The sequence below is a fragment of the Triturus cristatus genome, chromosome 7 (assembly GCF_964204655.1).
Source record: "Triturus cristatus chromosome 7, aTriCri1.1, whole genome shotgun sequence".
Taxonomy (NCBI): domain Eukaryota; kingdom Metazoa; phylum Chordata; class Amphibia; order Caudata; family Salamandridae; genus Triturus; species Triturus cristatus.
Genome location: NC_140590.1, coordinates 613,252,296 through 613,315,347, shown reverse-complemented (window position 1 = coordinate 613,315,347; position 63,052 = coordinate 613,252,296). Strand labels below are relative to the sequence as shown.

Here is a 63,052-nt window from a genome sequence, read left to right as displayed (position 1 = left end):
AGCACTTTATTTGGATTTCGTTCTTGGCAGTGAGTAAACAGCATGTGGTGAACAGTCCTTTGCCTAATTTGCATGGTGGGCATTGCATCAAGCTCCACAAGAAGCGTGTGCTGATTCAACATTTTGCCCCAAGGCAGGTGGGGTGCTCCCTGTTATTGCCTACTGGAATTGCCTAAACAGGCACCACAGCGCAGACAAGTGCCTTTTCTTTCTTAAAGTCCAGGAGATGTGCTGGCTCCGCACAGGCAGTGCAGGCACGAGCCTACGAGCCGGTACCGTTCCCATGTCACCCAGACGAGGGCTTACTCGTGTCACTGCCAGTAACAACCGCTCAAGGAACGGGCCAGCTCCACAGGAGAAGTTGCAGCCTCTAGTTTCCTGGTGTGGAACTAGACTACCGTGTGTCCCGCTCAGCGAGAGGGCCCCCACTGCAACAAAAAGTGTTGGGTGCACATCAACGCTCCACGGCTGTCGCTCCCGTGACACCGTCAGGAAGTCTCCTGTGCCAGGGGGAGTCAAGAATTCATCCCGCATCCCTCCGTTTGTTGGCAGGAGGGGTACCCTGACCAGTGCACCACTAGGGGAATTATTCTAGCCCCAAAGCCGCCGCCATCCCTGTAAGCTCAGCAGCTGCGCTGTGCGTTCGCAGGCAGCTGCCTTGTTTACGCCCTCCTCCCCGTGTGTGCACATACCTGGGGACATTTGTTCCGTGTGGGGACATTGCAGGGTGGAGCCTCGGCAGAGACCCCCACTTCGAGACTTGCCACATATTAGGAAACCGGACTTGGAAATTACTGTATCCCTACAGGAAGGCACGCAGAGGCTTCTGAAGCCTACGTGGTATTCGTACACCCAGGCTCTCTCTGGGTACTGTATTACATATAAGAGGAGTGCAGGGGTTTCTGCTGCTTGTTGCTGATGGGCTTATGGTGGATGATGGGTTTCTAGTGACATGTGATAGGGATATGGTTATGCTGTGGGTAATTCTGCTGTTTTGTGCATTACCTGCTTCATACTTATGTCCTGATGCTGTGAGGTATGTTGTTTTTCCTCACATTTCCAGGACGTGCATATTATGCCTAGCAGCCATGATTTGTATATGACCTAACCTGCATTACAGACCTTGATCTGTTCCAATGTATGTTGTTTTTGCCTTACTTGGTCAGGGTAATGAGCATTATTTCAGGAACCGCCTGGTGTTTGAAGGGATGGTGTTTTTATGATGTGTGCAACATATAAGTATTTACTTTATTGCACTACCTGTGATGTTATGACACCTGCATTACAACTCCTCTAAAAATCATTGTGGAGCTCTGACCAAACACCCAGATGGTGTCCTCTGAAGCTGTGAAAGGAGAAGAGAAGTTTCCATGACTGGCACTGGTGATGTGTGTACAGATGCAGTCAGGGGGGGGTCATCTCTGCCATCAGGAAGTGGTGAGACAGATTGCTGAAGTGTAAAGAATCTTGGGTAAGGACTTTCTATCTATAATTTGTCCGTTTTGTTTTTGTCGCTCTTAGTGGGAAGGGTATGGAAAGACGTTGGTCCTATGCTGACTGTGCCACTGTATTCAAGCTAGCCTGTCTGATGAGGAAAAATGTCCTGAAACTGGTCTAGGGATGCTTGTTTCCAGTCCAGGGAGGACCTAGCTTGGCAATTTGGGCTGGACTGTTCCCCTGGGGAGCTTTGTCATGACTGATTTGCATATGGCTGGGTCCAAACTGGGGTAGCGTAGTGAGCAAGATAAACAATGGATTAAATTCAGATCTGTGACTGGGGGTGAATGTATGATTTGTTCAGCATTCCATCCGTCATTTGTTCTTTTTGTTTTTGTCATCCTAAGTGGGAAGGGTATGCCCAGACGTGGGTCCCATGCTCACCATGCCACTGAAGTCAAGCTAGCTGGGATGATACTCCAAAACCGGTCATAGGATGCTTGTTTCCAGTCTAGGGAGGACCTGGCCTGGCAGTTTGAGCTGGACTGTTCCTATAGGGAGCAAGGTCAAGACTGATTTGCATATGGCTGGGTTCAAACTAGGGTGGCGTGGTGAGTAAAAAAGGGTCAAACCCAGATCTGTGACTGCTTGGAGCAGGCATAAGGAGTGACGCAGTGTATTAAGTATAGGCCTTCCCCAAGCATTACTGGAGTTGCGTCGTGCTTGCGACACGACTCCAGCAATAGGTGGCTTTTGGGCAGACAGATGCATCAGAATTTCTGACGCATCTGTCAATCCTTGCGCCATGGTGCGCCGTATTGTAAATACGGCGCATCCATGGTGCTGCAAGGGTCTCGCAAGGAGATGCAGGGAAACTGACGCATCTTTACAGATGCGTCAGTTTCTTGTAAATCTGCCCCTTAGAGTTTCTCTCCAGGAATAATAGGTAAATACAGAGAGCACAGTGGGCAAATGTGCCATAGTTGCAGTTATATCCTTGCTAGTTACTGTTGTATCAAGATACTAAATTGTTATAGGGACTCAATAAGTCTTTAACTTGAAGGGCTGATGCTGCACTTACCACAGGAAGGCGATGAAATTGCAAAACAACACTTTTATTTCATATAATCACTGACATACAGTACTTTCTTTTCGTAAGTGCAATAATCCTGTGTATGTTTAAAACAATATTCAAGTGATTCATAGGTAATCCATAGGTCTTTCGGGTTCATATGCTGTAAAGATAAATACAATCGGACTTGTAATGCAGCACTGGTAAACTGTTCCTGTATCTAATATGAAAACACAACAAATGCAAAAATATGTATATACATGTGTATTCCAAACTATACAAACGAAGTAAAAATACAGCAAGTCCGCGGTTTTATTTTACAAAATGTGCAAATTAATAACTTTGAATTTCATGCAGTAATCGGCAGCTCAATTAATTTTCCCTTTCTTGAACTCACACTGGCAGCTTCTTAGGTCTGAAGATAACATAGAAAGCCTCGCCTCACCTCAGAAGGTGCGGCACCTGTACTGGTGCTATAAATACTGCCTTAATTCGAGTGTGAGTGTCAAACAGGAGATACGCCGTCGACCACACCAAAATAGACTCCGCTATCATGGTGCTCACTACTCAGACAGAAAACATTGTCATCGTGAGTTATCTGTAGAATACATTTAGTAATGCCATTCTTCATAATAACCAGAATTAAATATACGCAGTGTCTCTGCGTGCATCAGTGCCTGCAGAGGGAGCGCGCGTGCGTGTGTACGTGCGTGCGTACGTTGGTTTAGGAAGGGCTGGGCTGGTAGATGCAGCTTAGCTGTACACAGCAGACTGTGTGCACTCCCATGCCTGACTCTGAGGAGACCCTCATCCCACCCGTGCCACACTTGCACAGAAGATGCGGCTCTGCACACCATTTGGCAATGTCTGTGTCCAATGGGGCCTAGCTGTTATTTTTAGTCGGATGAGAACAAATGACTGTGTCGTTGTGTGGGCTGAGAATGCAGCATTGGGGTGGGGAGTAACAGACTCAGTACTTATTTATATCCACTGCACCCTTCCCCTCCCTAATCACTGGGAATGAGAAGCCGAGTAAAGGCATGAAAACTAGCCATGAATAAGAGCACCGTAAACCTGTCTGAAAAATGTGCTCTGTCCATGAAGTCCTAAACTATACATTGTTTACAAAAAATATCTACATAAAGCACAAAAAGACGCATCATGCAAATACAAAGAACATTTGCCGCAGTAAACAAAAAAAAAATCACAGTGCAATATTTACTTAACTATTTCTAGTCTAAACTCAGCTCCCAAAAATCAATTGTTGCTTTAAATGACAACACCCCCTCCAGAGTCCCTGCTTTATAAACTTCAGAGACCACCCTTCAGGGTATGCCCAAACCATTTCTGAGGTAGTGTACGTTTGGCATCTTGCCCTGTGACCTAAATATCTATTTATCTGCAACACCAACACCTCTGGTTTGACCTCGGCTGTCCATAGATGGAACGTACAGTCAAAGTTCCTTGGGATTTACTCTGACGCACATGTAACCGGCCTTAATCCCAGCAGAGCTGAGCCTGGTATTCTTGTCTGGCGGCCAACATTAAAAATACAGTTTGTACTTGTAAACAGAAGCGTAGCTGTAGACTCAAGAGGAGATCAACCCGGGTCCAAGAAGGCCTGATTTTTAAGTGAGTAACAGTAATATTTCTAGGATGACAATGGACGCGTCCATGGCTGTAGTTCTGATAGATGCAAACCAACACATAACAATTCTGAGTGCACCCCTCACCTCCCTCCAGACGTGTCTCGTATGTACTGTGAGGACGAGATTACCATTAGGGAGTGACAAATCAAGAACTCGTTTTTGTTTACAGAGGAGGTTGTTGCCTGACACTTTTGAGATTCAGGTTTATAGTGTATAAAATCCTGCAGCTTACAGGATGACTCAGTGGGCAATGGAGAAAATAGATTAACATCATGTTTTTCACATAATAGGAGTTAGTTACAGCACCTTTGACACAATGCGCTGACTAGGAAAGAAATTGACACTGATGAAAAATCAATGTCCCCCAATGTCGGCCTGGTTAAAATATCAATAAACCACGAGGATATTTAAACACTGGCGTAGACCCACGTCAATAGCGGAGACAAGTAAACGCTACTTATTGCTGCACCAACTCCCCTTTCTCAATTCAGTCCAAAATAATATTACTCATTTTTTCCACCCAGTACCGCCAGATGTGAAGGCTTTGACGCACACCTTATCAATTGTTTAACATGTATTTCTTGCGTTGAACCAGAGAAAATATATTTTTCAGATTTCCTATTAAAATTGTCCTTAATAGCCTCAGTGTCTGAATTGTAAGTTTTGGAACAGTTTGTGAAATTAAAATCCACCTTAAAACGGTAGGTCAGAGAATTTACACGGGAATTAGAAATATATTCCTATGCCGAGCCTCAATGGTATGTGGAGAGGCGTCTTGTCAGTTGAATTGAAACTCGCAAGGGTTGGTTCTCTGCTCTCTGGCTGCAAGGTAGATAGTCTGGAAGTCTTTAAAGCGGGGTGCACAGCCAAGCCAGGCATCCCCGAAGTGCTCATTACCCGTAAACAGGAAAGCGCCTTCGCCCTTCTTCACGCCACACTGTAGGAGCGTTTTGATGGACCTGGTCCATTCCCCGGTGAATTCGTCCTGCTGGAAGATTCCGTTCTTCTGTCGGTACACCTTCTGCACGCTGACTTCCACTTCGGACATTTGATGCTCCCGATCATGGCTGACATTTCTGATGGAGCCTCTCACCACTGGGAACAAAAGACATGCTCTGTTAATGGTTCCCAATTTGTCTCACGCTACGTGCAAACAGCCTTTCTTCCAACTGCCAATACATCACTTCCTCTCAAAACGGAAGGCCGTAAAGAAGGCCGTTCCTCTAAGTTCTTAGATAAATAGCTGCTAAGAAACATTTTCCATAAAGCATTAGGCAAGCCAGCTACATGGTTGATATTTGCAATGCATATTCATTCCCCTTGAAAACAAGAACATGAGCTAATCGAAATAATATTCTCCAAGTAAAAGCTTATTCCCCATTTAACAATGACAGAAGTATCACATGAACTGATAAGGTTTTTTTAAACATAGTTACCCGTGGCAGGGATTGTCTCGTGCATTAAACCCAAGCTCATAATCGGTACCTAAAGGAGAACTGTGTATTATTGTTTTATTAAAGCCTATATGGTTTCTAGGTGTATTACAGTAAGCCCCTAGGATGAGAGTAGAGTTGTTAGTAAATGCAACCAGAAGGCATGAGACTTTAATTCACAGATTACTCAATTTATTTATTACTTTATTCTATATGCAAAAAAAAGTGTTTTAGGTTTCCATTAAAATTGGTAATTTGTCAGAATTAATCCAATCTGTGATAGTTGTGAAATACCAGCAGTCAAACATACAATATACATAATCGTAGGCAAGCTGGACTTTTGGACTAAAAATGGATGACAAAACATATACGGGGTGCTGATCCTAACTGGCTTTGTGGTGAATAATATTAAGAAAAATAATATGTATATACACACACATACACAACTATGAACATATACATTAAAAATATTTTTAAATGGGCGTAATTAGTGGCTATTGAGCACCCTTGCCCAAGTGGACCTGGGTATGTATGGCCTGTACATGGTAACAGGGTATGCCCTTTGCCTAGTCAGTGTCCTTTCTCCCAAGGTCTGCGATCTACAGGATATTGCCTTCAGTCACAAACTGTGCACCGTAGCCTGGCACCCAGTACCCATTGGCATTGGCCTGCAATCTACCTGCTCTTGATACCTGCTGGCTACATTCTGCTTTCCAATGCTTGCTTATGGATATTTCAGTATGTACATGCTACCTTTGGGGCACACTTATAATTTACCCCTTGACCACTCTGCACTTAACATTTGAAGGCCAAATCTAGATAGACATTTAATTTTTTTTAAATAAAAATAACATTGTACACTTATGGAAACGTTATGAGCAATATTGATTGATGTTAAAGTAGTGCCATTAAGTGGTTGTACTTCATTTCATTGAGAAAGGAATTCACAGAATACCAGTTCTGAGAAACCATTTCACCTAAACTGTTTAACTGAAATTTTCAAGATGGGTAGCATAGACCATTTGGTATAGACCAATTCATAAAATGTTTTGTTTTTGTTGTAATTGCCTTTTCCATATATGCTTAAAAATGTAAATATCATTAATGATAAGTATTGATTTTTCTAGCAGGTTTACCACATTTTTCCAATCACTTATATGCCCTTTTCATGTCCTGTCACTTGATGTTTCACTTTTGTATGTGGCTATTTCTGAAGGTGATTTCGCCACCCAGTTTTTTCTTTCTACTGCTTGTTTTCTCTCTTACATTTCTTCTCTTGGCTTTCATCTCTCCGTCTTTTCTTTCTCTCTCTGCACTTGTTTGTTTTGAAAGGGGTGACACCTCCCCCCCATCCATCATCCATTTGTATTATTAGTTATCTTGCTTTTTCCACTTTTTGTGGGGTCCCCTTCTGTACCCTCATTTCTTCTGTCAAACCTTTTCCTACTCAATAAGATAATTTTATACTTTAATACTGTTTAGACTTGTTTTCATTCATATATCAAATACACAATATATTACTGTTGATTACATATTCATGCATACATTATTACAGAATGGATAGCAGTAAAAAACACAATTGTAATATACATGACAACATAGCAATAACTTAGCAAAATCATGAGACCCAGTCATTTAATTTAATTTTATTTTGTGTCTTCCCATCATGCCTTTGCATGCAAGGAATAGAAGACAAAACATCACAAATTAATAGAAGAAAATGTAGCAGCATCCAAATTCAGAGAATGGGTGCTTAATATAGGCACTTGGATGCATGAAAACTACGTAAAACTTAACTCTGAAAAAACTGATGTTATTCTTTTTAGTTCTGATCTGTCTTTCAGGAATACCTCCCACTGCCCCCCATCTCTTGGCAACCTTCCTTGTCTAGTACAAAAGGCAAAAAACCTTGGAGTGTGGTTTGATGAACAACTTTGCTTTTCAGGTCGTATAAATAAGATCACATCTTCTTATTTCCATCTCAGGTGTCCCTTGCTGCACATTATCAACCATTTAAAAAAATTTAGTTTTTTAACTTCTATGCGTGCCGCGTTAAGCAGCACACATACAAGTTACAACACGCCATTTGAAGATTGTTTATGTGCAGCAAGGGACACTTTTCTGAACATAAACAATCTTCCCCTGCAAGGCAGACACCCTTACATTATGGAGGAAGGATGGCTGCGTTGGCGCTATGGAGCTAAATTTTGCGCCAATGCAGGGGGGAAACGCAGTGCTGCACCATATTGTAGTAAATATGGTGCTGCCCTGCATTTCAGAAGTGACGGAGCGCGGCGTTAGGCCGTGCTCCGCCACTTCTACTGTAGATATGCCTCATACTTTTTCAAATTCTCATGAGATAGTCCACCTGTGTAATAAACAGAAATGTAACACTGTAGCAGGTATTAACAGTCACTTTTTTAAGACCTGTTTCTCACATTACTTTTTTTGCATACTTCTCTGGCCCTTGGGATACACTTGAAAGCAACATTTCCATCATGTGTCCCGTTGTTCTGTTTATTGAGATTTGTGGCAGCGTTTTCAAAGTACAATAACACACAGTTCAGACCTACGCATATGATAAGTGTCCGCAATAATGAGCTGCCAGACTATTTGTTTTATTCAGGTTCATAACTCTGCAAGTTTACAAGGTAGATGACTTTGATCCCAACCATAAGAGCGTGTCTCGGGTAAAACATGTTTTGCTGGAGGGACCAAGGAGAACATCCACCAATTGTATGAGTCCCTTTACCTGGTTCATACGAGATATAGACTTCTAAGAAACACAATAGCTGAAACAAGCAAACTGAAAGTGAGAGGTCGAGTTTGAACAAAAATGATGTCTGAATGAGTTTGGATCTAAAGATCGGAACAACTAGATGGAAGGGAGGTGAATGTAAGCGTCCTCTCTCAGTGCCACCAACAAATAATAATACACACGCTGGCTCAAATCGGTTTGTCAAAATGAAATACCGTTTATAAAGTGCAACTGTGACCTCAAAGGCACCCTGTCACTCGCCTACTTAAAATCCCAAACCCTTTAGACACAAAAGCACAAATTGATAAAAGACAAGTCTTCAATGCTTCCTTGAAGGACCTCAAGTCCTGGCATGCTGTTAGTGAGAGCAGCAAGCTGTTCCGCAATGGTGTAACTCTAACTAAAAAAGCCCCTCCCCATACCCTAACTTTATTGAACTGGGGAATAGAGAGGACATTGAAGTCTTTGGTGGGCCGAGCTCTTGAAGGCACATAACGTTTACGTTTTCTTTGCCGAAAACAAGGGCTCGTCTTGTGAACCGCTCTAAAAGTGATACATAAAGACTTGAAGATAATTCTCTCCATTACGGGTAGCCAGTGTAGCTTTTCAAGGGTCAGTGATGAAGAAGAGAATCTAGACACGTGTAAGGCCAATTTGTCTACTCTTAAGTAGATAAGCGGGTGAGCCTAAAACTAAGGCATTAACTAGAGTCCTGTCTGCTCAGAATGGTGCTCTGAACCACCGTTGGCTTTGCCGTTATAGGAAGGTAAGGCAACATTTTGCGAAGTATTCGCCTCAAAGCAAAACAGGTGCACATCCTAAACCAGCAGACATGGGAACATTTTGCATCATTCGTGATTAGTCAACTAGCAGCTAGGCCAAGGGCAGTCAATGGTGGTACACAATTTGACATGGCAGGTATGAATAGGTTGGAAAGTGTGGATCAAATAGGAGAGGATAGTGGGCCAGTATAGAGCAGCTGGGAAGGTAGAGAGCATTATGGCAGGAAGGCCAAGTTTTGAAGGCCATGTATGGTACACGGAGGTGTCTTTGTGTTTGCCAAATACAAATTAATTTAAACTTTAAGGGGAGCAGTAAAAACAGGGTTTGCTATGTACAATTCCGACTTTACATTTGTTTAGGGATTGCTAGTTAAAAGGCCACCATTACATTTGGTTAGGGTTAGTACGGTGCCAAGGCGGCCTACCTGTTATTGACATAACAGTATTTTACTGCTGATCTGATAACAAAAAAATTGGGGGAGAAGAGACATTATGCACCAAACTTGACATTCTTTGTGTATATGAAACGAAAATTATAATTGCCGGTGGAGAACATGTAGGGAACAACTGGCATGAGTAACTGAAGTAGCAGATCATAAAAAAGCACAGAAAATTCAACATAGACTCATTGCAGAAAAAGTAAACCGTGTTTCATTCTCTGTAATTCAAGACTAAAAGCAAGAGACTGTTCTAAGTAGTATTGAATTTGCAAGTTATGGAGAAGATTCCAGATGCGGATGGGCTAAATTATAATCGGGGTTAAAAACCATTGAACCGCAGAGATGAGAAATTAACACTGGAATTGTGAAGCACAAGATATTCGACACAAATGCAAGGGAATATACATCTACCCAGCGCAGACATGATTGTGGCCGAGGTCATAACTTGGATGTTGATGTGGCACAATGAACACAGCAAAGAGCAATGTGTGCTCAACAGAAAACCAAGGGGTGATCCCGACCTCTTTACCCCTAGTGGGCTACTGTTGCGGTTTTTAGGGTCCATTTTGTGATACATGGCACACAGTTCAGTATTAGTGAACATAGTTACATTCACCAGACGAAGCAACCGGCGCAAGATCATGATAGATTGGGAGACCAGTGGAGTAGCTGCTTTTGCCGCCCAGCTGCGTGTGGTGGGTGCTGACGGGTTTTGGGTTGCCAACCTTTTTTTTTTTTTTTTTACAGGGTTTTATATAGCGCGAACTTGACCCGAATCGGGTATCGGAGCACATTACATAGCACCAGTTGCGTTACATGAGGACACATTAATTTTTTTGTTAGGCACAGGGAGATTAAGTGATTTTCCCAGAATCACAGCATGTTCATCGTCGTTGCTGAGACTCGAACCCAGTTCCCCAGATTCGAGGACGACCGCCCTAGCCGTTAGGCCAACCCACCCCTCTCACCCTTGGCGGCCGCATGACAGACCGAGGGGGGGGGGGGGGGGTGGTAAGGCCACTGCCCCCAAAACTGATGCTGCCCTACACGGACCGCCCATCCCCCTCCCTCCTTTGCTACTCCACTTTAGGAGACGTTCTGCTTCGTAATTGTACGACATTTATTTAAGCGTTGTGTTTATTTTACTAGTGCCCTCATTCGAGTGGTCTGGTTAATTGTGATATCTGCAATCAAGAGTTTGGCTGCTCACAAGTTACTCCCGCAGTTTTCTCCTTATACATTTCGGCAGGTAATGCCGGGACATGCAGATTTTGGTGTGTTAAACAAATTAGGGGCTATTTATCTTACCCGATAAATTCCAGCCCAGTGGAGTCGGATTTTCTCGGCCCCAATAAATATAGGCCCAAATACTGGGCCACTCAAAATGAGGTCCTTGCACATGCCTGCTAAGTAAACTGTGTTCCAAAATTTCAAAAAGTTTACAATTTTAATTAATATTGTAATTCAAAAATATTTCCACACCCAGACATTTGTATGGGCTCTTCTGCAAGCAGAAATGAAAAAGGGTGAAGGCAAGGACGCACTTGTTTAGTGCTGAGTCACAGCCATGCCAGCACAGGCCTTGTCGACGAATGCACTGTATCCAAACTGTCCCTGATCCACTTACCCCTGCTTCACGTGTACTTATCTGCTGAGTTGTACTTGATCCTACATGATCTCCAGCGTACACTTTGCCAACTTAGGGGCATATTTATATGCCCCTGTCGCCACCACAACGTCACTTTTAAAGATGTTGTGGTGGCGATACGGGCTTCGCTTTAGAAGGCAGTGTTAAGCCACTTAACATGCCTTAATGCTGCCTTGTAAATAAGACCCCCTTTCACGCTATACTTAGCATGACAGGGGAGAGCAATGGGTGCTCAGGGCGTTCCACTGCAACACCCATTGATTTTTGACACTGCCCAAAAATTACAAGGGTGGCGTAAATATGGGGCGGCGCAAAAATTAAGACCAGGGAAAACCTGGTCTTACCCTGGTGCAACGAGGTGAAATGTTTAATTTCTCCTTGTGTTTGCTGATGCCAGGTGTGCTGCGTTGTGCAACATCATGGAAACAGCGAAATGCCTTTGATTGTTTATGTGCAGGAAGGTGACCCTTCCTGCACATAAACAATCATTTTTATTAAAATGACGTTTTGCAACTTCTATGTGTGCTACATTAAGCCGCACACATAAAAGTTTCAAATCACCATTTCAGATTGTTTATGTACAAGAAGGGACACCTTCCTGCACATAAACAATCCCTCCCCTCAACGCAGACATCCTTGCACTATGGTGCATATAGTGCAAGGGTGCCTCTGCTGGCACTAGGCAGCTAAATTTAGCGCCAGTGCAGGATGATACACAGGGCTTCACCATATTCTCGTAAATATGGTGCACCCGTTAGTTTCTAAAGTGACAGAGCGTGTCGTTAGTCTTCTTGGCCTAACAACACGCTTCGCCACTTTCCTTGTGAATATGCCCCATACTCTCATAGTTAAACTGCTTCCATACACATTTATTTTATGGATTTATTTGTTTTTGTGCCCCGCCCCTTTTTTGGTTGGGAGGCTTCTCTGTCCCTTTGCTGGTTTGAACCAGGGCTGCACCATGAATCACCACTGCAGAAGCAAAGTTCTTTATTTCGTTAACATTCTTACAAACAACTATCACAGAAACTGCTGGCCACACTTGACAAACAAAGATTTCATTTAGAGTCGCGGAACGAATACGGCTTAAGAACTTTGAAACTTTGCAAAGTCTGCCCTCTTACTTCCTTGTGCCCGGCAATTACTCAATTAACTTAAGTACATTAGGAAAGGTCGTCTTTCTGAAGGATGCAGGAACTTCCTAAAGTAATTGAGTTTTCAAGGGGTGCCTGCGCTTTGCACAGCAGATGCCCTTTCTCTGCTCCCCGCTCTCTCCTGGTAGCCCAGGCATCTGTAATGAGATGCAGTCCAGTCTATTGACAAGCGATAATGCACTTGTTCCTCTTGCGCCAAGTTGGTCCCGTGCTGCCCAGTGCCCCTATGACCAAGGCCACGCCCCCAGGGCGACCATAAAGGCCCTATTCACCCTGCGTGTCATTTACACTTTCATTAGCCGCAATGCTCGCTAATCAAAAACGATGATGATCGCGATTTGTGAGCTCAGGGCACAGAAGTCAGGTCCTAAAGAGAGTCAGTTGCAAAGGCCATTTCTTCTGGTCTGTTGCTGCTATGAGGATAAATACCCCCTTTGTGCGCCGGGGACCCCCACATCTGTCAGTCTCTGGTGCGCCTGCCTGCCTGCAGGAAGGCGGGCCCGCTGCATGGGAACTTACAGCTTTATCAGCCAGAGACAATGGTGGGTATTGCATTAGTCGGGCGCGACATTACGAGGGAAAACGCAGTGCAACGAGGGCTGTTCCATCTGGACTCTGGCCGTGGAATTCGGAGCATAGAAGGAAATCGCAGGAACGTATCATAGAAGAGGGCAGCGCCTGAAGAGATGGGACACCGTTCGCGAGGCCAAACAGTAACATGGTCATTGGGTTAACGTGTCTCACTGCTAGTAAAAGAGGTATGCAGGCGCCGAGCCAATGTTCCATCTTTCGAGGGAAGTTAAGGCCTGCATCGTCCGAGACACACCCTTCTGGGATTCTCTGCTGAGTGTGTCTCGTTGCGCATTGGTACTACTAGCCGTGATGTTTGGAGCAGCAGAAGTCTCTGTCTGTGGGGCAGCGTCATTATGAGGGCGGGCAACGTAACGACTGGGTCTTCCTTAGAGATATGGCAGGAAGAAAAGAAGAAATCGACCATCTACAAGAAAGTAATAAAAGCCAAGCTGCCCGACAAGAAAGCAAACAATTCAACTATGCAAGTACAAATGACACAAGAAAAGTGCTTGTGGAGTAAATAACATGATAAATGTATTAAAAAAAAATTCATATGCGAAACCATTCCAGTCCACGATCACAGTGTTGATGCGTCATGCCACAAAACATGGCGCTGCTCTACCATCGGCCTTCGCCTTGTAGGCGGCTGCTTGGGTCTTTGGAAGAACAAGCAGGCTCGGACCTTGAGTGGCTACGACACGCAGTGCATACCTGTACGGCACACTGTCACTGCACACTCAAACTGAGAGCGTCTACGACAGGCGGTGCATGCTTACACTGCACACGGTCACTGCACGCTCAAACTGAAAGCGGCCACGACAGGCGGTGCATGCTTATACGGCACACTGTCACTGCACGCTCAATCCGAGAGTGGCCACGACAAGCGGTGCATGCTCAAACAGAGAGCGTCCACGACAGGCAGTGCATGGTTACACTGCACACTGCATGCTCAAACTGAGAGCGTATACGACAGGTGGTTGGCACACTGTCACTGCATGCTAAAACTGAGAGAAGCTACGACAGGCGGTGCATGCCTACATGGCACACTGTCATTGCACGCTCAAACTGAGAGAGGCTACGACAGGCGGTGCATGCTTACACGGCACACTGTCACTGCATGCTCAAACTGTGAGCGGCTACCACAGGCGGTGCATGCCTACATGGCACACTGTCCTTGCACACTCAAACTGAGAGCGGCTACCTCAGGTGGTGGATGCGTACACGGCAAACTGTCACTGCACGCTCAAACGGAGTGCGGCCACGACAGGCAGTGCATGCTTACACGGCACACTGTCACTGCACGCACAAATGGAGAGCGGCCACGACAGGCAGTGCATGCCTACATGGCACACTGTCAGTGCATGCTCAAACGGAGAGCGGCCACGACAGGCAGTGCATGCTTACACAGCACACTGTCACTGCGCGCTCAAACGGAGAGCATCTACGACAGGCAGTGCATGCTTATCTCTGATCTCAAACCCTTGCTCCAAAATGAACATGACTGTCCAATGATGTGCATTGGATTTGGACACAAATTTCGAGGTAGCTCAATGAAACTGTCTGCATAGAAAATAACGAGGTCTGTTTCCATCAAGAATCTGTTTACCATTTTACTTCCATTTTATTTATTTACAAGTGGGTGTTGGGTGCATTTAAACTAGAGACCCCTTCACAATATAGATCACAACAGCGGGGTTTCTATTATCAATGGGTCCAAGAGTGTCACATACATTTGTTTCTGTTTTTTATGGACTGTAGTCCTTTTGGTATTACCACAAAGGGTCACAGAGTTTTGTATGGCCCTTCAGTAACACACCTTAATCCAGAACAAAGTTAATTGCTGCACAATGCAGGTGAAGGCTCCCTCCTGTGCACGGTCCTATGCACCTGAGGGAATATGGCATTAAGACTCTGACTGCTTGCTTTTGGGAGTTGGTGCATAGCCGGGGCACCACAAGAGCACCATTTCTTAGGAGCCCCGGAGGGTCTTCATGTGAGGACCCCCATGCAGGTGGACTCCGGTCTCATTTGAAAGGATGTCGGGCATGTCCAGAGTCGACTGGCCCAGCGGGCAATCAGGCAGTGCTCGGTGGGCTGCTCTGACTGGTCAGTGTGTGGGCCTGTTTTTTAGAAGTTGTCGTCCGGTTCTATGGCCAGGTGGGCTGGTTTTTACTGTTGATTTTCCTGATATCACTTTTTTAACTATATGCTTCGCTAATGGGGGCCACTTTTATTTTGATGTCTGCCCTATTTTTTGTCCCAGTCTGACCCTGGGCATGTCCCGGTAGTGTCAACGCAGAGGCCTCCTGCACCCTGCCTACTGAGGGATTTGGGGCGTCCCTATAATGATGGACGTGTTTTTAGGACTGCACACACTCTTGTGGGTACCTTTAGAACTCCCCCTGATGGGTAAGAGTCCATCTAAGGAGAAACGGGGACCAGCAGATTGAACTGAATTGGAAACGTGCATGATTGAGAGCAGAGTGAAATCAAGTTTTTAATCTGGACTGCACAGTTTGTGGGAGGGAACATCCCTCTGTTATGAAAGGGTAACAACGATTGTTTTATGCATGTACCCCAGTAAAATCCCCGATTTAGAAGTTGAAACAGAGGTACAGGAAAAATAGATGCCAATCTCATGCTTCTGTTTAGTGAAACATCAGAACTGTGTGGGATTTGCCCTGTAGTGAATTTTGTGAGTTACAATACAGTGGATCTTGAACGTGTTATATCTATTGCTGCCCATTGGCTACGCCCTGAATATTGCCATATTTAATGCCCATTCATAGCTTATTTATTTATTTGCAAAGTTTTATATAGCGCTGGCTAGACCCGGAGGTATCGGAGCGCTTTACATGAGGATCAGCGAGTTACAGGTTACAGAATTACATCAATTACAGGAGCCATGTATAGGAGACAAATATGAGATTACACAATAATATGAGTTGTTAGCGTGTAGCATAGCTAAGACACACGTTTTATGGGGAATGAAAGGTAGGGGGGAAAGGTAGACCGGAGTAAGGAATGCAGATAGAGACAGGCAGACCGGTAAGGGGGAAAAGTACTTCAGGGGGAACAAAACAGTAAAATTGCAAAAAAGACAAAACCGACCTGAGTATCGGTGAAAGTATATGAAGGGAGGGGTGTGGGAGACCATGGGGGGGAGGAGGGGTGGACTGGAAGAAAAGGTCAATCAGGCGAACAAGGAGCAGACCAGTAGCATAGATTCCAAAAAGGCAGGATATACAAAATCAGACAAAAAACAATAAAAGTAGCTGACTACACTGTTCAACGCAGGGCTGGAGAAGGGGAGGCAGCTATAGAATCATGGAGGAGGGAGGCGGGAGAGGGAAGGAAACACAACAGGGAGACGAGGAAAACAATGTCTGGCTGGGTAGGTGACGGCCAAGGAGGTGAACCACAGCCAAACTCCTCTATAGATGTATAGGACAGCTCCACCAGGCATCGGCCAAGGTTGCTTGGGCTCCTCGGTAAGTACGGACAGTTATGGTTTCCGGACTTTCCGCCCAGGGGGCATCGTCAAAGTTCCATCGAAAGCACCGGTCCCGGTGTTACTGGGAGGCGCCGTCCGCTTCGTCCTCCAGCTTGCCCCCAGGTCAAGAGCGATGAGAGGAGAGGTGGAAGGGACAGTTTCAAAGTCCACAGATGCATCATGGGAGACTGCCATATTGTTAAAGGCATTCGCGTGCACCACACGTGCAGCACCTGAGTTTGTAATTTGGATTACTACAGCTCCAGGAGATTCGCACAGGCACTATATTTGTGATGGTCTCCCATGGTATAGTCGCGTTGGCCCTCTGCGAGTGGTCTCACTACTAGGGATCATTAACGTCCTCCATATTAGAGACAGGCAACAGTCAGGCGATGATGCGCCAGCTGTGTTGTATTAAGGCGATTCACTCTGTACTTCACCCTGAACGTGATAGATCTTGGTTTGTGATCTTGCTTGTATAGTGCTTTAGAGATAGAATTACGTTGCTCCTTTTTTAGTGGCCTCACTATGAGAGATCGATTTTGTTAGCATCCGCCATTTTACGGTCAGGCAGATAGTCAGGCAATGACGCGTTTGCCTTATATAAAGAATTCTTTGAATGTGGCTCACAAATTCAGTCTTTAGGCCCCAGACTCACCTCGGTAAGCACTGGTGTTGCTAGTGGCTGCCGCCTCACCTCTGTTCCTCACGAGAATAGTTGGATTGGACAGTGAAGGGAGGCGGCTGTGGTTCCTGTTGAAAGCCACTGAACCTACTAATGAATCTTGCTGTGGCTATTCAGAAACATACTAGTGGGGTGGCTGGAGGTCAGCGATTGCTGTGTGGGCCGGCTGATCAGGGATATTTTATTCACTTTCCTTTAGACCGGTCTAGCCAAGGAACCAAGATCACATTGAGGGACCCTACAATATCAAGCTTCAAATGGGACTTCTTTGGGATGATGGACAGACAGGTGAAATGTAGGGCAAGAAAGGCTGCACTTCTGAGGTGGGAAGATGGTATAGCCTTGAGCTGGTCTACACCTGGTGCCTGGTGAATGACTCCAAATGGATCCGGTAATAGGGGAGGGAACACAATGTTAGGCAGAGGATGTGGGAGTCTAAAATGGGCTCCATCTCCTGTTGCTTTTGAACTTGTAAAAACGTCGTACAAACAGAAACATTGCAGACTCATGTCAAGCAGGCAAGCCGAGGCTACCAGGAGTATCTGACGAGTTCCATCTTTGCCCTTCCTTATGGGAAGGGGCTGGTAAAGGACTATTTGCTAAACAATGCTGTCAATGTTTGAATATAATTAAATGACATAAGGAATCTTTGTAACTGAAGTATTATGGCTTGCATTGCATCTCTGTATACTTTTCCCCACAAGATCACTTAACATCCAGCAGATCAAAGTGGGCAGAAACTCTCACACATATAATATTGAGCAGATATGCCTAACCAAGTACATTGACTCAGACTGTATGACACAAGCCAACCGAAGCTCCCAGAACCTACAGATCAAAACCAACAATGCACATTTGATACCCAGAATCATGTGCAAAGCACAATTCCAAAGTCATACATTTGATAAAACCTATCACCACAATATGACTTCCACATCCAGATGTATTTACACCTTACACTGCACCATCAAAATACATTAGTCTTTTTCTAGCACCAAACTTTAAAAGCAGCAAGTGATTTCAGGGGGTTGAAAGAGACTCCAATTAATGAAGAATACAAGTGATAAGTCGGACAACTGGAACTATGCAAGCTTGCGGTGCCAACGTTTTCTGTATAATTGTGGACTTGTGGTACTTGTCACATAAACCATTATCTTCTGTATTATTTGCAGATTTTAACAAAAAAATTGTGTCTAGCTCAAACAGATCAAAAGTTGTTAAAAACGCGACAGCGTGTTTTGTCGCACAGTGGCAGACCTTCTGTGGTGCAGAGCCAGGTCACTTTTCAGTTGTTGATTACTATATTTAGGTGTTAAACTGAGATTAATCAGATGAAGCATTTGCCCATGTGGTGTTATTATGTGTTACTATGACAAAATAGTGAAGTAATACTGCTTAAAATGTGCTGCATTAAGCTGCATAATTTACTTTTTCTTGCTTCACAATTTATTGAACCCTGCCACATAATTTGGTTCTCCCCTGCCTCATTATTCCAGTGGCCCTGATCATAAGGTAGCTAAATAACAGACCCATATAGCACCCTACTAGAATGGTTGCTACATGTTTATTCTCGCTTTACCAATATGTTTACTATATAATCAACCACATTAGAAGCTGCAACTCATGCTTATAAAGTTTGTCCTGTTTTATACTATTTTATACTGTTTGCTATGTTAAATAATGGGTGATGATAAAACCTGCACTGTTTTATACTGTTTAAATGGCCGGTCTATCTATATACCCATCCATCCAAAAGACACCCCACATGCATTCAAGACAGTAGTTATTTGGCGGAAATAGCTATGATGCACGGATCACTCATCATCCAAGGCTAATTTGCACCATGAAGTCACCCAATTAGTACACAGTAGATACACATTTCAGAGTGCACCCTACGGACTTGCGGAAAACAGCACCCCAAAACCAACATTGCCCACAATACATTTCCAATTACAAAAGGTGTCTTTCTCTAAGAGGATATTCTAGACAGGACCATTAAACCCTCATGTACTCAACATGTCAACAAAGCAATATACTAGGGCAAACATTACTTAACAGCACTTACCTGCTGCCATATCCACTCAGGTAATGTTAGTCTGAACCAGCTGCACCGTCATGCACACAACATCCGCATCATAGCGCTACACCTGTCTAGAGATGCTTGTCTAGAAAGCTATCTACACTTGCCTGGAAATGGACAGCGAACTACCCAGTCCAACCAAAAACAGTAAAACCCATCTATACACCGTCTCTAAACACAACACACTACAAAGATCTTTATCTGGCTCTTTACTTCCACATTAACCAACGTGGACATCTGTAAATTATACATTTAACAAATCTGTACTAACAAAAAAAACCATAAAACAATCATAAGCAACTCATAGATGGAAAACACGGAATCGTATGAAAAATACACCCACATCAAGAAGGCAAATGTTCAAATTGGTGGGTGTTACCGGGGTTCACACACAATAGGTCATGACCCAAATGTGGGTTGTGGCACAAACCAAAACAGTGGTTTCACCCAGATACCACCTGGATCAAAGTGAGGAAGTATGTGATTGGTTTTGTGCTCTTCTATATGTGGATTTCAGGGGTAATTGAGTCCCCAGATTCAGTTTTCGACGTCATGTACACTGAGAAATTGAGTACTCGTCTGTGCTATTCTTTTTTATTTTTTTTATTTGAAGACGTGCAGAGACAGAGAAACAGCCGACATGTGTTTCGCCCGAGGGCCAACAAACCAGGGCTTTCTCAAGGCAGGATAATCTTTTGCGGTTGGTGTAGAATATAAGTCCAAATCAAGGTGCATGATAGCAAGCGTCAACTGCTAGGTCAAAATGCGGTCCAAGTAAGCTCTAGAAGGCGCTATTGTGCAAACTAATGGCACAAGGTGCTGCACCAATACTGATACCCTGATAACATATTGTACCAAAAATGAGAATTGGGAGACATTATTGAGAACACAAAGCTCACAATCATGTCATACCCACGTATGTGCACTTTTTGTTTTGGTGCATTGGGGGTATTTTGTTGGCGATAAGTCCATTTTGGATCAATCTGCCTTTTTTCTCGTACATTGTTTAAAAGACCACATATAGTACAATAAAATTAAAACACCTATTTAAAATATAATTTAAATGACCCTGTTATGTAACATTTGCTTCTGGCAGAAGCATCTATGGGGAAAGTAGGGGCCATATTTATCAAGTAGTTACATCACACTTGCACCACGTAACGGGGTGCAAGCATGATGCAACTACTAAGTGTGATTTATAAAGCCACGCAAGGCCACAGTGGCTTGATAAATCTCTGCGTTGCATTACTCTGCCCCAGGGAGGCGTTCAATAGGTGGTAAATGGGCGTTCCCATACAACACCCATGTATTTTGGCGCATTCTCCAATACCATAAGTGGTAGACCTGGAGAAATATGTTTATTTCTCCTCAATGTTTCCTCCTTCTAGGTGTGCTGCATTCTGCGCACACATAGAAAGAGGAAAATGTCTCAGGGGATTGTTTTTGTGCAGGAAGGTGTAGCTTTCTACACAAAACAATCCTGCTTATAATTCAGGCACGCTTGCACCATGGTGCAAGGTTGCCTGCATTGGCACTAGGCAGCACATTGTGCACCAGAACTGGGAAAAGACAGGAATGCGCCGTATAATGTTAAATACGGCTCATTGCTGCACTTTCCCTGTCATGCAGCGCAGCGAGGTGGCTTGCTGCACTGCGCTGCATGAAAACTGGCTCTTTTTTGTAGAGTTTCTTAAGACTGTTAAGGTTGAAAATGACCTTTGGCCCTAGTGCCAAACCTAGTCAATTCCAGCTTAATATGCAAGGCCTTTTTCCTCACTATTAACTCTAATGCACAAAAGTTTAATATTTTGCGTAAATTAGTATTTAACAAAAAGACCATGAGGATTTCCACTGCCTCTGGTCTCGACAAGTACTCACCAAAATCGCTGCTGCAAATGGCCATTAGTAGCTCAGCATTGTCACAGGGGCGGCACATGGCTGCAAGGAAGGCGACAAGTGAGATACAGTATGGTTAATAATAGGAACTTGTTTTCATATTTGCATTCACCCCCAGTTTGTATATCTGAGAAGTGCTGTAAATAGCAGGTGTCCTCACTATCCATTTTAATAATGAGCAATTTATCGATCTTGGTTGTATGACAGGCTGAGTTGGCCCTCCCATTATTCAAACTGGTGACCGGCGGGTTACATCAGATGCCAACAGAGAGAGTCTACCTCATTAGTCATTTCACTGGTAGTTAGGTAAACAGTGTGAATTACTTTGTATGAACATGGGATGAACGCTATTCATTAGAAAATAGCACTTGTTATACTCTACCAATACGCAGTTTGCGTCCGCATCAGAAAATAATCCCAAAAGGAGAAGAAAACTATTTCAGTTGTAGATTAAAATGTGGGTTGTGGATCCCTGAAAGCAGTCTCTTGAAGGCCTTTTTACTAGCCGGCGCAGACATATGGATACTGTTTTTAACTTTATTTAAAATTGATTAAAAAAAGCATTTGGAGACACATTGGACTTCTTCCAAAAGCTTGTCGTAAATATTTATGTGGTTTGCATTGTAAAAATAAGTTTAGCAAGTTGCTTTGATGTGCCCCATATATCATGAATGTTGCATGTGCACATGTATTTGGGTTAAAGAACAGAAATGATTGTGCTCATCACAACTTGTTAAATGGTATGATCTGCAGAAATGTGTGTTAACAAAATAAATAGTCACTAGAGCACAGAAAATGTGCCCATCCCACTAACCGTGTCTAGGAAACATAATGCACAACATAAAATAAATCAGAAACGGTACAGCAGATTTTTATCCCATGAGAAGTATTGTGCCAATCAGCAACAGTGCCCATGTGAAACACTTTGTCATGGAAAAGTGACAAAAAGTGATACAGTGGGAGAGGTGTGGCGCAGTGGCCAGAGCGGCTGACTCCTGAGTGCAGGGCTCAAGGTTTGGTCGCAGGCGGCAGCTCAACTCCGCATCATGTGTCTCTGGGCAATAGCTCACTTAATCTCCCCGATGGCTCCCCCCCCTGCCCTGGATACCCTTATGGGTGATAAATTCACGCTTTACAAATGTGGTGGAATTATACCAAGTCTGCAAATACAAGTCATATCCTACTTCTATCTTATGCCATGAAAAACATTTTCAAATTTAGAAGTATTATGACATGGGGGTATGGAGTTGTGTTGTTTGACAAATAGTGCCTCTCAAAAAGAGCGTACCTCCATGAAAATACTGTGATCTGGCAGGCGCACTGCTCATCAGCAATACATAATTAAGCAATGTCAGAAATGGATATTATGGAACAAAGGGCTCGCAATTGAGCTGGCATGGCATCTAAGCAAGCGTATTCATGGTCCAGACCCAGTCCTTTCAAATCTCATGAATAAACTTAAAGGACATCTTCCGCACAGGACTTCCCACAACATATTTTTGAATTCTGTCTAAGAATAGTTCTTGCAGAATCAGAATCAGACTTCTCAAGTGTCTTGGCTAAAGTGGAATAGGTTCCTTGCCAACAGATGATCCCTTGAGGAAGGGTGATCAACCTATGGACCGGAACACTCAGGACAAACATCTGCCTCCAAGAAGGACAGATGTCAGCCAGCTCAGGAGCCCCACAGCTCATGATCATAGAGATCCATGCAAGAAGCGAGCTGGACTGGTGACCTAGAAGGTGTCACACAGACCAAGTAAGACTTGAATTTAAGGAAGATGGGGATTATGTACTAGTACGGGAACAAATCCCAGGGATTAAACAAAGTAGAAGGTCTTGATTGCCTTCCTCGACTTTGAAACGGAAGGAAGCAAATGCATTTTTATCGTACTACAGTTCTGTAATACGCATGATAGAATCGTCCTCTTTAATTTATCTTTCACATTGGCCTGCAAAAGTTGGTTAGATGTGTGCTGAGGGAGTGAAAGGATGGAGATCGTGATTTTTTCTTTAAGGTACTGAGGGAAACACTATGCATAATTTTATAGGTCAGACAGAAGGTTTTATTCACTGTACCGTATCTAGCTGGAGCCTAATGAAATGGCACGTGAAGATGTGAGACAGAATCCCTTATTTTGCCCAGAGAATCAGGTTGCATGATGCTTAATTTGAGCCCGTAGTTGCAGGTGCGGCCCACCATCCCTTCTTTTTGTGCACCAGGACTTATGTTTTATCACCAGAATTTGACCAAGGTCATGAGAGAGAAAGGTACACAAAGCAGAAGATGAATTAAGAGAAATAAAGGACAACATTGAAACAGAAAGAAGGGATGACAAGGGACTTCCATGTGTGAGATAAAGATCAGGGGGTGTAGACAGGTGGATTTTAGAGGCGTGAGGTGGAATCAAAACTAGACATCCTTGGAATGTGAAACTCTGACATTAAGGTGCACTGTAAGAGGGCTGCTGAGAAAACCTTTGAGCCGTAGTTTGTAAAAATTAACAAGCGGAGATATAAGGCACTGGCCAAGTCTATTGTAGCATTAATCAAAGACACTACCCATTCTTATGTTGCTGAACAGTATTTTAAGGCAGAGCCTTGCAAAGTTCCTTTAGCTGTAAAAATGTCGCATGGACTACCCCCCCTAGCTTTTTGGTCATGTTTTGAACATCATTGCAAATCACTCCATCTTTATTACCTTCTTAAAGAAGGTTAGGCTGTAGACAAAATGCATATCTCTAAAAACTGTAGATAAGCATATGACAATCGTAACAAGAGAAACTTCTCAAAGAGGCTGTGTTTCTGTTCCCACTATTAATTGATAAATTCAATTCAAGATCATCGTGTAGGCCTTCTTATTCCACAAATTCTTGTAAATGGTCGAATAAAACTGTGTTACATTTTTTGAACTAGCGCAACCCTTCAATTGGGGCTGGTAGAAATTATTGATTATGTTGATTTGGCAAAATGTAAAATGTGTTTGTTGGAGTGGTTATGACAAAATGCTTCATTGACTGGGATATACTCCCTTTGCTAACGGAGCGGTTAACAAAATAATTACTTTGGGGCAAATGTACTTGAATAGGTACCATTTCAAACAATATATCGTATCAAGCACAAGACGTTGGGTGAAGTTAACAGATGTTTGATGGTGAGTGCATCCACTTTTAGAAAGAAAACGTTGGCAAGTATAAAGACAATATAAAAAATAAACTACGGCTATTATTGGAATTGACATAAGAGCAATTTACAGTCAGTGGGCTTACCTTCCACTAATGTGACCTGGAAATTGGGGGCTGAGCTGAGGTTGCTGAGCAGCTCATACTGAAATCCTGCGATTCTACGGCTGATGTCCCTCTGGGGACTGGCCTGCAGGAACAGCGCCACACCTTGAGGACGGTCCGAACTGAAGCAATGCACATGCTGCAGATGTGCCTCTTCTGCCTCGCTCACTAGCAGGTGCAGCTCACCATCACGCTCCACGTAGATGTTGGCCCCCTTGAAGCCACTCATCGGCTTGATGCACACAGTGGTGTGCTGGACGCTGGCCAGGTTGGGTGCAAGGATGACACGCAGAGCTCTTGCTGGGTACATCCACTCAAGTGAACCTTCTGTGCAGCGCAAGCGTACCTGCTCCACTGCACGGGAACGTGGCTCCCAAGTAAGCCCACTGCAAAACAAAGAAGAGGGGATGTACACTTCATTATCATAATTGGAGGAACACCGATTTCAGGAGAGACATTTCTTTACATTGAGAAATATATTCTTTGCAAGCTATTTAAAAGTGAACTTCAGTAATATGTTGAATAAAAATACATAGTATATGTACATGTGTACCTTTCCACCCTTACCCATCATGGAGTGATTTCACAGCAGGATCAAAACACAATCTGTAGTTTTATGTGAATGACACCCACAAAGCTATACATCTACAAACAACCTCAGTGACCCACCGCTTCCCCTGGTTCCATGACCGTGAGTTGAGATGTGTGTATTTATTTAGAGGTTTTGTAAAGCTCTGCGTACAGCAGATTGGTTATTTCAGGACAATGAAGATGGTCCAGGTGGGCATGTAAAGAGGAGTGGGGCAAGTTAGATGAATTGATCGGATGGGTTAGCGATAGTGTCCGAGATTCCTCAGTTGCAGCTCTTGGGTATGGGAAAGTTATGTTGAAAGGATTTTTAGAGGTTTCTAGATGTGCCTATAGTTTGGTTCGGATCTCATCTCAGGATTATACGGTGTCCCAGAGCCTGGGTTCCACCATACCGAGGGACATACCGCCATGGTTCAGCTTCTTCAACGATCCTTGTTTCCTTGCTGTAGGACTGCATTAGGGGTCTGTGGTTTACATTACAACGTGGAAGGGATCTCCTCTAAGGCATGCTTCAGTTTTAAATGGCAGGCCCTTTCTGCTTGCCACATCAGTGAGATGTTTGATGTTTATTACGGGACCAGCCGGTGCAATACAGTGGTCAATCTCCGACCCTGCACATGCTCGAGGTCCTGCCATAGGAAAGACAAACATACTCTGGGGAAAGGGTGCGCCACGATGCAAAACCCTGAGATGTAGTTAGAGGGCGAGTTGGTTATAAGGGCGTCTGAGTTTAGGGGGACTCAAACATGAGATGTTAGAACCCCTGGTATCTGGCACAGTTTTGAGAGGGGGAGTTCAAAAAGCATTGCATATTTTCACACTTTATATAACTGGATGCCATTTTTCCCCCTAGTGTGTTTTTCACTCTCTTAGTCAAGGTAAAAGTCTGGTGAGGAAAAATAAGTGCTGGTGGGTACCTCCTCCAACCACTGGCTCAAATAACCAGACTCAAGCACTGCTTTAGTCTGGTTATATTTGGCTGCAGATACCAAGACTCTCCAGATAGACAATGTAAAGCATGCTCCCATGTTGGCTGAGGCATGCTCCCATGTTGCCTGAGGCATGCTCCCATGTTGCCTGAGGCATGCTCCCATGTCGAGGGTGCAGCAATGAATCAGCTGAGCATGGAACAGGACAGCGGTGAAACCTTTGTGGCATATTTTACTTCTATCATGTAGGTGCAGTTGACATCATGGCGGGTCGTGCCATTGTGCACCTAAAGTGCTGAGGCCATCTTGTGATATCTTCAATCTGGTGGGAACCCAGGACTTTAATGCCCTCCACTGAGGCAGGAAGAATGTGCCACAGTGCACATCACAACCTGTTTTAATCACCAGGCCGCACGCTGGGGGCAGGTTTTGTGGTGGCAAAAGTAAACATGCATTGGCAAAGCCAATATTTCGGCCTTGCATTTTGAGTCCTGACTAAAATCTGTAAAAAAAAAAAAAAGCGTATGGAAATACAAAATTAAAATAAAAAATAATTGCTGTCTGTATACATCGCACATACGAGATAAAGAATGTAAAGTCCAATAATTCAGCATACTTTTAAGATGGAAAATTGTCCCTCGTGCACTGCAGTGCAAGCACTACAATTTGGGTGGAATGATTCACCAAACAGCCCACAGTATGAAGTGAGACAAAGAGTTATTCCTCCGGGCAGAGCCTAGCCCACTCTTTATATTTTAAAGCATAAATATGGGTTTTATAGGCAGCCACGCTGTAAAAGAAGACCTAATGGTTTGCACAGCAAGGGAACGGTTTTGGAATTGAAATTGTGTAGTTTTCAGGTGTTGGGCTAGTAGTGGTATGTTTTTATTTGTTATCTCATGTCAGAGTAGTCAAAAGATTCCGGGATCATTCAATCTTTTGGCGTCAGTCGACAAACACAATATTGAATTTCATCTGGTGTTCTCACTCAATGTTCTTCTGTTTTGTAGGCTGGGGGTTGTGTAAAGAGTCTTAGTCTGCCATTCAGCCAATGTTACTCTTTGCATTGGTCCAGGGACCGAGGGGACAAGGTCGGCAGGTCTGGTCCGGGCGACATGGTTGTGGCGCTCAGGGTCGTCCCTCAACAGTATGCAGAGGGCAAAGATGCTCATGGTAAGGATCCCTCTCTCACAACATGATTGGTGAAAAGTCTAGCGTAGACCTTTTCACCTAGTGTAATAACAATTGACAGGTGCTGGAAAGATAGTTTTCGTGTTCTATAAAATATGCCCATTTTTTCCTGTTGACCCATTTTGTTTTGCTTTGAGACGCTGCTCAGTGCCTCGATAACCTGCGCCTTTGCAATGCCCGAAAACAGACCAGAGAAACTTATTATACAATGAACTGTTTGGCGCCCCACGTATAACCTTACTTGACACTAAGTACCCAACAGCAATCATCCCAAGTCAGCATAAATAACTTAAAAGGGACACATGTTTTAAAAACATGTTTTCGCAATTCGTGTTATAAGTCCCCGATTGTACAAACTAGAACGCTTTCATATATCTGAATGTGTAACTTTTATGGAAACGTGCCTGGCGGATGGAGTCCACCTTGGCAATCAGTAGAGGAGAGGAAGTACAGTTGTTCAGATCTAGTAAGGGGGCAAATGGAATTCATTTTATTTTTAACCAAAAAGAAACGTCAAACGTCTACGCCGTCCCTCTGTGGCCTTAAATGAATCCATAGCCCGACCTTTCATCGCTCACCCCTTGCCATTTCTCGTTTCAATGGTTTAAGATAAGTTACAGAAACGCAGTGAAACTAAAAATAGGTGAACAAAAATCAAAACCAAAACATACAAAAACTCTTTTGATGGGGTAATAGAGCAATAGTTAAAACAGCAGTGCCCCCATGTAGAGTTGCACCGTAGGCACATACCTGCTTGCACCCATACATTCGAAGACAAAAATATGTGAAAAAATAAAACTACGTTAATTTAACTCCTATAAAAAAGCTAACTTTACTCCTTAGAGAAATAGAGGGTAGCCTGGTCAGTTCGTGTCGCTTTTTATGTCTTGCTTATTGAATAATAGTGAGTTAACGTTCCTCACTGACATCTGCAGTGATATGAATGCCGGGATTCTGGAGAAGCAAACTCAGCCTCCCATCCTTCCGACCCTGGTAACGTGGATTGCATTAAAAGTGGTTAGTAGTCACATCTACATTAACAGCACTGAAAAACAGCAGGAGGGTGAAGGGTGGTGTAAAAACAAAATATTACCATGTAATAATGACAGGGAGGGCACACAGTTATCACGGAATGTCTTGTATATTCAATATACTGCCCAGCATGGCTTTCCCTATGGAGAGGGTGTAATACATTTGGCTCAAGTCCATGGTGCATGTTCTCAGCCAGTGAAATCGGGGAGGGGATCGTTTGTAGAGCCACTGCTCGACCTATGTAACAAATGTACTGGTTGGACATGATCTGATTTATGTAATCGAGATTTTCAACTAAGAAATCCAAGTCCATGGCAACATTTTGCTAAAGGAACAGAGCAAACAAATGTTTGCCCCATACATCAGCAACGTAAATGGAGCAAATGGAGTTCACCTTTTGTAGAAGATGTACATTTTCTATGGTATTTGTATGTTGCTCAAAATACTCTAAAAGTGTAATACGGATTTTGACAAAGAAATCATGGTTAGTAAAGAAATATGTGTCCATAATAAAAATGCAACAAACTGATTTGGCCGCTAACAGAGAGCTGGCCCTTTTACACGAATGGAGCACAGAGCTGCACCCAGTGAATGGCGGGAACAGGGCGCTGTCCCTGTTATATCAGTGGAGCAGATATATGTCCCTGTTATATAAAAGGAGAAAAGAGCTGCCCTTATGACATGACCGGGACAGAGAGCTGCCCGTGTTATATGAATGGAGCAGACATTTGCCCCTGGTATATGAACGGAGAAGAGCTTTCCCTGTTAAATTAAAGGCGCAGAGAGCTGCCCGTGTTATTTGAATGGAGCACAGAGCTACCCCTTTTAAATGGAATCTGGACCTACCACCGGGAGTCTGGTAGGGAACTGCCCCTTCTTGCGGCCGCCAAGGGCGCTGCTTACCTCCCCTTCCAGCTGCAGTGGTCCGCGGCGCACAGCTGGCCCTCTCTCCACAGGAGCAGCAGCAGCGCGGGCAGGAGACGCTCCCACGTCGAGCTCCTCTGCCCCATGTCCTGAGGGGCGAGACTGCGGGTGCCGGGGACTCTTCGACAGAAGTTCGCAGAACTTTTGCATTAACTCTGTAGCGCCTCCGAGGACAGGGGGCTCTGAAGACAGGACAAGCCGCAGAGATTCACACACACAGATATATCCCAGGGTCTCCCGAGCACCTTCGGTTGGGGCGATGTCGGGACAACGTCAGACACGCTGAGAGCAGGTTGCAGTAAAGTCCTGTTGAAGGAAAAGCACGCAGGCTGGCAGAGGATACACGCCTGTGCCGCGATGTCCGCCTCTCAGTGTCTGCAGGAAGCCCACGCGGGTGGAGAAGGGAACACAGCCTTTAAGCACATAAAACAAAAGCCCTGCAGCACCTCCTGGTGTCAAGAACGTCAGAGGGAGCAAGCAGGCGGGCGGAGGCTTGCGGCGCTCCCCGCATAAACAGGGGGCTCGGCTCGCGCAGCTCAGGGCATGTACCACACTGGACCAATGACTGTCCTGCAGATCGAGTCTATGTGGGGGTGATAGTTTATGCAGCATACTCCAATTGCACGACGTACTCTCGGGCGTATGTGTGGGGGGCAGTTAGTGAGGGAGGATTTTCTGCAGTACTCTGTAGTGTAGGTACAGGGAGTGTGGAAGTTTTATGTGTGTTTTGGGTAATAATTGATGTTGCACACCTCTGTAGAACGGTGCGCTGAATTCTACAGCACAGAAAGGAGTCTCTGCAGTGTGAGATTGTATGTTGAATTGTATAGAACACCTGTTACACCTGATCCCTTTGACGTGTTCTCAAAGACTTTTTGCCTTCGCCCCCCTGTTTTGCTGAAATCGTTTTTGTTGGCCTTAGCGCTCTGTGCACTATACCCTGCTAGCCAGTGCTAAAGTGCTTATGCTCGCTCCCTTAAGCACAGTAAAATTGGCCTACACATAATTTGGCCATTTAATTTACTTATAAGTCCCTAGTAAATTGTATTAGATGTACCCAGGCTCACTAGTGTGCAGCAGCACCCATTGTGCTACCCACTAAAGTAGTACTGCACAACAATAAGTGGCGTAGCTAGTCCTTTGCTGCCCGTGGCGGTCCTTGCGTTTTCCGGCCTGTGACGGCAGCAGTTAAGAGCAAAGAGTCGGGGTGGATTGGGGGAGACAGACGACGACAAGGGTGAAAGTGCCGCCGCCCGCAAAACTCGTGCTGTTATGTTTCATAGGGTACCCCGATATAGGTTTGAGGAGTCCCCTAACCCTTCACCTACATTTACCGTACTATTACACTACAAAACAGGTTTTGGTATTGACCTCTTACCTAGTTAAGCACTGCATTAATGTCCTGAGGCTTTCCGCGAAAACTAGGCTCATTAATTATGCATGAGGATTCTCAGAATCACAGCAGGATTACCATCTTTTGTATAATAGCTATGTATAAGAGTCATCCCCTCCGTCATCCTCAGCCAACATGACACAGTAAGATAGAATCCCCTGAGGGTACCTTTTGGGTATATGTACACCATATCTTTGCCGGGACAGGTAGAAGAGAATGACTTTCATGCTGACACACTGAAGCGAGACTCTGAGGTTCCTGCACGCAAACACTCCAGCTCGCAGTGGTCTGACATCCCTCGCAGAGGTGTCCATCTCGAGACCAAGACGGGGTCACACAGTTTCTCTCTTCAGGTAATGAGGTTGGCTTCAGCCTAGGGGGATTCTTGGCTCTGTACCTACATACATGATAGGTACACTTAGTTATATCTAGTTAGGGTTGCATCGTAGGAGTACGCATGATTACTGTCATGTATTTATATGCTTGCGTATATTCATTGTTTTAGCACTATGGTAGAAATCTACCATCCATTTACTCTATCGGTGCTCAATATCGTTTATATCTGTTTGTCTTATGGTTGTTACAGCACACCTATTTTAAACTAGAAGGACGCCTAAATGCTTATTGAAAACATCCCCTCCGTTTGTTCTGTGTATCTCTCTGAGACAAAGTGAGCATGAGTGACTGAGCGAAAAGTACTGTACTGTTTCCATGATCCCTGATGGCTTAGGGTTGTCATGTACGATAGTTGCCAGGAACTATTCTCTCCTTGGTAAGAGGAGTTTACAGTGACACTGTAAGCTAGCTGGTACACAGGCGAGCATAACCGGTGGGGGTGTCTGGAATCAGCCTGGACACCAATCACACAGTTTGTTGTCTAAATGTGCAGATCCTATTTAGAGTTATAGGAACTACACGACATGATGCCCAATGTTGGTTTGGTTCTTATTTAGTGGTCAAATCTGAGTACTTCAGTCGTGCTTTTCTCAGAGACCCCTATTCACATCTACCCCGAGACGTCTGGGGTGGGAAGGTAAGATCCAACACAGTTGAGAAGGCATATCCTATTTATTGACTGGAGGTTTATTCAAGCTTGAAGGACAAATAGTTCCTATTGTGCATAAAACCTTATCTCAAGTTTCCTTGAAACTCTTTCAACAATGTCTGTTGAAGAGAACGCTGTGTTACAAGTAGATGTAGTGTTGAATTGAGAGCAGGAAGAAGCTATAAACATTTCAGAAAATGTTAGAACTGCCCTTACTTTAAAACTAGGAGACTACAGAGTCACAACTAGAGGCGGAACAGTAACTTTCGTGATTGAAGCACACGAGTCCTACAGAACAGAGGTATTCTATTCATGGGTCAAATTCCCACCAGCGGTGCACACACAAATACATTTCATCCATAAATTGAGGATGAAGTACCAGCTGAATACTGTCCCCATGAGGACATTGACGTTCCCCTCACCTACCAGAAGCACATAAACTGGTTTAAAGGTGCCCTCCCACACACAAGCCCTCAAGAAAAACACAGAATGTTAACAATCTGCTTGCCAATGGGGATAGCTCCCCAGATAGAGGATTGTACCTCTTGTGGTACAGTTTTCGCTGCCATATATACCAGATCTCATGGTATCCCTTCAATAGCAGTGCTACCAGATGTACTGAGACAAATACAGAATGAGTATGGAGCAGAACCTGCTCTGAACTTAGGGATGAAATTGTTAGGAAATTTTGCCCAGGTATCAACTATTATATTAGCAAACATAAACGGGGAGGCAGTAGCAGTGGCAATACACCAATGCCTGATGGACTTCACTCCTTTACAACAGTTACCTAAAATTATCGAAGACACATATGCCGAATTAGGTAGAGATAATTTGGGAGCTAGAGCAACAAAACCCTAACTGATGAGTGGTCCTGAAAAGCACAATACCAAGTAAGCACCTGATTCTTCCAAGAAGAAATGGGAAAATAAAAACAAAAGAATAGATAGAATAGGTCACAATCCAGGGCTGGGTCTCCTCAACAGGAGCCCTCCGAAAGGAGGTACAAACTTAGGAATTGTGATAACATGAAAAAACCTGACAGGTATCAGGATACTGATACACGTTCCTCTCGTTCCTTTCCGGGTTCATTAAAAAACTCAGAGAGGGAAGGATGGTCAGAACACAGACAAGAAGGACGGACAAAGTCCAGAGACACACAGCACACTTCAGACTATAATATAAAAAAAGAAGATAACACAAAATTGAAACCACAATTTAAAAAGAAGATGGTAGCAGGTCTTATAGTTAGACATGCCCAGAATTCTGAGGACTCAAATTCTGAACGGGGAATGGGCTCTGACGATGATAGACAGCGCAGCAGAAGTAACAATAGCTCGCCAGAACCTGATGGAATTTCTGGTGACAGAGGCATTGAATGAACACATCAGGTTGAAGACACCTGATACTAGGGTAAGCATCCCACACCCGTTATATGAAATAACACTCACAATGGAGATGGACAAACCCAGAAAAATTAAATGATTTTTTGAGAGAACCTGACTCATGGCTATGACATCCTTTTGGCTGAAAAAGATTGGCCGCCTGAAATTTTTATGGAGTGCTCAAAGGTTGTTCCAATATACTTAAAACATACATACGCTCAGAAGTGTGCTGTAGCACTTGCTCCAGCATTATATTGCAACCATGTAGGGTGGGATGCTGAGTCACCTCACCATGTAATCCCAGTTAAAATACTTCAACTCCACAGAGACAGTACCCTATTAAACAAGAAGTGAAGAGACAGGTCAGGGAGATCTTAGATCAACTTGAATACAAAGGTGTATTAGAAACTTGCACCTCTTCAATTAATAATCCTTTGTTTCCTGTAATGAATCTCGATAATTCATACCGTCTAGTTTTAGACTACAGACATCTGAGCACTTGCACAAAGACATATGCAGTACAGAACGCACACAGAACCACATTGATGAATAACATTTTGCGGAAAAAACAACACTAGACATCTCAAATGGATTTTTCTGCCAAAATATATCGCCCGAAAGCAGATATTTGACGGCATTCTCAGCCCTTCATTCTCAGCGTCAATTCTGCTGACTTCCCCAAGGGTAAAAGAATAGCCCTGGATTGTTCTCAGCTAGGGTAACAGAGTTACTTCTAAATTTTTACAAAGAAGCATTGTCCTATGTAGATGACATTTATCTGACGGATGATAATTTGAAGGATCATTTGACCCTGGGTGAGCAACATCATTTTGGGGTTTGCTTCTGAGGGCTACAAATTCAACTTTGAAAAATCGAAAATAGCCCACCCCAATGCCCTATTTTTGGATGCAAGTTATTAAGTGAAGGGAAAAGTCTAGCAGCTAACTTTTTAGAAAAGTGCGCGCTGCTCCATCCTCCAAAAACTCTGAAAACCTTACAATCCATATTCGGTTTCCTACATTTTGGCAGAACATACATTTTGGGTTACGCAGAAAAAGTAAACCCTTTCTGTGACTTAATCAGACCTGATTTTTCAATAAGACATTGGACACAGGAACACATGGATATCCTACGTTCCTTACAAGCTGACATGTTAGCTTCAAAACACCTACACACACTTTTGAAGATCACAAAGTTGGTGATCTGTGTAATCGCGGGTCAATCAGGATACACTTACCTAACCTTCAAGGAAGGAGAAACAGTGCCCATAGTATATAAATCCCACTTGTACACAAACACTGAAATGCGTTTTGCTTCTACAGAGAAAATTCTGACAGTAGTACAGACTTCTGTAGTGAGAGAAAGGGCACTGGCGCAGGGGAAACAAATAATTGACGTGACTCCGGTACCAGCCTTGGAGGCTGTTACAAAGGCTAGCGTTCAAAATGCTAAAGCTTTACATCCACGATGAATATAGTGGGCTAATTCTCTCACTGCAACAGATGTAGCATACAAATTTGATTCTACACTAAAAACACCGGCATTCCTGCAATACGAACAAGAATATCCTCTCCAGAATGAAATTATGCCTCTAGATCAGCATCAATACATTATTTACACTTACGGTTCTGCTCAGCCTGCCATAGGATGTAGACAGCAATACAGCGCAGTTTGTGCGATTGTAAAAGGACGTATGAGGGACGGCAAGTTCCATCCTAGCAGTACAAAGACGCAGTCTCTAGGAGATTGCACGGCACAGCTGAGAGAATTAAAAGCACTATTACTGGCACTAATACAAACCGATCGGGAATTCCCCACACTTATAGTATGCGATTCGTTTTATTGTGTCCAATCCTATAATGAATATCTTCGTTACTGGGGTGAGAATGGGTTTAAAGACTCAATAGGTTGCACAATAAGGCACAAAATGCTTTGGGAACAAGTGGCAGAGTTGAAAAAGACTTGCTGAGAGCTCGCGTGATACACAGGCTGAGTCATCAACGTGATGGCGTTCACGTTGAAAGGAATTCATTGGCTGATGAAGCCGCAAAAGGGGCAGTACGAACTGCTGCCGTCCCACAGAACTTTAAAAAATACCACATGTATTCAAAATTTCTTTAAATGATATCATCACCTCAAGTACATATTCTGACGATTGGATTTAGAAACTGTTAATAATATGTTGTCTGATTTAGAACTGTCTGCAGTATTTTTGAAGAATGAAATGTTTTATGGCTCGTCTGATTTTGATACCATGTACTGTTACCAACATTATGGTAAACACTTTCTGAATAAAACAAGTGCACCACATAATGTTTTCACATACCACCAATGAGAAAATTGCCCAACACCACTGAAAGGTAGTTCACAAACATTTGCACAAAAGTTTGCTTATTTTTCTGGGTTTAATACCTCAGATCCACACTCATATTATTCAGAGCTTGCGCCTACATCTGCGAAGAAAAATATCCTCACTAACACGAAACAGATATATTCTGCGTCTTTCATTGCCCAACTGTCTGAACAGGGTTTTGACTTATGGAAAGACATTGTTGACATAAAATTAATCTGGGGTACTAAGGAATGGCAGGTTCAGGGAACTGGGGTACTATTTAGAGCATGCCTTATACCACAACAAATGATTTTCCTGAACAACACAGTGTAACAGACTTCCTGTCTTAGGTTAGCCAAGAATAAGGACCTCAATACGCCTCATATTCCCTCTCTAACACACTTTGAGGGATGGCAAAACTATACAGAAAATGGTGGGGGAGCACTAGATGACATCATGCACGAAGTTTCATACTATTCAACAGATCCCAATTGGAAGGGATGGCTAGTTTGGCCTATTGACCCACAAAAGTGTCAGCCAAGATTCAAGGGTACCACCGATGGGTTTAGTTTCCATAGGCCCGACTCACACTATGTACAACGGGAACATCCGGGGATGGTGACATCATGCAATGTTGGGAAATTATGCCTGGATTTGTTTAGAACCTAGACACTATCACAGGCGAAACAACACTCAGATGTCATGATCGTAGGGATTTTTTATTTGGTCCCCGAAAACTACGTCAGAAATGCTTTTTATATGCTGTTTATAATGAAATTTGGAAAATCTCTCAAAAGGATGCTGCAGAGAGATTGTGTGAGATTGACAGAAGTAACCTAGAAAAGGCTTTGGCTGTGGTTGACAATGGTAGGACCACATTAACATCCAGGATTTATTCACTGGCCAACATTGTATCTTCTGCTATAGATATAATGGAACAAGATCTGTCCATCTTACAACATGGACAATCACAGTTACGTTCTATTATGTTATTAAGCTGGGCGCTCCAATCATTCCGCTCTGGTTATGTGCCCTGGCCATATATCCCCAGTACGTCTCTGTTCTCTGCATATAATTTGACAAAAAGGCAGACAACAATGGCACAAAGGGATGAGAAATATACAATGCTGTGCATTGAAAAATTAGACCAATTACCTTTCAACGTGGTAGGGTCATCATCCACACAATGTTTATTTCATGGCCATATAACATTGCCAATAAAAACTTTCCAGTGTCAATATTGCCTAGAACACCACCAGGTAGGCAGGTATGAAGCAATGGGTAGGGATTTCATCCATGAATCTCGGAAATTCCTGTATAGATTTGATGCAGGAGCGGGGACTCTGAAGTGTGTCTCAGTGGTACAGACTGCGAGAATTCTTTGAGTGAATCTCTAATTTGCCAGGATATATTGCTTCACTGGGCTTGTAATGGATCAGTAGCTAACTTATCCTGTCATTTGAAAGGTTCCCCAGCTGCCGTGATTAATCCTGTGTTCAGGCTGCTCTCAAATGGGAGTTAATTAATGCTGAATGATCAAGGTTGTTGGGGGATGCTTCCAGGCATCGCATATCTTGTCACTGTAAATTCTAGGATTACTTGTTGTATGCAAGTATTGTTTTCACTGATCCACACAGTCAGGGAGGCGCCGTTATGGCCTTCGTTGAATGTTTCCTCGATACGGTTTGATACTGTGAGCTGAACGAAAGCCATGCTTTTACAGAAAGATGTACCCTTAACCTCAGCCCGAGAGACTTTTGATCTCCAGGATGCAAGGTCCTCTGCAGAGATACAGGAACTCTTATGAACAAATTGCCCTTTCCATTTCTGAGAAATGGTACAAAGTATTTTTAACATGTCTGAAACTAAGGGTATTGTACACCTATTTAAGACCATAGGTTCTTGACTGTTAAGCACCTTTCAGACAGTCTTCGGAGTGATTCCAACGTTCATACACTCCGTATTTGGAAGCATTTTTGGAGGGCTTCTGCTAATCCTGGTACTAGTAGTGGATATCCTGATTTAAATTTTTTTACTACACAATGGCCGTCCCAGTCACCAAGGAAATTGAAAAAGCGCTCTTGGGGCGATGTTACCGTGATCGCATGGTACTCCATCTTGGCACAACTCTGCTTCGGGAGCTAAGCGAGTCTTGGTTCCTATCGTTTTAACCAGTCTGGATTGACTGTATTTTGCCCGCCTCCACTGCTTGTTCTACAGCCATGAATGTGTAATGGACCTCTGTCTAACACTTCCATCGGTTACGCCACTGAATTTAGAAGCATTGCTGGACCCGTTAACGGCCCACGTACTACAGTGTCCCCTGGGTATTCCAATGTTGATGTAGGCATTCTTGGAGCCACCACGGGAAGCTTTAGCTCCTGTTGGTATGGATACCGGCTCTCCTACAGGCACACAGGCTTTGGATGTAAAAAATGCTTCCCCAGCATTGGCTGTGGGAACTGAGGAAAATCATCTGTGCCGAACTGACCTGATCTGTGAGGTGTTACAGGGATCGTCGTCTGCGAAGGCAAGCAGCAGTGATGTTGCGTCTGGCACACAGGACACATAAACATTTGGCTCTCTGTGCGCTGGGAAAAAATTGGCCCTTTTCCCAAAACAAGCAAAATTGGAATTTTAAACAAATGTTTTTCCTCTCTTATTTACTTTTACTGAGCGCCATGGCTTTTCAGACATACTCAGTGGCTCAGACTGTATATATAAACATATTTTGAAGGACTTTTTAGGTTAATTTTAAAGAACTTTTATGAATTTTTAGACATTTTTAATAGCCTTTTTACAATGTTTAATGCTTTACTAGAAGGACATTCCCTTTTTAAGTATGTCGTCCGGTCGGATGAGGAGGTGTTATGTTTCATAGGGTACCCCGATATAGGCTTGAGTAGTCCCCTAACCCTTCCCCTACATTTACCATACCATTACACTACATAACGGGTTTTGGTATAGACCTCTTACCTAGTTAAGCTCTGCATTAATGTTGTGAGGTTTCCCTGAAAACTAGCCACATTAATTATGCATGAGGATTCTCAGAATCACAGCAGGATTACCATGTTCTGCATAATAACTATTTATAAGGGACATCCCTTCTGTCATCCTCGGCCGACAAGATACAGCATGGTAGAATCCCCTGAGGGTACCTTTTGGGTATATATACACCATATCTTTGCGGGACAGGCAGAGGAGAATGACTTCCATGCTGACACACTGGCGCAAGACGCTGAGGTTCCTGCACGCAGACACTCCAGCTTGCAGTGGTCTGACATCCTTCGCGGGGGTGTTCATCTCGCGACCAAGACGGGGTCCCACAGTCTCTCACTTCAGGTAATAGGGTTGGCTTCAACCTAGGGCTATTCTTGGCTCTACACCTACATACATGCTAGGTACACTTAGGTACATCTAGTTAGGGTTGCATCGTAGGAGTACGCATTATTACGCTCCTATATTTATATGCTTGCATATATTCATTGTTTTAGCACTATGGTAGAAATCTTCCATCCATTTATTCTATTGGTGTTCAATTTCGTTTTTATCTGTTTCTTTCTCATGTTTGTGACAACACACATGTTTTACACTAGAATGACGCTGGTTCAACAAATGCTTATTGAAAACGCCCCCACCGTTTGTTCTGTGTATCTCTCTGAGCCAAAGTGAGCACGAGTGACTGAGCGAAAAGTACAGTACTGTTCCCACGATCCCTGATGGGACAGGGTTGTCATGTTTGATATTTACCAGGAACTATTCTCTCCTTGGTAAGAGGAGTTTACAGTGGCACTGTGAGCCAGCTGGTATATAGGCGATCATAACCGGTGGGGGTGTCTGGAATAAGTCTGGACATCAATCCCAAAGTTTATGTTGTCTAAATGCGCAGATCCTATATAGAGGTATAGGAACTACATGACAGTGCCACCCGAGCCGCGCCTCCCCCTCCCCCTTGCTGTGCCACTAACAGGTCGTGCAGCTTTAAATTGCCTTTTTGACCTGGCAAAATGATCCTTTTTCCAGGCCTAATCATTCCTTTTGTAATACTTATGAGTCACCCTCAAGGTGGGCCCTAATGTAGGGGGCTCCAACCATTTCTGCAATAAGAGCTACTTTTGTTCAATGACTAACATCATGAGGTACTAGTATTCGTTTTGTAATAATGACCCCATTAGACAAGATTACCTTAGTGGCCACTCTATGCAAGATTACCAGCATTGATTACCTCCATGCATCAGGAGGGCTGTCAGTAGTAATGTAAAAATGGATTTGACAATTTGGAATGCTTTTACATGGCTATTACATAACAGCCATAGCTGCAATGCCAGAGCATCATTGTACTGCTGCTAGTAATAAGTCTTCTGATAGCCACATGATTATCACTCGAGTATAAGCTTCAACTATATTTTGGAAACTCAGCCAGTTTTCTCCAAATATCAGCTTTATGAGTTCTGAAAATACGCACATTTTCATCTCAAATACACCCTTTAAATTTTGGTTTCCAAATATTAATTCAATGAAGCAAAAGTTTCAAATTTAGTAGGCCGCACTGCACACAGGACAGCTACTTGTAGGTAGTTGGTGAGCTACCAGTAGCTCACGTGCAACTCGTTGAACAAGCGAAGCCCGCCCTATAGGCTCACAGGGATAAGAGTGCCTAGTATTTAAAAAGCAAGACATGTGTGTTTAAGTTTTACATGTCCTGACAGAGAAAAACTCGTAGGGCCATATTCTCAAGAAGCTATCTCCGAGCTATCTCCGAGTTAACGGCACCTTCGCGCAGCCAAACTCGTGATAAATTCTTCACCCCATTCACAAGCTGGTGCCAACAGCCCATAGCACCAGATAACCTGCGATAGCAGCCGCAAGAAACATCACCACAGATGACCCCCGCAACTATCGCTAATGAGATGCAAAGTAGGCGTACCCGTGCAAAAAGCCTCAACACCACTCCACAACATTCTCAACGACCAGCCAGATCAGCGATAAGATAACAAAACATGCAATGAGGCACCTTAGCAGCAGGAAATTAACACCTGCTCTGACCTGCTGTAAAGTCGGACGGCAGCCGGCACCACAAAAGGGAGCCCATCCCACAGCCACACCTGAAGAACAGATGCCATGGAGCTACTCATCATGTAGCTCAGAGCCCCAACAGGCCCAAAACACCCACCGCCACCACCCCCAGGACCCCACCCCTCCACACCCCCCCCGGGACCACCACAGAGGCAGCGCAGACACAGACAGCGGACCTTCCGAAAACGCACCAGCCTCACAGACATGACACCAGAGTATGTCATTGCCCACTACAGGCTCAAAAGGACAACCATCCTCCGCATCCTGAACATCATTGCCCACAGGCTGACGGTACCAACACAGCGGATAACCAACATCCCACCTCAGACAAAGCTGCTGGCTTGCTGCACCTGTTGGCCTCTGGTACCTTCCAACCAACAACTGCCAGAGTGGGAGGGGTCTCACAGACTGCCCTATCAAAGTTCCTCAAACCTGTCCTGGATGCTATCATCAGCTTGATACCCCTGTACCTATACTTCCCCCCACACTGCGCAGGAACAGCTGGAGACCAAGCAAGGCTTCTACGCCATAGCTGCATACCTGCACGTGTTGGGGGCAATTGACTGCACACATGTCCTACTTGTGCCCCCTGCTGACACTGCACACAACTACCGCAACAGAAAGCACACTCATTCCATCAATGTGCAGGCAATAGTGGACCACTAGGGACTCTTCACCAATATCGTCACCAACTACCCAGGCAGTGTGCATGACTCATACATCTCCCGACAGTCCATCATCAACCGGCGCTTCCAGGATGGCACCTACGGAAATGCCCTGCTCGTTGGTAAGTACCAAATGAACACACCACACACCTCAACTCCACAATCGTGCAACTCCCAACTCTGGGAATGCACACGTTACAAACTCACATGCAACATGCCAAACAACATGCCCACCTACCAGACACAACAGCACAACTTACTGTGGTAACCTGGGCTAGCCATGTACATGAGCCATCAACGGCATGGCACCTCAACCACACAATAGCAGATTGTGGGGAGTGGTGGGAACAAGGCATGTGCGAAGGAGGCAAGTGACCCATTAATAAGCATGTTCACAATGACAAGTGTGGCGTGGATGTGCTGGCCTGACTTCAGTATGCAGACCACACTGGTGTATGGAGTGTAGTGGACAGTGGACGCAACCATGTCACCCCAGCCAGTGGAGAAGATCCCGGAAATGTAGCTTGTTACGTTCCCCCTGTAAGCGTCAGCAGAGTGGGCTGGCCCGGCGTATGACAGTACTGCGTAGGGGTGTGGCTCCTACACACGTGGATCTGGGCGTGGTTCAGTGTGGGCCTTGACAAGAATGTGGCTGTTGTGTGTGTCTGTTGTAGTGTCTGCCCCACCCGTCACGTAATCGACAATGTTGCTATGTGGCATGTCCCCGGTGTGTGTGGTCGGCCAAAGGGGTACATGGGGGAGGGCATGCCAGCTAGGGGTCAGGGATCACACATGCCAATTGTTGTGTGTGTCGCTATTAGCCCAGCATGAGCCAAAGATGTACCCTCAACAGCATGTCGAGTTCAGCCAGGCAGGTGCTCTACATCTGTGTCAGCACTGTCCTTGCAATGGGCCTACACACACGTGGCAGGCCACATACTGCGCAGCATCATGACTGTGTCGCACTCTGGCCTGCAGACATGCACAGACAGGCATGTCAATGGGGTGCCGTAGGGGTGCATGTGATGTAATCGCTCTGTGCACACTCGTGAATGTGCTCGGGGGGAGGTACAGCAGCGAGGCTACATAGTACACAGTGATGCAGCTCATTTGCAACACGCAGTACATGTCATACAGGAATCAATAAGTCACACATATCACACACCAATGAACCAGTGAGCCTGCCAACACATCATGCAGTATGTAGTCGTGATTCATGTCTCTGCACTGTCCCAGGTGACCAAGGATATGCACTCTGCGCTTGGATGATGACACCCCTCCGAGCCCCGAACACACAGCCCCAGAGGCAGTACAATTTGGCCCAAAAACGCACCAGGGGCATCGTGGAACACACATTTGACGTGTTGAAGTGCCTGGACGTCAAGATGGTAAGCTCCTGTACAGCCCAGACCTCGTGTGCAAGATGATCATTGCATGTTGTGTGTTGCACACCATGTGTGTACGCAGCAAAGCCCCATGGATACGAGTGCCAGATGCACCGGACGATGATGAAGATGAGGCAGGTGGACCATACCCCAGTGCAGCTGCAGCAGGAATATCCCTTAGGGACTACATCATTGACAGTTTCTTCTCTAGTTGACGTCACATTGTGTCGGTCCTTCGTGATCATTGCATGTTGTGTGTTGCACACCATGTGTGTACGCAGCAAAGCCCCATGGATACGAGTGCCAGATGCACCGGACGATGATGAAGATGAGGCAGGTGGACCATACCCCAGTGCAGCTGCAGCAGGAATATCCCTTAGGGACTACATCATTGACAGTTTCTTCTCTAGTTGACGTCACATTGTGTCGGTCCTTCGTAATAATGGCAGAGTACATTGACTGCCACAGGCACTGCATGTGCTAATAAAAGCATTCCAATACATATTCCCTGCATGCATGTCACTCATCTGTACAGGAACTTCACTCAGACAAGTGTGGGTGCGACATGTTGTGCTGTCAATTGAGGGATTTGTTGATGGATGGTGGGTGTGTCACCTCTGTGCCGTGGGGCTGTTTATGATGTCACGTATTCTAACTGCCAGTTCTGTGTGTCACAGTTGTTAGGGTATCCTACTCTTCGGAGTTTCACATGTGTCCCATGTCATTCCATTTTGGCTGTCATTTGTGGCCTACAGGTGACAACAGGGATTCGTTTGTGCTCTGATATGTGCAACCATGATGCAGAGATGCACCCTGTGACTCAAGGCCCACGACATGGGCAATATGTGCATAAGGGGGAGTCACGGCCCCTGCATTGGTCTGTGCTTTCATTCTTGTCTGATCATGTACTAGGCACGTCGGTGTGCAGGGGGTGTTATTTGTCCCTCTGCAATGTGAGGGGGAGATGCGGTTTCACAGTGTTTACCATGTTTGTGTCCGGATTGGCGCAGGTTACATACTGAATGCATGTCTATGTGCATTGTGGCTGTTTGTGGGGAAATGCCTATCTGATTTGGACAATGGTCATTTGTTCTTCGTCACAGCTGTGGGGTTGTGCTCGCAGGTTGTCATCTCACGGTTTGCTTACTCTGCTTTTCTGTTGCATTTTCCTGCCAGACGTGTGGGATTTGCAGGCTGGTCGCTGGTTTTTGTTGCTTTTTGTACCGCTATTGGCCTCATCACAGGATTTATTGCGTTCGTGTTTCGCATTTTTGCGGCACGGCGTTGATTTTAACGTGGTCAGTTGACGTGTTATCTGGTGACTATCGCATGGTACCGCCATGTTGTGAATACCTGGTTAACACGGCGTAAAATTCCCACGATGGACTGCGATGTTGTAGGTTGCGTTAAGTAACTTTTGCGATGGTTATCACACGTTCTTGAGAATATGCCTCTCAAAGTTGTTTTCACTGTTAAAAGGCTATCTCTCTCCTATAGACTTACACTGAGTTGCCTTATTACACTTAATATGTGATAACGTCAATTTGAGAACAGATAGAGAAATGCTTCTTCTACTCAAATGATTTATAATTTTAAATCTTCTTAATGGTAAAGTTGGATTTTAAGTTACTGTTCTGAAAATGCCACTTTTGGAAAGTTTGATCTTTCCTGCCTAAGTCAGGCGTGCCTCTCTACCAGTATCCAGGGTCACATGTCTGAGAATAGCTCGCCTCTTGTGGGTTGTGTCTTCTTTCCCGACATGGGGATAAAAGGTGTGAGGGGAGTGGGCCTACCTGACAGAATAGCTGAGGAGGAGCTGTACCCTGCTGTGATAGCACTTCAAAGGGCCTTGCCTACAGCACATACAAAGGAACCTCATACCAGGCTTGCCCTTGCCTTTTGTGTTCCTAGACTTTTTGGAACCAGGACCATGAAAAGGGAAAGCAGTGAGCAGAACCAGCTTTGAGGGTAGTCCAGGGAATTCCTTCACCCAAAGGTGGGCATCAGGTGTAAATGTGGCACCTTCAGAACATCTCATCAGAACACCCCGGTATTTGTGGAAGATTCAAAAGAAAGACTGCTCTGCTGTCTGAAGAAGGAAGATTGGATCTGCTCGTCTTGAACCTAGGTTCCCCAGAATTATCTCCAAGGGTCAGTTGGCTCAGTTTCAACCGCTGGGGCAGTTGCCTTCCTGCAACTGTCGAGCAGTCCAGCACCAGCTGGACCTGCTTGGACCCGCCTGAGCCCTGCTGCTGGCCTCTGCTGGAGTTAGTCCTGATCCCATTGAGGTGACCCCAGGTCCTGGACCCTTGGCTGCCATTAGAGTTTAGTCCTCCTGACCACAGGGTGAAGAAACAGACGTTTTGTGCTCCTAACAACTGTGAAGTGATTACTTTGCACTGAATGGTAGGATGCTCTGCAGTATGTGTGGGTGACTGCTGAGAGGTGTATTTCTGCAGAACACCTGGCTAGTAGGATGTTCTCTTTTTTGTAGCATGCCTGACTGGTTGGAGCCTCTGCAGTGTGTGTGTGTGTGTGTGTGTGTGTGTGTGTGTGTGTGTGTGTGTGCGCTGAGAGGTGTATTTCAGCACACCTGACTGGTAGGATACTCTGCAGTGTGTGTGTGTACTGACGGGTGTATTTCTGCAGAACACCTGGCTAGTAGGATGTTCTCTTTTCTGCAGCACGCCTGACTGGTGTGATGATCTGCAGTAAGTGTGTGCTGAGAGGTGTATTTCAGCACACCTGACTGGTAGAATGCTCTGCATTGTTTGTGTGCTCAGATGTATATTTCTGCAGAACACCTGGCTAGTATAATGTTTTCTTTCCTGCAGCACGCCTCATTGGTAGAATGCTCTGCAGTAAGTGTGTGCTGAGAGGTGTATTTCAGCACACCTGACTGGTAGGAGGTTTTCTTTTCTGCAACACATCTCACAGGTAGGATTCACTGCAGTGTGTATGTGTGTGCGCTTAGAAGTGTATTTCTGCAGCTGACCTGAGTGATAGGATGTTTTCTCTTCTGCAGTATACCTTTTAAGTTAAAAAAAAAGAGTTTATTGAGAAAACATAAAGTGAAAGCATACAATAATATGATAAGTACAATGTAATCATATAAGGGAGTAATTAAAAGATTAGATGAGACCTTATTTACGTAAAAATTTCAAATAGATATGACCGGAATGGAATGCCTAGAGAAACAGATAAAAAAAATCACATAATTCATGAAATATTATAACCTTGTTGAAAAATACACAAAAATGGGATATAAAACGTGTTCAATAATGTTATAATACATTGAAGAATGTCACGGAGGTTGAGAAACTTCTTGTTGAATGGGAGACCTAGAAAAAGATTGTCTAGCATTCGCTTCAATAAATCTTGTGACTGGAGCCCACAAAATTAAGCGTTTTGTAGCTAGGTGAATAGGATAAACAAAGGCCATGTCCAGTCTACGATTATAACACACTGTGTACCACCAAGCTTGAAAGGACAGTTTAGATAAATCTTTCCAATTTTTGGTAATTTGCTGGAAGGCAACAGCTATTAATAAATCTACAATCTTGACATTAAGAATATGGTTATACCAGCTAGGGGAAATACTTCCTAAAAATATGTGAATAGAAAAAGGTATACAAGTACCAAAAGTCAAATTAATTTGAGACCAGATACTTCTCCAGAAATTGTGGACATATGAGCATGTAAAGAGCAAATGTTTCAAGTCAGCAGTCGGGGACGAACAAGTCCAACAGGTGTCAGGGACATTATGGTGTCTCTTATGCAAAATGACCGGATGCAGTTAGAGTCTACTATAAACAAAAAGTAATGTCTTTGTGGTGTTTGCTCCTCTGGATGACTTCCTAATTTTAGACCATATTGTGTTCAAAACGGAAATGGGTCATACCATTTCAAAATCCTCTTTCTAGGAGAGTTCTACTTTGAACTTCTCTCTAGCAAAGTGTATAGTACGAAGGTAGGTCTAAATAGTAGATGCTTTAGGACACGAGCGCAAGAAAGTATGTAACCTATCGACTGAGTGGGATGCAGGGTGATTGAGAGACAAAACTTGAGTATAAGCACTCAGTAAGGCTTGTTTTAGGAGTGTGTATTTAGGTTGATAAGAAGGTGGAAGATTAAAAAGACTGCTAGCCTGCGAGAAAGACATAATCTCGCTTTGAATAAAAAGATGACGCACCCAAATTAAACCTTTCTGTCTCCATGTCTTCCAATAAAAAGGTTTGCCCCGGATCAGCAAATAATTATTGTGCCAGAGTGTGGAGTTAAGAAAGGACTGTAAATCTGTGGGAGGTGATTTTGGACTAGGTTCTAAGAGCTTACAGGAATGTTTGAGAATAGAAGTGGAGGCAGATTGTGGTTTGCGGGTAAAGGAAAGATATTCTTTAAAACTAAACAGGGAGAGACATGAGCTTTCAAGTTCCACCCATAAGCCTAATTGAGTATCTGTTAGAAATGGGAGACTCTAGTTGGCAGAGGTAGGTACCTTTGACCAAATATGGACCCTTGCTTCTAGTCAGGGTAAGGGTGATACACACTTTAGATAACCCCTGCTCACCTCCTTTGTAGCTTGGCATGAGCAGACAGGCTTATCCCAAAGGCAATGTGTAAGGTATTTGTACAAACACTCACAGTAACACAGTGAAAACACCACAAATGGACACCACACCAGTTTCGAAAAATAAAATATCTTCATCTAAACTAAACAATACCAAAATGACAAAAATCCAACATACAGATACACAATAAAATGTCTTTAAAAAGGTTGTTGCAAAAATAAGCTTGTATAAATCCAATAGCACCAACTGGAGCTATTACGATGTCAGGCGCAGAGTCACACAGACCCCCGAACAACAGTACCTTGAAAAATGATGTCAGTGACGATGCACAGCGTTGAAGAAGAATGATGTAATCTCCGGTGATGATGCACTGTCGGCGATTTTCTGGCGTCACCCTCGGAGGTTATTGGCGCCGCGATAATGGGACATCAGCACTTGGCGAAGACACGGAGTCGGTGCAAGGCTCTGGCGTTGGTCATGGCCAATCACTGCCGACGTCAGCGAGCGTTGTAGGGCGTCGGAGCTGCGGAACAGGCCAGGCACTGCGTCGTCACTTTACGAACGGCTCCCTGGGCCTCAATGCAGGTCGCGGCGTCGCAGCGGCGGCGTCCACGGCGTCAGAAATAGATTTTCTTGCTTCTTTGTAGTTTCTTTCAGCTCCCAACTGCAGTAGCGACCTCCAGGGCCTCACACACAGTTACAGGCACCTCCTGGTTGGTCAGAACTCCCAGCAAGGACATTTAGGGAAGCTTGGGTGAAGTCCTTTTGTTCCTGGGACTACAGAAAAAAGGAGGCCAGCACTACTCAGGCCCTTGGAAACTTTTCTTCAGAGGGACACAGCACACAGCAAAGTCCTTCTTCAAGCAGAGGGACACAGCACACAGTAACGTCCCTTAGTCCTCTCCTCAGTGGAAACAGCAGACTGCAGGCCAACCCCAAACACACAGCAAGGGCAGTACTTCTCCTCAGTCTCTTCAGCTGATCTTCTTTGGCAGGGATTCCTCTTGATCTCGAAGTAGTCTAACTTTCAGGGGTTTCAGCTCTCATATTTATATCCCAAAAGTCTTTGTTCTCTATGTGTGAGGGGTCCTGGATCCAGTCCAAACCAGTTCTGGGGGCACTCTGCCAGTGCACAACTTCTTCCTTTGTCAGTGTGGGCCAGGGTCATCAGGTGGAGGTGGATCCAGCATTGTGGAAGGCAGGCACAGCCCTATTCAGGCCCAGGTGCTACTCCTCCCACCACTCCAAATGCAGATAGGTCTATTCAGCCTAGTGCTGACTCACCCAGACTCCTGGAGCCACCCCAGCCCCTGTCACTCTCAAACCAGACAGTCAATCCACAAACAGACAGAGGCACACAGAAAGGTTGAACAAGAAAATAGCCACTTTCTAAAAGTGCTATTTTCAAATATAGAATTTAAAAACCATCCTTCCTAAAAGATGTGTTATTAAATTCTGAGTTCAGGGATTCCAGACTCCAATTTTCTATCTCACTCCTATTGGAAGATATGCAGGTAAACATGTCACACAGCATTCCCCATTCTGTCCTATGGGCAAGATAGCCGTTCAATAATGAAAAACGAAATTGGGAGTATGTCACTATAAGGACATGTTACCCACACTTGTACATGTCCTACTTTTCTCCTATACTGTACCCTGCCCAGGAGGGTACCTTGGGCCTACCATAGGGGTGTCCAATGTGTAAGAAAAGGGAAGGGTCAGGCCTGGCAAGTGTGTACACTGGCCAGGTCAACATGGCAGTTAACAAACTGCGCCCAGGCACTGCAATGGCAGGCCTGAGACACCATCTTAGGGCTTGTGGGTGGCACCATCAGTGCTGCAGGTCCACTAGTAGCATTTGAATTACCCGCCCTGGCACACTCAGTGCACTTTACTAGGGACCTACTGGTAAAACAAATATGCCAATCATGGATAACCAATCACAATAACAATTTACACCGAGAGCATATGCACTTTAGCACTGATCAGCAGTGGTAAAGGGCCCAGAGTCCTATAGCCAACAACCACAGGTCAGGAAAAACAAAGGAGGAAGAAACAAAACGTTTGGGGATAACCCTGCAAAAAGGGCCATTTCCAACAGTATCTGAAAGCCATCTCGAAGATTGACGAAGTAGGAAGGATATATGATAGTTGGGGAAATCAGGAAAATGAGTCTCACCACCTGTCTTTGGTTTTGTGAGTCGTAGTAGTGACATACGAGGTTTCTTAGCATTCCATTGAAAAAATGACAATATAGAGTTAATCTTCTTAAAATATATATATATATTTTTTTTATAAATTCTTTTTATTGAACAACCCAAATAAAATGGTCATTGCATACAATAAGTCATTACTAACATCCGTGCTACAGTTTCGCAATCAGGCAGACATGTCGTACATTATAATATTGGACAGAGCAGGGTGGTCGCTGTCTATACACATAAAGGTGTTTGTGGTTCGTCATGGGAGGGGACAATCGGGGGCTCACACACATTCCCACGATGCATATTCCATTTAGTCCAGAGCGCTATCCATTTTCGGGGACAGCCACGTGCTACATACACTGTTTTCCCCCGTATCCTACACCAGTCCATGTCCTCCTTCCAGGCGTTAAGTGTTGGTGGTGTTACCGCTCCCAAAAGGTGGGCGATATTTCGCTTAGCTACCATCTGGCCAAGGATTGCCCAGGTTTTGCCCTTTGCGTTCAGATCCGTGGGCTCCCAAACGTTCAAGAGACATCTTTTGGCTTCAAGTCGAATTTCCACTCCCTCCATACTGTGCTCATACATTCATGAACTTTTTTCCAATAAGTTTGGATTAATGGACACTCCCAGAGTATGTGTAGAAAGGACCCCTCCAGGCCGCATTGCCTCTTACACATCCCCTCTTCACTCCTGCCCATCAACACCAATCTGTGGCCGGAGAGACACACTCGATCTAAAATCTTTAATTGGAACAGCCTTAGTTTTGCTGAGATGGCGACCTCCTTAGGGGAGGAGAGTGCTTCCTGCCATTCCCCGTCATCCATTTCTAAGCCATCCCGCCCCCATTTCTCCCTCAGTGATATTAGGGTATCAGGAGTGTTGTGTATTAGCTTTTTGTATGTGACGGAGATAGCTTTGTCTGGCAGGTATCCGTCAAGCAGTCTATCTTCGATAGGAGAAGACTCCTGGAGGGATGATCCCGCTGGAATGTTGGCTTGGGGGGAGTGCCTGACTTGTGCATATCTAAAGTATTCCGAATCGGCTAGTTCATGTGTCTGCTGTAGTGAGGCAAATGAGGTCACTCCATTTGGTCCCCAGAGGTCTCCTATTCGGGAGAACCCTATTAAATCCCATTTGTCAAACCCCTTAGTTCGACCCAGTGTACCTAGGCATTCGGAATCCCAGAGTGGAGTGTAGCGAGTGTGAGATTATTGGCCCATCCCAGGCTGCGTTTTACCATATGCCAGATTTGGACTGAGTGTTATGTAGATATTTGTCAGAGGATGTTTGTTCGGTTTAGAATAGAGCACTCTCGCGAAGCCACCACCCGGGAGTATCCACCTGTCCATCCCATAACACGGGTCATCCCCACTTCGGTATGTACATTGGTTGATGGCTGAAAGGTGTGCTGCCCAGTAATATTTTCTAATGTCAAGGAGTCCTATACCCCCATCGTACCAACCAAGTGTTAATTTGTGGAGTGATATACGCGGTTTTCCGTCCCATAGTAGGTCTCTTTGGGTGGTTTCGATGTCTTTAAAAAACCCAGGTGTGACTAAGTCTGGGTAATTCTGGAGGGCATATAGGAAAGGCGGCAATGCCATCATTTTAAAGAGAGCTGCCCGTCCTAGTAGAGATAATGGGAGTGTTTTCCAAATAGCGGTGTCTCGCTTGAACCTCTGCAGGGGTGGGAGGAGATTCCGTTCGTATCGGATTTTAGCATCTGTTGTGATGAAAATACCAAAGTATTTGAATCCATCCGTTGCTGTCTGAATCCGGCAATCATTTGGCAGTAGGGGGGGTCCACATGCAGAACGTATAACATCGATTTGCTCCAGTTAATTCTATAACCAGAGTTTCTCCCGAAGCTAGTGAATATGTCTAGGACCACCCTTAGTGACTTTCGGGGGGAGGCAAGATAGAAGAGGATGTCGTCTGCGTATAATGATATCCGATCTTCCCACCCTTTGGCCCATTTAAGTCCCCGATGGAGGGATCCCTCCGTATCCAGGCAACAAGTGGTTCGAGGGATAGGGTGAAAAGCAAGGGCGAGAGTGGACATCCCTGTCGCGTCCCCCTACCAAGAGCGAACACTTCGGAGATTTTATTGTTTACTACTACTTGGACCAGTGGTTCCATATAGAGGAGCCGCACCCATCTGATAAAATTGGGGCCGAAGCCCAACTTTTTATGGACCGCCATCAGGTATGCCCATTCAACCATATCGAATGTCATCATTGCGTCTAACGAAACTACTATTGCATCTTCTTGGATAGTGGCGCAGCGCCCCAGCACTCCATGGAGTCGTCGCAGGTTAACGGCCGTGTTTCGGTGTGGCATAAAGCCCGATTGGTCTGGGTGGACTAATTTGTCTATTACTGGCCTGAGTCGGTTCGCTAGGAGCTTCGCAAGTATTTTGGGCTCTACGTTTAATAAGGAGATTGGTCTATATGAGCTACATTCATCTTTTGGTTTCCCCGCCTTAGGAATAGCCACCAGTGTGGCAATACGTTGGTCTTGTGGTAGTATTCCCAACTCTTTACTATCTTCATACATATTCTTCAAGTAAGGGGCCAGTCTATTGGGGTTGAGCTTGTACAGCTTAATGGGTAGACCATTTGGGCCCAAGGTTTTTCCCGGCCGGAGATCCCTGATCGCCGTAGCCAGCTCGTCATTGGTAAGTGCGCTCTCTAGTGCATCTCGATCGGGGTCAGCGAGGATAGCCAATCGGATGTTTGCAAGTAGTGCGGAGGAGTCTTCCTCCGGTTGTTCCGAACCCCTTCGATACACTTGTTCGAAATGTGTGGCGAACTCGCGGACTATGTCATGAGGTTCCGTCAAAATATTACCGGAACTGCTTTTGAGCCCTGGTACTAGTCTTTTTGCCATTTCTTTTTTGTCCAGCCAGGCTATCATTTTGCCCGCTTTGTCTCCCTGGTCGTAGAGGCGTCCGTCCCTATCTCTTGCGAGGTTTTAGCAGCGTCAGTTGCTGGTGCTTTGTATTCGGCCGCCTTAAGTGGCAGTTAGTGAAGAGCAGCTTGATCTTCGCCGTCTTTTGCTACCTCCTCGAGACGGAGGAGATCATGTTCAATAGTGGTCATTTGTTTATCTTTTTCTTTGCGCAGCCCAGCTATGACCAAAAGGGTGTTCCCCCTAATTAGGGTGGTAGGGGAATCAACTGTACCTTCGTTTTCTTGGAAATATTGGTCAAGGATTCGGATGATCGTAGTTTTGGTTTCTGGGTTGCGGAGATACCAAGGGTTTATAGGTGCTATACAGCCTATCCTCTTCTCCCCAATGGTTAGGTGAACCCACAGAGGGGAGTGATCGGATATGCCCCTTGCCAAGTGCTTGATGTCTTGCATGATCCTGTTCTGTTGTAGAGGCATGAGGATATAGTCTATTCTAGAGAAGGTATGGTGTGATCCCGAGAAGAATGTGTATTGTTGGAGATCTGGATAGTGCCTTCTCCAAAGGTCTGTGAGGCCGAATGCCTCAATAAAATTGGAAAGCCAATAAGGCCCAGTGCTGATGTCTCGAGGCGGATGTCGATCTAGCAGTCCCGATACAACTGCGTTAAAGTCCCCACCCAATACGAGTTGCCCCTCAGGAAGAGAGAGTAGGGGCGTCCCAAGATCCTTATATGATTGGGTCTGGAGACCTGGTGGAATATACACCGCTAACAGTGTAAGGGTGCGCCCTTCCCATTGTCCCGAGTCCGCCGGGAAGCGTCCCAGCGGGTTTGTCTAGGTGTGTTTGATACTGAGTGGGAAGGTATGTCTGAGTAGGATGCCCACCCCTCGGAACCGAGATGTAAAGCCAGCGTATGCCACCATTGTGTATCCCCATCTGTTTAGTGCCTTAAAGTTGTTACCGATTAAGTGTGTCTCTTGGAGTAGGGCGATATCTGGGTGGTGGCGTTTTATATGTTGGAGAACAATACTTCTTTTCACCTTGTCTCCCAGCCCATTGACGTTCCAACTCAGGAGTTTTAAACTTTTATCCCACTTCATGCTCATTTTGACAAAAAACAGTTCCGTGCAATCTGTGAATAATGTAACATCGCCAAACCACGAAAGGTTGTTTCCTGCATGACCAATAAGTACCCCACCATTCCCTCCCCCCAAATTCCACAAGAAAAGTTTACAAAAAGACTAAGAATCAAACTTCCCTGACACCAACCCCCCCGCTACCCTGCCGCATAGGTTTGAAACTACCCACTTCCCCAACTAGCAGAGTGCCTATCGCCCCAAAAACTAGTCAACAGTTACGTGGGGAAATGGGCTAGTACCAACTCCAGCCACCAGAGGCCTACCCCTGATCTTCGAGAAATTTGTCAGATTAAGGACCCCAAAGTATCACAAGACCCACGCCACGTGATATATCCTCTGCCTGCTTTCTCTTAGGAACATAATCTACCCTACAGTGCCGTGAGGCCAATCCACGAGTCCAACCTACAAAGTTCGTTTAGTCTCTCAGGCTATAAGCCTACCCCCATCCTTGGCGAGTGGTATCAAGTTCAGAGCTCCAAAGTCTTACGTGGCCGATGCATTATAGGATACCCCCCGCCCGCCTTACCATAGAAAAGGATTATACATTACACTTTGTCGAGGTAGGCCTGTGAGTACAACATCACAAAATCAGGGTCATTTAGTCTCTCTGGGCGACTGACGTCCCCAGGCTGCTGGACCTCAATCTCCAGGAACGTTGACTCAGTTTGTCTGTGTCTGATCTTCCATCTGCTGATCCCGGCGACTGGGCGTGAGTTTCCCTTCAGTTGCCCCCTGTTGCCCCTGTCGATCTCTGCGTGGCCACCCTATCCAGCCACTCCTGCACCTCCGGTGGAGTAGTGAAGAAAAGTAATTTTCCGTCTACTATGATTTTGAGCTTCGTGGGGATGAACATCATGTATTTGATTCCTCTTTGTCTGAGTGGCGCATTCACCCCGTCGAAGGAGAACCTTTCTTGTTGAACTTTAAACGTAAAATCCGGGAAGAATCGGACCATTGAGTTTTCGTATTGCAGGTCTCCCTGTACACGAGCTGCCTGCAGGATTTCGTCACGATCCCTGTAGTTGAGGATTTTTGCGATTATTGTCCTAGGAGCCATCTCCGGCTTGGTTCTGGGGATTGGTGCCCGGTGCGCCCTCTCAATTGTGAATAGAGATGAGAGCCACTTCGTTTTAAGGTGGGTGAGGATTAAATCCTCAAGGAAGAGGTCCATACTCGGCCCCTCTGAGCCCTCTGGGACTCCGACCACTCGTATGTTGTTTCGGCGGGCCCTCCCTTCTTGATCCTCGAGTTTCAAAGCCATTTGACGGTGTTGGTGAACCAGTTGGTTGACCCGCTCTTCGAGCTTTTTTGTGGAGGTTTGGAGCTCAAGTACGTTTGTTTCATTAACCTCGACTTTTTCCACCGTTTTGTTCATATCGGCTCTCAGCAAGTTCATTTCGATGGCTACTTTATCGATTTTGGCTTCGAGAGTGGTCCCCAGCCCCTGGATAGCCGCCATTATGGATGTGAGAGATGGCTCGGTGGCTTCAACCTGGTCACCTTGAGTTCCCTTGTCTTGGGGGCCGACTTAGGGACAGCATATTTATCGAGTTTGTTGGTTTGCACTGTTGCGCTACCCTTACTTAGGCTTCACTGTGTAGTAGCACTCTTCTGATCCATTCAGCAGAGGAATAGTGTCACTTCCTATGAATACTCGGTGTAGTTCAACTTGTGATGCTGTGTCTTCCTTCCAATAGCAGTAATATACTCGAGTCAGGGAAGTAATTCCTGGTTGTGTCTGTACTCGCCCCCTTTGACCGCTGTCCGCGGCAGGTATGGCATTTATGCATGCGCTGTGGGGGATGTAGCCTTCCCCGCAGGTCCTCCGGGATATCGCCGCTACTTCCTCGGGTGGTGACTGCTGCCTCGCCCTTCAGTTGCGTATTTGGCCTCTCCCTCCCCCTCCAGACTGGTGAATCAGTCAAGGGTTCCCAGTAGGACCCGGCCGCCACCAGCGCGGACAGCACCCCAGGCCCCAATGCAAATCTACTTGTGTCTAGTATTGGGAGAACGGGCCGGCTCCCCCCCAATTCTAAGGGAGAAACAGACCGCTCACCTTCAGTCACTGCCACCTCCACATATGTCCGCCCCAGGCGCGGGCCACCCAAATCGTCCCCAGGTGAGTCAGGCCGCGATCCAGCCTTCGTTTCCGGGCCGACTGCCCCCGCGGTGAAAGGAGAAGGGAGCTTCCCGCTTCCAGGCTCTGTAGTCTTCGCGCATCTCTGTTTGGCCGTTTCGTTGTGCCCCACTCTGCTTCTGAAGTTGTAGGTATGCTGGGCCGTGTGCAGAGGGGTCCGAAAAAAATAAATAAATGAATAAATAAATGTGCACTGTTTTGCTCTGGCTCACCCGACTCGGCCGGGCAGCGCAGGGTTAGCGGTGTGGTGAGGGCCACGACCGCCCCCCCCCGTCCAGCGCCCACAGTTGCGAGAGCGGCCTTAAAATACTTTGAGGAAATAGATAGTGGAATAATAGAAATTGTATACAACACTATAGAGGAAATCATAATTTTAATGGTGTCAAGACGCCCCCACCATGATAGGTAGAGAGGGTGCTATTTGAAAGTTAACGTCGAAATTCTCTGTATGCAGCTCTCTAAGCACAAAGAGAGTGTTGTTGGAATGGAAGGAGCGAAAAGTAATCCCAGGTATTTTATATGTTTAGAGTTCCATGTAAACATAGCGAAATCATTAAGAGTATATTTAGTCAGAGGTAATATTTCGCATTTATCTCTATTTAATTTGTAACCCTAGACAGAAGCAAATAGTTCTACCTCCTTTAGGAAGGCAGGGATAGAGGAATGCAGGCTGGATATAAATAATATGTCATCAGCATAGTCTGCTAATTTAATTTGTTTATCGTTATTTTGAAAGCCTTGGATATCATTATTTTGACGTATTCTGGATAAGAAGGGCTCTAGAGCTAAATTAAAAAGGAGAAGGGACAATAGGCAGCCTTGACGTACGCCTCTTTTCAGATCAAAATAAGAGGAAGTATTACCCTTAGCAAATACTGCAGCTTGAGGATTGGAATATAAGAGCAAAATCAAAGATATGATCTTTGGACCAAAACCGAACCACTTGAGCACTTGAAAAAGATATGGCCAATTGACACGGTCAAATGCTTTCTCTGCATCCAGAGCAACAGCAGCTAGGGAATGAGGTACAAAAGAGGACTTAGATAAGATGTCAAAGAATAGGCGAGTATTATCTGAAATGAGACATCCTTTTATAAAACCAGACTGCTCGGCGCCTAACAATTGAGGAAGAAAGGATTCCAAACGCATTGTCAAAGCTTTGGAGAATATTTTATAGTCCATGTTGATCAAAGAAATAGGTCTATAATTTTTACAATGTTTCAAGTCCTTTCCGTTTTTCGGGATTAAACAAATTAATGCTTCTGAAAAAGAACCAGAGGATTTGCCCATCTGTAGAAAAAAACTAAAAAGGGTATGTAACTTGGGGAGGAGCAGTGGAGAAAAGTGTGTAAAACATTCTACTGTAAACCCATCAGGTCCTGGAGCCTTGTCTTTCTTGAGTATCTGTAATGCGTTGAGCAGCTCTTGATGTGAAATGTCAGATTCTAAAGAAGTATAATCTATTTGGGACTCAAAGGAAAGGTGAATTCCTGAAAGGAATTGTGAAACCTAAAGCATTGAGGGTGTGAATTCCGGTGCGTATAAATACTTGTAAAAGAGGTGAAATGTATCTAATATTTCAGAATCCTTAAATCTTAATGTGTTCTGTTTATCAAAAATTGACTCAATGTCAAGCTTATTATTTTTAACCTTTAGATAATTTGCCAAGAGTTTACCAGCCTTGTTTTGGCCACCGTAACATTTTGCACTTGATTTTAACAGATATAACAAAGCATTGTCAGTTGAATCTTTATTAAATTGGAGTTTGGCCTCAGTAAGCTGAGACAAACATTCTTTGGACTTCAAGGAATAATATGAATTCTCTGGTTTCTTTATTTTTGTCAAGAGACTTTTAGTAATCTCAGGTGAAATTCTACGTTTTTTAGACACAAAACCTATAATAAAATCTCTGGCAGCTGCTTTAAATGCATCCCAAATAACAGAGAAGGGCAAAGTGTCAGTCTGATTTAAAGAAAAATATGCATTAAAAATAGAAGTAAAAGAGGAGTTAAAAGCATGATCCAGAAGGAGAGAGTTATTAAAATGCTATCTCCTAGGAGAATAGGATTTTGATCAAATATCCAATTTGATGGAGATAGGGGCATGATCAGATATTAAAACTGTTCTGATATCTGCCTCTCTCAAGGATTGAGCTAAATTATGAGACACAAAAAAGTGGTCTATTCGAGATTGTGACTGGTGGGAGGGAGAATAAGAAGTATATTCCCTTGTGACAGGATTACAAATCCTCCAAGCGTCAATAAGCTTGTATTGTTTTATGACATCAAGAAAATGTTATGGGATCTATGGGATTTAAAGGAGACTAATGAATTACGGTCTATGAAAGGGTCAACAATTTGATTACAATCTCCAGCGAGGATAAAATTATCGTCAATGTAAGATTAAATTTGTTGGGATAGAGAGGACTAAAAAGAAGAATCATCATTAGTGAGAGCATACACATTAAGCAAAGGAACCAGAGCATTACCAATTTGCAATCTAGTATATAGCCATCTTCCCTCATCGTCAGATGCTTGAGAGATTAATTTAACAGAGATCGATTTATGGTATAACGTTTACCATCCCCTGGGGAAAAGAAAACCTCTCCCACCCAATTTCTTTTTAATTTTGAAGGTTCAGCTGCCGTTAAATGAGATTCTTGTATAAGAGCAATGTCAGCTTCTAACTTCTAACTTGGATAAATATGTTAAAACACTTTGTCACTTAATAGGGGAATTCAAACCTCTAACATTCCATGACAAAATTTTGACATGATGGCAATAACGTAGGTAGAAGAAGAAGATAGTGATCTAGGCAAGCCATCAAATAACATATAACAACTGTAACATCAACTAGGCCATGCACATTTTTTATATAAATGAATGCAAATCCTAATAAAAAACAGTTCAAATGCAAACGTAAAACATAATAGAATAAAGACAATATGGTGAAGAATGTCTTAGGAACAAACAAGAATGAAAGGGGGAGAAGGAACATAAACAAAAAAAAAGGACAAAGTATAGGAACATACCTATGAATCCAGTTGGGGATGGGGGAAAGGCCACGTGGGAAGGTGGGACGCCCAAACATGACGAGGGGAAGGATGAGGAAGGACCACAGCTCACAGAACAAGACGGAGGACAAACAGGAACAAATATGAGCAAACCTGTAAGAAGAGAAAAAAATAGTTAGTCAATAGAAATAACAATGCTATAGGTAATAATGGATCTAATAAAACATTCTTATGATAACCAACACTATTTTGAGAAAAAGAGGATATTTGTTAAATTTGATAAAGAAGAGAGAAGAAAAAAAAAGAAGAAAATGTCTAAACACTCCTACAGATCTATACAATCTGAGAGGAAGACGATCCCGAAAAATCCATTGTTTCCATCCTGCAGGAATTGATGAAGCTCTTCAGTTTGATCAGGTCCTCATAAGTCATGGTTCTGTTCTTTTAGGTAACCTTAAATAGACAAGGGTGAAAAAGTCCATAGCGAGCTCCGAGTGATCTGAGATCAGGTCTCAAGCTGAGAAATTCCCTGCGTCTGTCGGCTGTGCTTTTAGCGTAATCCTGAGAAAAGTATATAGCGCTACCAGACCAAACAAGGTGTTTAATTGACCTGGCTGCTGAAAGAACCTTTAGTAAGTCAGTATATTCCCAAAAATATAAAATGACACCCCTAGAATGCCTTGAGTTGGTAGAGGAGGTTTGCTGATGGGCCAAGTGGTGAACGCGTTGGATATTAAGGCAAGTTTCTGCTGGCATTTTCAAAATCTTTGGAATGAAAGATTTGAAAAAAGCAATAGGATCATTGCCTTCCGTGGCCTCTGCCAGTCCATAGATGCGTCGATTATTGCACCTGTTCCTATTTTCAAGGTCTTCAACCTGTCTCTGGAGTAGATTGACTTGAGATTGAAGAGAATTAACCTTGCCGTCAGTGATCCCGAGTGAAGATACACTGCGTTCTACCACAGATAGCCTTTTGTTCATCTTTGATCAATTTTCTGTGAGGAATTGTAGTTTGGTGTAAGTTTCCTCCATAAATGGTCGTAATGAGTGAATTTCCCCAATAGCATATCTAGTGAAACAGGAGAGGATGATTTCTGTGGTGATGGTGGATCTTTTTTTTGACGCTTCGTGGAGACCTTCCCTGCAGTGACAGGAGTAGGTATCGAAGAGGATGCACCCCTCGATGCAGATGCCAGAGCTTCTTCCATTTTAGAATATTTCGAAAAAACTGTAGAGTCCTTGATGAATACCTGTGTGGGGAGAGCCAAGGAAGAACTCACTCTCCTCAGTCTTCCCATAAAAAGTAGTTATTGCAAAGTCTCTAAGGCAAGCGCAGTACTGAGCAGGTGCTCTAGTTCACAACCGTCAGAATAAATTGATGGTGCAGACAGCAATCACTGTGGGACAATATGGCTAATAGGCGCCAGTAATAAATTGTGTATATGAGTACACCATTTAGTTTACGTGCCACAAAACTGATGCAGAGAAGCAGAAATATCTAGCTTGGTTCAAAGGAGGAGCCGACATGTGGACATTCCAAGTTAAAATATAAAAATGATCATCTTTATACACCATTTATACACCAGCAACAATGTGAAAGTGCATCCAAAATGGTGGTTACACGTAGCATTTTCCTGAAGGAAGAAAGACCAACTCCAGAGGAAGTTGAGAGTCAATATGTAGGAGCTGAAGAAAAAAGGGAGAAAAACCCCCCTAATTTCTTCCATTAAGGGCGGGAGTAACAAAAACGCTGATAGAGGAGGCCCGGAAACAGAGTACCGTTGCGTAGAGTTCACCAGTTATTTACCTCAGGAATGCATTGTTATGCAAAATGGCGGCCGCGGTCTTAGCCGTTCCGAGGCAGTTGATTGTTAAAATTCCCTGTCCCGGGTCTGCAGCGGCATTCGTCAAAAGCGTCTCGGTGCTCAGGGCAACATCCTTAGTGACGAGGAGTCCTCCAATAGAGATTAGGTAAGTCACACCATAAGGTCCGCTCGCACCATCCCACGGAGCCCTACTCAAGTGCCACCATCTTCTCCGGCGGTGAAGCCACGCTCCCTTCTGCAATATACCTGACTTGTAAGATGCTCTGCAGTGTGTGTGCGTTGAGAGGTGTATTTCTGCAGCACATCTGACTGCTACAATGTCTTCCTTTCTGCTGCACAGCCAATTGGTAGGATGCTCTGCAGTGTGTGTGTGTGTGCGTGTGTGCTGAGAGGTGTATTTCATCCCACCTGACTGCTAGGATGCTCTGTAGTATGTGTGTGCATGGAGGTGCATTTCTGAAGCACACCTGACTGGTAGGACATTTTTTTTCTGCAGCTCGCCTGACTTGTAAGATGCTCTGCAGTGTGTACTGAGAGGGGTATTTCTGCAGCACACACAACTGGTAGTATGTTTTCTTTTCTCCAGCATGTCTGACTGGTAGGATGCTCTGCAGTGTGTGCTGAGAGGGGTATTTTTGCAGCACACCTGACTGGTGGGATGTTTTCTTTTCTGCAACACACCTGACTGGTAGGATGCTCTGCAATGTGTGTGAGAGGTGTATTTCTGCAGCACACCTGACTGGTAGGATGTTTTCCCTTCTGCAGCACACCTGACTTGTAAGATGCTCTGCAGTGTGTGTGCATGCTGAGAGGTGTATTTCTGCAGCACACCTGACTGACATAATGTTTTCTTTTCTGCAGTACAACTGACCGGTAGGATGCTCTACTGTGTGTGTGTGAGTGTGTGTATCGAGAGGTGTATTTCTGCAGCACACATTATTGGTAGGATGCTTTGCAGTGTGTGTGTGTGTGCTTAGAGGTGTATGTCTGCAGCACACCTGACTGGTAGGATGTTTTCTTTTCTGCAGCACACCTGACTTGTAAGATGCTCTGCAGTGTGTGTATGTGTGTGTGTGTGTCTTAGTAGCATCCGGTGAGCTTGATAAATGGTGGAGCAGGTGGGCGGATATGGGGGTCAGAGAAGGTGGTAGCTTATAAGGGTCTCGGGTGAAGAAAAAAAATTACACAACTACTGCAGCTGCCCCCGTCGCGCTCTTCTGCTCTTCAGCCGTCCCTGTTGCAATCTTCTGCTCCTCTTCATTGTAGGAAGGCACAGGCTCCCAGAATGACTTGTGGCCTCTCACGCATGAGAGCAGCTTCAGGATCGGCCTGAGAGCCCTCAATTTGCACTCCAGCACAGACTGCGAGTCTGTGCCTGTTCTCTCCAACCTAGGAGAGACCATTCACTGTGCATGACGGTTTGACCGGCCTGACACAGCCGGCAAAACGGTCATGCACAGTGATGGGAGTGCACTACCACTCCCCTCAGTGCCTGTCACTCCCAGGTCCCGCCACCAAGACTCGGAAGTTGGTAGGAAAGAAACAATAAAACAAGTGTTATCATTTTATTTTTATTTTCCTGCCATTTTTTTGGGGGGGGGGTCAACACTCCACCATAGTGGAGGAACCGCCGCTGGTATGTGTTTGTGTGTGTTGAGAGGTGCATTTCTGCAGCACATCTGACTGGTAGAATATTTTCTTTTCTGCAGCACAGCCGACTGGTAGGATGCTCTGCAGTGTATGTTTGCGGAGAGGTGCATTTCAGCACACTTGACTGGTAGGATGCTCTGCAGTGCGTGTTTTATGAGAGGTGCATTTTCTGCAGCACACATGGCTGGTAGGATGCTCTTGTCTGCAGTTTATGTTGGTGAGCTGAGAATGGTATTATATTGTATTTGCTTTTTTTATATTACCATGACAGGGCACTGAAGCGTGTGTCTCCAGCCCACGCAGGGGTGTAACACAGGCACCCGCAACCCCTGCGGTGCGGGGGGCCCCTGAGCTGCAGGGGGCCCCCTCTGCACAGTATTCAGCAGATTTACTAAATGTTTTGAGAGAGCGTTTGTGTGATGCAAAGCGACGTGCGTGATAACATCGATCCACTTTCGTGCACTTTTTTTTTTGCGACAAAAGTCTTCGCAAGCACAGCATTCAATGGCGAGGTGGGAACGGATTCCCTCGTAGAAGTGGACGCAATCCCATACCTGCTAAAGTCACAAAACCTTGCATAACCAAGGGTTAGTTGAAAACAATGGCACATGTTGCGAATGGCAACATCGCTTGATTTTTCAATGCATAATACTGTCCATAATTGTAAAAATTACAATATGATGTGATGTACCCTTGAGCCGTCCTCTTCCTGAAGACAATTATACTAGAGGATAACCCTCGAGAACAGAAGTGAGGCAAAAAAAAACGCTCTAAAGCCTCTGCGATGAGGCGCGAGGATACATATTGTGTTGTGCTTTGCCAGCATGGCATAATTTGCATTGGCGAAGAAGGAGTCACAACGCAGTGCATGGTTACTAAGCGCCCAGAGGGAATGCTAAAAACGTGAATAAGAGTTGTATTAATGAATGAAAATGAAGTTTAGTAACTGGATAGGGGTTGAAGGCTCATAAAGGATTAAAAATAAAAGTTACCATGTAGGATTTTCAGCCTTTCCTTGTCTAGAAGAAAGCTTAGAGTAAACGTGCGTTGGGTTCTTTCTGCAGGCGCAGCCTTCGGATAAAACACCTCGCCTTGCTTGCAAGCGGGATCCCTCTCAGACAGGATTTTTTCCCTCAGCAGCCGAAGTGTGCCAGCACTACAGTGCGTAGTATTGTCAGGTGCTAGCTACGGCACCGTGATACATTTCTGAGACCTCGCACATCATTAGCAACACCTTCACATCTCAGTACGCAGGGCTTAGGTC

The 63,052-nt window shown here is 44.7% G+C and overlaps 1 protein-coding gene across 1 annotated transcript; it reads right to left on the bottom strand.

Annotated features, from left to right (window-relative positions):
• Window positions 1-2,538: 2,538 nt before the first annotated feature.
• LOC146810204 (meteorin-like protein) lies at window positions 2,539-29,431 on the bottom strand. The gene is made up of 4 exons (XM_085617182.1): window positions 29,034-29,431; window positions 24,370-24,773; window positions 21,083-21,142; window positions 2,539-5,253 (listed from the first exon to the last, which is right to left on the bottom strand). Exons 1-4 carry the CDS (start codon window positions 29,138-29,140, stop codon window positions 4,937-4,939), a joined length of 888 nt encoding a protein of 295 aa, XP_085473308.1. The 5' UTR covers window positions 29,141-29,431; the 3' UTR covers window positions 2,539-4,936.
• Window positions 29,432-63,052: the final 33,621 nt, after the last annotated feature.

What these genes read in the sequence shown, in the direction of transcription:
- LOC146810204 (XM_085617182.1), bottom strand. Translation starts at nt 29,140, where the DNA reads ATGGGGCAGAGGAGCTCGACGTGGGAGCGTCTCCTGCCCGCGCTGCTG. An exon ending in CACTGCAGCTGGAAGGGGAG is followed by an intron (nt 24,774 to 29,033) that starts GTAAGCAGCGCC and finishes TTTGTTTTGCAG; the next exon opens with TGGGCTTACTTGGGAGCCAC. An exon ending in CCAGGTCACATTAGTGGAAG is followed by an intron (nt 21,143 to 24,369) that starts GTAAGCCCACTG and finishes CCTTCCTTGCAG; the next exon opens with CCATGTGCCGCCCCTGTGAC.